General features: G+C 44.6%; 3 protein-coding genes and 1 pseudogene across 3 annotated transcripts; 1 reads left to right on the top strand and 3 right to left on the bottom strand.

Annotated features, from left to right (window-relative positions):
• Positions 1 to 16,895: 16,895 nt before the first annotated feature.
• On the bottom strand, positions 16,896 to 18,155 carry LOC141027586 (uncharacterized). The gene has a single exon (XM_073504670.1). The coding sequence runs from the start codon at positions 18,153 to 18,155 to the stop codon at positions 16,896 to 16,898; it is 1,260 nt and encodes a 419-aa protein (XP_073360771.1).
• Positions 18,156 to 39,373: 21,218 nt separating this feature from the next.
• Positions 39,374 to 49,664, bottom strand: LOC120968455 (uncharacterized). The gene is made up of 7 exons (XM_045231633.2): positions 48,798 to 49,664; positions 47,440 to 47,508; positions 45,782 to 47,353; positions 43,342 to 43,421; positions 41,780 to 42,451; positions 40,198 to 40,283; positions 39,374 to 39,378 (listed from the first exon to the last, which is right to left on the bottom strand). The coding sequence occupies exons 1-7, from the start codon at positions 49,320 to 49,322 to the stop codon at positions 39,374 to 39,376; spliced, it is 3,009 nt and encodes a 1,002-aa protein (XP_045087568.2). The 5' UTR covers positions 49,323 to 49,664.
• A 15,893-nt stretch (positions 49,665 to 65,557) lies between these two features.
• The window catches only part of LOC109766602 (uncharacterized), a 7,216-nt pseudogene continuing 684 nt past the window's right edge, over positions 65,558 to 72,089 (bottom strand).
• LOC141028099 (uncharacterized) lies at positions 66,210 to 67,587 on the top strand. Its single transcript, XM_073505971.1, has one exon. The coding sequence runs from the start codon at positions 66,301 to 66,303 to the stop codon at positions 67,585 to 67,587; it is 1,287 nt and encodes a 428-aa protein (XP_073362072.1). The 5' UTR covers positions 66,210 to 66,300.

The following is a 72,089-nucleotide window of genomic DNA, read 5'->3' as shown; positions in this document are numbered from 1 at the left end:
CGGTGACAGACACACCTCCGAGTACATTAAGGGCGTGCATGATTTTCTCGAAGTGGCTGAGGCAAACAAGCAGAATGGTTTTATGTGTTGTCCATGCCCTAAATGTGGGAATACGAAGTCTTACTCTGACCGGAAAATCCTTCACACCCACCTGCTTTACAAGGGTTTCATGCCACACTATAATGTTTGGACGAGGCACGGAGAAATAGGGGTTATGATGGAAGACGGCGAAGAAGAAGAGTACGATGACAACTAAGTGCCCCCTGAATACGGTGATGCTGCTGAAGATCAAGAGGAACCAGACGATGTGCACGATGATGGTGCAACGGGCGAAGCTGCTGAAGATCAAGAGAAAGCAGACGATGTGCCCGATGATGATGATCTCCGCCGGGTCATTGTCGATGCAAGGATGCAATGCAAAAGTCAAAAGGAGAAGCTGAAGTTCGATCGCATGTTAGAGGATCACAAAAAAGGGTTGTACCCCAATTGCGAAGATGGCAACACAAAGCTCGGTACCGTACTGGAATTGCTGCAGTGGAAGGCAGAGAATGCTGTGCCTGACAAAGGATTTGAGAAGCTACTGAAAATATTGAAGAAGAAGCTTCCAAAGGATAACGAATTGCCCGACAGTACGTACGCAGCAAAGAAGGTCGTATGCCCTCTAGGATTGGAGGTGCAGAAGATACATGCATGCCCTAATGACTGCATCCTCTACCGCGGTGCATACAAGGAATTGAACGCATGCCGGTATGCGGTGCATTGCGGTATAAGATCAGACGAGATGACCCTGGTAATGTTGACGGCGAGCCCCACAGGAAGAGGGTTCCTGCGAAGGTGATGTGGTATGCTCCTATAATACCACGGTTGAAACGACTGTTCAGAAACAAAGAGCATGCCAAGTTGATGCGATGGCACAGTGAGGACCGTAAGAAAGACGGGAAGTTGAGAGCACCCGCTGACGGGTCACAGTGGAGAAAAATCGAGAGAAAGTACTGGGATGAGTTTGCAGGTGACCCAAGGAACGTATGGTTTTCTTTAAGCGCGGATGGCATTAATCCTTTCGGGGAGCAGAGCAGCAATCACAGCACCTGGCCCGTGACTCTATGTATGTATAACCTTCCTCCTTGGATGTGCATGAAGCGGAAGTTCATTATGATGCCAATTCCCATCCAAGGCCCAGAGCAACCCGGAAACGACATTGATGTGTACCTAAGGCCATTAGTTGAAGAACTTTTGCAGTGGTGGAATGGAAACGGTGTACGTGCGTTGGATGAGCACAGACAGGAGGAATTTAACCTGCACGCGTTGCTGTTTGTAACCATCAATGATTGGCCCGCTCTCAGTAACCTTTCAGGACAGACAAACAAGGGATACCACGCATGCACGCACTGTTTACATGACACCGATAGTATATACCTGGACAAATGCAGGAAGAATGTGTACCTGGGCCATCGTCGATTTCTTCCGACCAACCATCAATGTCGAAAGAAAGTCAAGCATTTCAAAGGCGAGGCAGATCACCGGAAGAAGCCCTCCATGCGTACCGGTGATCACGTACTTGCTATGGTCAATGATTTACACGTAATCTTTGGAAAGGGTCCCGACGGACTAGCTGTTACGAGTGACGCTGAGGGACACGCATCCATGTGGAAGAAGAAATCTATATTTTGGGACCTACCCTACTGGAAAGACCTAGAGGTCTGCTCTTCGATCGACGTGATGCACGTGACGAAGAACCTTTGCGTGAACCTGCTAGGCTTCTTGGGCGTGTATGGGAAGACAAAAGATACAGCTGAGGCACGGGAGGACCTGCAACGTTTGCACGAAAAAGACGGCATGCCTCCAAAGCAGTATGAAGGTCCTGCCAGCTACGCTCTTACCAAAGAAGAGAAGGAAATCTTCTTTGAATGCCTGCTTAGTATGAAGGTCCCGACTGGCTTCTCGTCCAATATAAAGGGAATAATAAATATGCCATAGAAAAAGTTCATCAACCTAAAGTCTCATGACTTCCACGTGATTATGACGCAACTGCTTCTGGTTGCATTGAGGGGGCTTCTACCGGAAAACGTCCGATTAGCCATTGTGAAGCTATGTGCATTCCTCAATGCAATCTCTCAGAAGGTGATCGATCCAGAAATCATACCAACGCTAAGGAGTGATGTGGTGCAATGTCTTGTCAGTTTCGAGCTGGTGTTCCCACCATCCTTCTTCAATATCATGACGCACGTCCTAGTTCATCTAGTTGACGAGATTGTCATTCTGGGCCCCGTATTTCTACACAATATGTACGCCTTTGAGAGGTTCATGGGAGTCCTAAAGAAATATGTCCGTGACCGCGCTAGGCCAGAAGGAAGCATCTCCATGGGCCATCAAACAGAGGATGTCATTGGGTTTTGTGTTGACTTCATTCCTGGCCTTAAGAAGATAGGTCTCCCTAAATCGCGGTATGAGGGGAGACTAACTGGAAAGGCACGCTTGGAGGGGACCCAATAATATGCAGGGACGGATATTCTTGGTCTCAAGCACACTACACAGTTCTACAGAACTCTACCTTGGTGACCCCGTATGTCGATGAACACAAGAATAGTCTATGCTCCAAACACCCAGAGCAGTGCGACAACTGGATTACATGTGAACACATCAGGACTTTCAGCAGTTGGTTGGAAACACGTCTTAGAGGTGACAACACTGTTTGTGATGAGCTGTACTCGTTGTCCAGGGGACCATCTTCGACTGTAATGATTTACAAAGGATACGAGATAAATGGGAATACATTTTACACGATCGACCAAGATCAAAAGAGCACCAACCAAAACAGCGGTGTCCGCTTTGATGCAGCAACCGAGAGGGGAAAGGACACAAATTATGGTTACATAGTGGACATATGGGAACTTGACTACGGAGTAGATTTTAAGGTCCCTTTGTTTAAGTGCAAATGAGTCAATCTGTCAGGAGGCGGGGTACAGGTAGACCCACAGTACGGAATCACAAGAGTGGATCTGAACAATCTTGGGTACACTGACGAACCGTTCGTCCTAGCCAATGATGTGGCACATGTTATTTATGTGAAGGACATGTCTACCAAACCGAGAAAAAGGAAAAATAAGGAAGAGAATGCATCATACGATGAGCCAAAGCGCCACATAGTTCTTTCAGGAAAAAGGGACATCGTGGGAGTGGAGGGCAAGACAGACATGTCCGAAGATTATGAAAAGTTTCATGAAATTCCTCCCTTCAAAGTCAAGGCTGACCCGAGCATCCTGATAAATGATGAAGATTATCCATGGTTACGCCGCAATAAGGAAAGGACAGAAGCAAAGAAAAAGTGAAGACTTTTTCTGCACAACTATTATGATGATACAATGCCAACTTCCAACCTTTTTGTAGTTCATTTGAAATGCCTGTTGTAACAGACAAGTTTCCGTATGAATCCTGATACTTCGAAAGAGATTGTCCGTTTTGTACATGAAGTGCATCCAGTTTTTGCCGTAACCCTCTCAACTTTTTGCACATGCTATGTGGATGAAATGATTATACCATGCCAACTTTCAACCTTTTCAGAGTTCATTTGAAATGCTTTTATAAACTCTAATAGCAAAAGGAATCAACTAAAAAGCTTTTATAAACCTCTAGTATTTTTTAAACTAAAATTATATAAAATTTATGCAACTAAAATTATCAAAGTATTTTCTGATTAAAACATGAAAAGCAGAAAGAATTATCATAAAGAATGTTTTGTTAGAAACATTAGTAGCCAAAAGAATTTTCATAAAGTTTTTTTATAGAAACTAAAATAACAAAATCTGTTTTTGAATATAATGATAAAACGCAGTAATATTAAATAGCAGGAAAAAATCACTCAAAATATATAAATAATTCAAAAAACAAAAAAAATACTGGAAAAAACAAAAAAATGCCGCCTAATGGGCCACACGGCCTGCATACGACTAGAAACCCATCTGTACATGGGCCAGGATGCAGGCCCACAGGCCCAATAGGCCCAACAAGGCAGTGACAAGAGTAGGCAACTAATGCCTGCATATTAGAGAGGAGTTCAGCACGTGAGCTGCAACGCAGCTTATAAACAGGTGCTGAGCTCTCTCAGCTAGCGAGGTGGGACTAAACTTCCCACCGCACCGCGCTGTGCAAGGCCTTTGGTCCCGGTTGGTGGCACCAATCGGGACTAAAGGGTGGCTTTGGTCGCGGTTGGTGGCACCAACCGGTACCAATGCCCCCCCCTTTAGTCCCGGTTGGTGCCACCAACCGGGACCAAAGACGACGTCATCAATTTCCAAACTGGACAATCTCTTTCGGAGTATCAGGGTTTCGGACGAGAACTCATCTGTTACACGGGCACTTCAATGTTTTTTAAACTTATTTGAACTCCAGCCTATTTTTGCGTTCAGTATGCATCTTTCAAAGCGACGTTATCAATTTCCAACACGTTCTGACATCATTTGCTGTTTTTCAGTCATTTACCGATTTGTTTAGGGAGCTAAATGACGGTGAAATTGAAAATCACTACAAAATGAACTCTGAAAATGTTGGAACTTGGCCTGGTACCATCATTTCGCCCGCATAGCATGTGCAAAAGAGTAGAGAGGGTCACGGCGAAAACTGGACACACCTTGTGTACAAACTGGACAATCTCTTTCGGAGTATCAGGGTTTCGGACGAGAACTCATCTGTTACACGGGCACTCCAATGTTTTTTAAAATTATTTGAACTCCAGCCTATTTTTGCGTTCAGTATGCATCATTCAAAGCGACGTCATCAATTTCCTACACGTTCTGACAACATTTGCTGTTTTTTAGTCATTTACCGATTTGTTTAGAGAGCTAAATGACAGTGAAATTGAAAATCACTACAAAATGAACTCTGAAAATGTTGGAACTTGGCATGGTATCATCATTTCGCCCGCATAGCATGTGCAAAAGAGTAGAGAGGGTCACGGCGAAAACTGGACGCACCTCGTGTACAAACTGGACAATCTCTTTCGGAGTATCAGGGTTTCGGACGAGAACTCATCTGTTACACGGGCACATCAATGTTTTTTAAACTTATTTGAACTCCAGCCTATTTTTGCGTTCAGTATGCATCATTCAAAGCGACGTCATCAATTTGCAACACGTTCTGACATCATTTGTTGTTTTTCAGTCATTTACCGATTCGTTTAGAGAGCTAAATGACGGTGAAATTGAAAATCACTACAAAATGAACTCTGAAAATGTTGGAACTTGGCATGGTATCATCATTTCGCCCGCATAGCATGTGCAAAAGAGTAGAGAGGGTCACGGCGAAAACTGGACGCACCTCGTGTACAAACTGGACAATCTCTTTCGGAATATCAGGGTTTCGGACGAGAACTCATCTGTTACGCGGGCACTTCAATGTTTTTTAAACTTATTTGAACTCCAGCCTATTTTTGCGTTCAGTATGCATCTTTCAAAGCGACGTCATCAATTTCCAACACGTTCTGACATCATTTGCTGTTTTTCAGTCATTTACCGATTTGTTTAGAGAGCTAAATGACGGTGAAATTGAAAATCACTACAAAATGAACTCTGAAAATGTTGGAACTTGGCATGGTATCATCATTTCGCCCGCATAGCATGTGCAAAAGAGTAGAGAGGGTCATGGCGAAAACTGGACGCACCACGTGTACAAACTGGACAATCTCTTTCGGAGTATCAGGGTTTCGGACGAGAACTCATCTGTTACACGTTGAACTCCAGCCTATTTTTGCGTTCAGTATGCATCATTCAAAGCAACGTCATCAATTTCCAACACGTTCTGACATCATTTGTTGTTTTTCAGTCATTTACCGATTTGTTTAGAGAGCTAAATGACGGTGAAATTGAAAATCACTACAAAATTAACTCTGAAAATGTTGGAACTTGGCATGGTATCATCATTTCTCCCGCATAGCATGTGCAAAAGAGTAGAGAGTCTCACGGCGAAAACTGGACGCACCTCGTGTACAAACTGGACAATCTCTTTCGGAGTATCAGGGTTTCGGACGAGAACTCATCTGTTACACGGGCACTTCAATGTTTTTTAAACTTATTTGAACTCCAGCCTATTTTTGCGTTCAGTATGCATCTTTCAAAGCGACGTTATCAATTTCCAACACGTTCTGACATCATTTGTTGTTTTTCAGTCATTTACCGATTTGTTTAGGGAGCTAAATGACGGTGAAATTGAAAATCACTACAAAATGAACTCTGAAAATGTTGGAACTTGGCCTGGTACCATCATTTCGCCCGTATAGCATGTGCAAAAGAGTAGAGAGGGTCACGGCGAAAACTGGACACACCTGGTGTACAAACTGGACAATCTCTTTCGGAGTATCAGGGTTTCGGACGAGAACTCATCTGTTACACGGGCACTTCAATGTTTTTTAAAATTATTTGAACTCCAGCCTATTTTTGCGTTCAGTATGCATCATTCAAAGCGACGTCATCAATTTCCAACACGTTCTGACAACATTTGCTGTTTTTGAGTCATTTACCGATTTGTTTAGAGAGCTAAATGACAGTGAAATTAAAAATCACTACAAAATGAACTCTGAAAATGTTGGAACTTGGCATGGTATCATCATTTCGCCCGCATAGCATGTGCAAAAGAGTAGAGAGGGTCACGGCGAAAACTGGACGCACCTCGTGTACAAACTGGACAATCTCTTTCGGAGTATCAGGGTTTCGGACGAGAACTCATCTGTTACACGGGCACATCAATGTTTTTTAAACTTATTTGAACTCCAGCCTATTTTTGCGTTCAGTATGCATCATTCAAAGCGACGTCATCAATTTGCAACACGTTCTGACATCATTTGTTGTTTTTCAGTCATTTACCGATTCGTTTAGAGAGCTAAATGACGGTGAAATTGAAAATCACTACAAAATGAACTTTGAAAATGTTGGAACTTGGCATGGTATCATCATTTCGCCCGCATAGCATGTGCAAAAGAGTAGAGAGGGTCACGGCGAAAACTGGACGCACCTCGTGTACAAACTGGACAATCTCTTTCGGAATTAACCTTCTCATTGTAATACTCCTTCTCATTGTACTCCTGGTGTAATTTAACTAAAATACTCCAGTGAGAAGAGTACTACAACTCCATGTACCTAACTAAACAGACCATAGATGCAGTGTACAGAGTATGCGGTACATGCTAAACAGAAGACCGTATAAGCAATTAAAAATTAGAGAGTACAATTAAGCCTGGAATTACAGCCGTATAAGCAAGCCTTAAACAGCAGTACACACTAGAAAAAATTGGGGATTTTAGTAGGAAACTAAGAGACAATTCGGTGCAGTTCCGGCATTTAGAGACCACACAGAATGAGCATTTGACCCCAAAGAAGGCCCAATTGAGCCAATCGACCGTGAGAGTTCCTAATCCCTAATGGAACATAGCCATGGCACGAAGAAGAGTGCATTTGTAGGCGACCAACAGAGAAGGGGAGGGAGAGGGGACCTTGACTTGACGTCGTCGATAGCGCCCGGCTCTGTCCTTGCGCGTGCGGAAGAGCGGCGTCGGAGGGCACTACCGCGTCGTCGTCGTTGACCGCACGACTGCCTGTGCCGACCCCCTCCTCCCTCGTTGTAGGAAGTGCGAGCGACCGTTGATGGAGAGAATGGTGGATGCGAAAGGGTAGGGTTAGGGTTGGGGCTTGGGTGGAAGGAGGAGGAGGAGGAGGAGAGGACGATGGCCGCGGTGGGACTGGAGGAGGGACGCGGCGGCGGGGCTGAGGTAAGGTTGGGGGAGATGAGGAGGTCGTTGGCGGCGGGGATGGGATCGAATCGGGGGAGTTTGGGTGGGTTGGGCCTTATAATTAGCTGGCCGTGGAGGAGGAGGCGGAGGTGGATGCCGTGCCGGTGCCGGTGGCGGTGGTGGTGGAAGGGGATTGGCAGCGGTGGCGAGAGGTGAGGGGCAAGATGCAGATTGGGGAGAAGGACGACCGGCTGGGTCTTCTTGGATATTTTAGTGGGGGAGGGTTAGCAATGGCGCACCTTTTAGGGGCGCGCCATAAAAATTGGTATATCAATGGCGCATCATTTAGGGGTGCGCCGTAAACACCGTGATAGCAATGGCCTGGTGCGCCATTACTAACTTTTTTTATTTTTTTGGATTTTTAGTTGCATGTAATAATTTAAGATTTGAGATAAAAGAAAAGGAAAATGCAAATGGAGTGATAAAACCATTGTGCAAAGATTTAGAATTAGATGACATGGTTGAAATCAAGTGATACATGTAATAATTTAGTTGCATGTAATAATTGAGCTTGCCACTGACACACACACACGCGGCCGACACGTCGTGATTCGATCTTAGCTATCTTTTCACAATCTTCTTTCCCTTCTTTCTCGCGGTTGAATAATTTAGCCCCGGAACCCCTTGAGTTCTTCTCTTGAACGGACGTCCTTTAGGTAGGGTGGTCCTGCTTCTTCTTGTGGTGTATGGTACTCCATCATTGTCGTCATCCTCCATCTTCGAGTCACCGTACTTGTCGAAGTCTTGCTCATTGGCGACTCCATCTATTCCGATGATGTTCCTTTTGCCTCTCCTCACAACAACACGACTGGGCTTTGACGGGTCGGTAATGAAGAAGCATTGGTCCACTTGGGAAGCCAGTACCCATGGCTCATTTTTCGCGGTGACGTTTGCGCCCGCGGTCTTGGATTTGGCTTCGGGTATAACCATGGTGGTGAAATACCGGTCTTCTTTTAGGACGCTCTTGGCCCATCTGACACGGAACATCGGAACCTTCTCTCCAGCGTAGCTCCGCTCCCAGATCTCCTCGATCCTTCCGTAGTATCTGTCCTTGTCGTTACCGGTGTAGGATTCCATCATTACCCCAGAATTCTGATAATCGCTCTTCATGTCCTTTTCCTCGGTGTAGAATGTGTAGCCGTTGATATCGTACGCCTCATAGGTCACCAGGTTGTGCTCGGCGCCCTGTGACAAGGCGAATATGAGTTTTTCTTCCGCGGAAGAATCCTCATGTAAAGGGTACGACAGAAGCTTCTCCTTGAACCAACGTGTGAAACATGAGTTGTGCTCTTTGATTATATCTCCGTCTGTCCTCTGTTGGCCTCGGTCATTGTACGTCTTCTCAATAAAGGTTTTGTGCTCTACCACCCAAGGATCGACCACATCTATGTGTTGTAGCGCGACTAGGTTTGCTCTTTCAAAGTCGGCGAGTCGACCCTTGAAGTCGACATGCATCTCGCGGTGACCCTCGCGGTGACCCCATCCAGCGAGCCTGCCGAGGTGCCTGTTGACGGGCAGACCAACGGGGTTCTGGATGCCTAGATAATTCGTGCAGAAGGAGATGGACTCTTCGGTCAGAAAGCCCTTGGCTATGCTTCCATCTGGACGTGCCCTGTTGCGAACGTATCCTTTGATGACACCATTCATCCTTTCGAACGGCATCATGCTGTGCAGGAATGTCGGCCCGAGTTGGATGATATCCTCCACGATATGGACCAGCAGATGCACCATAACGTCGAAGAATGCGGGCGGGAAGTACATCTCAAGCTCGCATAGTATCACCACGATCTCTTCCTGTAGCCTTCTGAGTTGCCTCACACCAACCGACTTTCGAGAGATGACGTTGAAAAAGTTGCATAGGCCAAATAGCGTTTCACGGACGTGCGCGTCCATGATCCCACGGATTGCAACTGAGAGTATTTGCGCATCAGCACGTGACAGTTGTGAGACTTCATCCCGCTGAACTTTTGCTTCGCTGAGTCTAGGTATCTGCTTATCTTCCCCGCGTAACCGTAAGGAAGTTTTACTCCTACGAGGCAGGTGAAAAACTGCTCGATCTCCTTCTGACTTAGAGTGAAGCACGTGGGAGGGCAGTCATATTCGATCTTCTTGGCCTTTTTGCCTTTGCGACGAGTTTACGTGTCCTTCGCCTCATCATCATCATCATCATTAGGGCGTTTTGCGTGAAGCTCCTCCCTGATGCCCATTGATTGCAAGTCTGCCCTTGCTTTCGGCCCATCTTTGGTCCTCTCTAGCATGTTGAGCAGGGTACCAAGCAGACTCTCGCACACGTTCTTCGTGATATGCATGACATCAAGGCTGTGAGGCACATGGAGGATCTTCCAGTACGGCAAGTCCCAAAAATAGACCTCGTTTTCCATACCTTCAGCAGCGGCTCTGGCGCCTTTCGCTTCTTTCCCGGCGATGGGCACTCTTTCCAATTTTTCAACAGCTCGTCTATTTCCTCGCCGCTCCTCGTACGTGGGGGTCTTCGGGGTTCGGTTTCAACATCGAACAGATCCTTGCGTTTTCTCCATGCGTCATCGTCGCGAAGCCACCTTCGATGTCCCATGAACACGGTTTTCGAAGACCCGGGATCTCTATCTAGCTGGCGATACATTGTGTCATCCATGCACCTGACGCATGCACAAAATCCGTGGACCACCTGCCCCGCGACATATACGTAACCGAGATAGTCGTGCACCGTCGTGAGCAGTGCGGCTCTCATAGGGAAATATTGTTTCTCTGCTGCGTCCCACGTATTGGCTGGCGTTTTCCACAGCGTGTCTAGCTCCTCTTCCAGCAGCCCCAGATACAGATTGATGTCGTTCCCTGGTTGTTTCGGCCCTTCAATTAGCATACTCATGTGAATGTACTTCCTCTTCATGCACATCCAGGGGGAAGGTTGTACATCCACAGAAACACAGGCCAGGTGCTATGTGTGCTTCTCTGGCTGCCAAACGGATTGACTCCATCAGTGCTCGCGCCCAGGATGATGTTCCTTGGATCGTCCCCAAATTCTGGATGTTCGAAGTTCAACGCTTGCCACTGGCTCGCATTCTTAGGGTGACTCAGCATCTTGTCTTTTTTATTTATCTCCGGATCATTTCTATCATCTTCTCGCTTCTTCTCCTCCATATCCGCGTGCCAACGCAGGAGCTTTCCTAGGTTAGGGTCCGCGAAATACCGCTGTAGACGAGGAGTGATCGGAAAGTACCACACCACTTTTCGAGGAGCTTTCTTCCTCTTCTTGTATCGAGTGACGCCGCACACCGGACATATGGTAGACTCCGCGTGCTCGTCCCGATAAATGATGCAATCGTTCATGCACACATGGTATTTCACGTGCGGTAAATCCAGAGGACACACGATTTTATTCGCCTCCTCGAAACTGGTCGGGCACTTGTTCCCCTTGGGAAGACGTTCGTGCCAGAATGACATGTTCTCGTCGAAGCATGCGTCGGTCATTTTGTGTTTTACCTTCATCTCCAGAGCCATGAGCGTTACTTTCAGGCGGGTATCCTCGGGCCTGCATCCTTCATACAATGGAGTAACCGCGTCTATCTCCAGTTGATCCAGCTTGGCTTTCTCTCGGGCGGCAGCTCTTGCGTTACCCGTCTGCTTGAGAAGCAGCTCTTGAATATGAGGGTCCTGCACCCAGCCCATCGATGGTCCATCGTCGTCTGCTACGGCATCTTCATCTTCATGATCATGCCCTTCGTCTTGATCTTCCTCATCATCATGTCCGGCATCTTCTACATGATGACTGTGTCCTGCATCTACTTCGTGATCATGTCCTGGAGATTCTTCGTCTTCTCGCCCGCCCTCGCCGCTATTGTCTTGCTGCTCTTCCTTATTTCTTGCCCGGCTCCCATGGACAACTTCATAATCATCTTCATCACCTTGCCACCGATAGCCATCCATGAAACCACGCACGAGCAGGTGGTCCCGCACCTGTCTGGAATCCGGGTCCATAAGGCTCTTCAGCTTGCATCTTCGACACGGACATCTTATCTCCGTCTCGTTCTTTCGAAGCATCTCGGCCTTCGCGGAGCTCAAAAACCTATTCACGATGCCTTCGGTCATCGTGCGGACCATGGTCGCCTGCGGGGTAGAGCAAAACGATATTTTAGAACCAAAACCAAATTTGGCATGACTTTGCCTAAAAATAGGACAAAAAAGAATGCATAGTGCCAAATTCTCGCCGAAACGGAAATGAATCAACATTTCGGCAAAATATTGGCAACTATCGCATTTCAAATACCGGTACCTGCAAACACAAACATATGCAACACCACAAACATACGTAGATCTAGGCCATAAAAAGTGTGTACGTTGGAGGGAGAAAAAAGTAGATCCAGAACATAAAGAAAGCTTTCCCCTTACTTACCTATCAAAAAAAGGAAATTTAGCCACTTAATTTGGATGAATCTATGGTGCAAATGAGGTGAGGAGGAGGAGGCAGCCGAGACCAAGCTTGGTAGAGGTGGAGAGAATGAAGTGGGGAAAGTGAGTGTGGTAGGTGGCTGTCAAAAATATCTAGCTGCTCTCAGGTTACCAATGGCGCACCTCCTAGGAATGCGCCATTGGTAACCAAGGTTACTAATGGCGCACCTGGTGTGTGGTGCGCCATTACTAGTTTTGAAAAAAATATTGTTAGTAGTGGCGCACCGTGGGTGTGGTGCGCCATTACTAGTTAAAACTAGTAATGGCGCACTTTCCCCTGATGCGCCACTGCTAAGTCTGGGAAGGGTGTGGGGCCAGGACAAAACTAGTAATGGCGCACCACACACCAGGTGCGCCATTAGTAATATGGCCATTAATGGCGCACCACATACATGGTGCGCCATTAGTGTCCATATTAGCTATAGCCGTTTTTCTAGTAGTGGTTGGAGCAGCCCAGGGAAGAAGAAGAAGACACACACACAAGAGCTTAAGGTAGAAGAAGAACACACATGGAATTTTGCGGCACCGCACACACTTGTGATTTTCACTGTTTCTTCTCCTTCTTTCCTGGGCTGCTCCAACAATTGGTATCAGAGCCTTGTCGATCTGAGGCGGTGGTGGCGGCCCCGCGGACTCCATGTGAGGGGGACGTCGGCGGCGCAAGGTGGACGCCGTTGGCAGCGCGATGCTGCTAGCGGCCGGTGCGTGTCTCCATCATCGTCGAGCTGCGTCATGAGCGATGGAGAAAGGTGTGTTGCCCGGTAAGTTGCGGCACCAGCGGCAAGGAAGTGATGGCCATGGAGCGGAGGTCATTGCCACGAGGAGTTCCATGTCCAAGTCGGCAAGTTGCGGCACCGGTGGCAAACATGGAGGCGAGTCACCGGCGAGTTGCGTCACCGCGCGAACATGGAGGCGAGTCACCGGCGACGAACGAGTCATCGGCGAGTTGCGGCACCGATGGCAAACATGGGGCCGCGAGTGTGTCGCAGTGGCACACTTGTGGTGAAGGCGTGGAAGGTGTGGACCTCCTCGAGGCCAGTGGCGACGGCGGCAATCAGCATGACAAGATGGCATTCGCGGCCATCTACGAGTTGCACCGACAACATCGACGACCATGGGCTTCAAGGAGGGAGGAATAAGTGACAACAAGGTTAAGGGAGTGATTGTTAGAATTAACCTTGTTGTATATGTGGTTAATTTGTTTTGCATCGAGTCAAATGCATGCGTTGGTTACTTAGTTAGCTAGCAGAGTTGTCAGCCCGTATGACCAGGCTGTTTGGCCGTTGTGAGCGTGACACAAGTGGTGTATGTGGGCATGCATGGCGTGGCGTGGTAATTAGTTAGTGCATGTAGCTAGCTGGTTGGTGGCTGAGTGTGCCGGCCAAGTTAGTGCGTGAGTACGTGGGTTAGTGAGTGAGTGTGGCCGGGTGTAGCGGCTGGCTTGGCAAGTCAGCCAACCCCTGGTGTATAAGTGTTGTATTGAGTTAATGAGAAAGATTAAGGCCGTGAGAGCTAAGGCAACAATGTAGCCACAGTGTGCATCAGGGAGGTGTCTACTGGCAAAGCCATGTGTTCTTCTTCCTTGGTGCTTGTGTGTGTGTGTGTGTGTGTGTGTGGGGGGGGGGGGGGGGGGGGGGGGGGGCGGGTGTTCTTGTGTGTTTGAGAGAAACAAAGAGAGAAGAGAGAGTTCAGAGGTAGAAGAAGAAGCGGTGCCGCGAGAGGCGGCGCCAACAATTGACAGCCCCACCCAAGTGCGCCCAATTGGGTTACTCCTTGAGATCATTTGGTGGAATAAAATTTTGATGGTGTTATTCTAGTGGCAGAGAACCGAGGTGTGGAAGCTACTTGCATGGGATCATCTGTACTCACGTGCCCATATATTTTAGGCGCTGCTACACCGATTTGCAAGTCCAGAGGTGCATTGTCGCTTCGGACTTCCTTGGAGTTGTCAAAGCAATCGATAACAAGTGTCTCTCCAGCCATTGCGCCATTGTTATGGAGATTAATCAACGCAGAAAAGATTTCCGATTTCCCTGAACTTCGCTATGTCCATGAAGGTAGGCGGTCCAACTCCTAGTTCATAATCTATCTCGTAGTTCTCTTTATTTTTAATTGTCGCCAAGTGTGGTTTCTGATCTCCCCACATACCTCCATTGCACCTCATGACATTGAGTAATAAAGAGACCTAGACTATCCCTAAAAACTACAATTTCTCAACTTTTGATTGTATTGTTTATTGTTTATTTTTTATCTATACAGTTATAGTGCAACAATTTCTCAATAACTTTCTATACGGTTATTGAAATCTCTAAAAAGACAAATATTTAGTAACAGAGGGAGTAGTATACTTTGGTAAAAAATACGATAATATTTTCATGTAGTTTCTTAAAAATGATTCACATAGCTTTCTATCCGGATATTGCCTTTGGAGGCCGGATTTGAAAAATTCAAAATTTGTCAAATTTCGTATTTTCTATGTTTCAAAAAAACCTGAAAAAATATATAGATATACATGGAGGCATAACGCATATGTGTGTAAATTTTCAGGGCCAAATACATTGAAATGAGGGTTGTGCAAAAAAGACAAATATGGGGCTTTTTAACACATGATACTATTCATCCTTCCAAGCCATGAATTTGTCTTTTTTGTACACGTCGCATTTCAATGTATTTCATCCTGAAATTTTACATACATACACATAACATCCTTGTTTACTTGCACAAATTTTTTCAGATTTTTTTGAAACCTAATAGTTTGAATTTTGATTTTTTTCAAAAGAAAAGGCCTCCATGGAGGCCGAGAGCCAAACGTCCGTTCTCCGTTCTATCAGCTTGCTCGGCCCCCGCCACACACTGGAACTTCATGCGATGGCTTCCAGCTCCAGCTCTCCTCCTGGCCTAGTAGCGATTGAGCACCGCCCCGACACGGCTTGACACTATGCCCTGGCGTCGCCTCACTCACTCAACCGAGCCGCTACTCTGCCTTGCTCTGGCAAGCGCCTTCTCCACCACCTTCTACCCCAATGGAGGTGAGCACTATCGCCGCCCGAACTGGCCGATGTTCTCTCTCTCTCCTCGGGGTGGGTCCTCCTGATTTTCTTTCTCCACCTTCACCTAGCGCTCAAGCTAGTTAATTACAAGCAACGGAAGATGCTCATGATGAGCACATTGCACGCTACCGTGGCAGGACCCTCCGAGGGTCTTGCGTTCTGTGTCCAATTTTTGTTAAGCTAGCACTTGTGGCTTTGGTTTAGCAGACACTCTTTCTTCATTGGTGTATTTGGCTTTAGTTCAGTGTATAATTCAGTTTAGCAGTCCCTCCCGTTTTCACTAGTGAATACCAAGTCTTGATATGGTTACATCAATTCTCTCCACGTCCCACACACCTTCATCATGTGAACTTTTCAATGTATAATAGGCACCCATGTAAATGTACTTGCCATTACTTTACTTGCTTCTCTTCTTGATTAAAGTTGTTATTGGACTAAATCTTGTCGTGTCTTTACAATCGACCAGAGTCGACGGCGCACTATGATGTCGGGCAGGATGTTGGGAAACGTAGTAGAAAACAACAAATTTGGCGTCTACTTTCACCCAAGATCAATAGGAAGATGTATAATGGGTTGGGATCACGATCGTTTCCGTCACTGAGTTGCAGCGAAAGAAGAATGTATCGGTGTAGATCGTTCTTGGAGTCCCTCGCACCTTAGATGAACGATCCCTCGTACCGCCCACGAACAGTATGATTAATTACTAAGGGCATGTTGTGCTAGTTTAGAACTTAAGGTTGCCATGTCTAACTTTAGTCATGCCACAACATGTTGGGTTGCAGTTCCGTCCATTGTTATAGTTGTGGCTTACTACATTTTTCTAGCCATATGGTCCACATGTCATAAGGTTAGTTTTTTGAAAAACCCGGACAGACTTGTGGTGGTAATTTTGTTTGACACAATTTCTTTGCTAGCCACGGGTTCCTAAGGTTAGTTGCGGCGAACTTAGTCATGAACCAATCATGCATTAAGATACTATATTACTACTTTCGCAAGATAGAGGTTATGAACATAGATAAATTGTGATTTGTTTAGTTACGATTACAAAGGCCTATTATTTACTATCTATGTTTTGGCACATTTACTAAAATCTATCTAGTTTTGATTTACTTAGATCCACTGATAAAGACATATTAGTTGCAACTTACTAAACAATAATATGAGGACGGTTGTTTTTTATGTGCTAAATTTTCTAAAAGCATTCACCATTCAATCAACCTGATGTTTGAAGGAGTTTTTTCCTATGTTGATTGTTTGAATTGAATCTATAGGAATATATATAGATGATCAAAGTTTGACCCAAAATACAAGGAAGGTCCAATGGACCTGAGCAGAGGAAGTAGGAGCTAGCACTCCACGAGAGAACTAGTGAAGACGAGAAGAACACATGAGCAGGGGAGGTAGAGTTCCAGGCGTCTACCCATGCGCACTCTTCCATCTTTGTGGTCACGGTGGCATCCATCTCGGGGTTGGGCCAGACTGAGCCAGATAAGGACGATCCATAGTACAAATTTACTAACAGAATTATTGATTGACTAGTTACAAGGCATTCATTACCGCAAAAGACTAATTACACTACATAAAAAATTACCCTTCTTTTCCATAGAAAAGTTACGGTCTTTTCACCCTGAAGGAAAAAACCATGACATATCGGGAGATTCTATCGAACAATGACCTGTGCCTAAAGAAACTACACTAACTTCACCGCTCACCATGTTGTACACACAATAGCTAGGAGCTTTATAGCCGAGTTTTTGGCAGTCAGAACACTTGCACCAGGGGCGGTTAGGATGGAAGCGTGCCCAGTCGTCCCCGAGAAGGAACACACGATTTGCTTGGAACATCTGATCTGACAAACCACCCACCGCAAGCGCTCTCGATCCTGTTTGGCCAACGAAAAGGGCCTGGCCACCCAAGTCCTTGACCTCGGACCACCGACCCTTCTGCAAGTCCGCCTCGAACACCTGCAGATCCATCATTCGATGATGAAACTTGGTCCGATTTTCCCGTAAAGGGATTCGCCACCGCACCATTAGTAGTTTTTGTTCGTCCGAAGACGTGACCAGGTGGTGGTTGTGGTAATCTAGCGCGGCACCTGCCGCTGCAGCTGGCCCTTCCTTGATGGCATGCTCGATGCAACTCCTAGTTTGAGATAGCGACATCTCTTCGATGGCCAAATCAAAGGCAAAGAGATTCTCTGTTAAGCTTAGAGCAAAGACCTTTCCATGGTGGAAGGCTATGTCCGTGTAGAAGAAGTCCCAATCATGGCATTGATGACCGTGCGAGTAATCTCCTTCTGACCATAAAAGCGTCGCCGGCTGGATCGCCGTTTCATTGCTTGGCCGAAAACATGCAATTTTGAGTGGACCATTGCAGAGGGATGTGGCGACGACGAGATGAGGGGAGCACACGACCATCTTTTTCAGGGGCCATGTCAGGAAAATGTCGCCTTCGTAGAATCTCATACTCACGCTGCCGTGACCAGTGATGGGGCTCAAGTAGTGGCGGCATGGGACCTCGATGGCCGGCGTAGAAGGGGAGAAAGGGTCTCCGAGGAAGCACCGAGAGGAGCGCTCGTGCTCGTAGAGGACCCAGCTGCCGAAGGTGGGACATGCACGGTACCCTTCGGGCACGGCGAAACGGCGAGCCTTGCCGTTGCCAGCAAGATCCTTGTACGCGCCGCTGCCGATGTTTATCCACGGCATGGATGATGGCAGCAGCGAGCGGTGCTGCCGCGCGGCGAGGCGCCAGCCGCAGCACACGGCGCCAAAGCTGAGGCGGTCCGTGTGGCTGAGCAAGCGGGCGAGGATTTGGGCGGTCAGCTCTGGCGGGAGGTCCGGCCATGGCGAACTAGCAGTGTCCTTACCGAGGGAGAGGCCCATGATGATGGGATTGATCGATCAAGTACGGGTCGAGATGATGTTAGAATACTTTGATTATTTCTCTCAATATCCCACGTTGCACTCTGTCATGGCTATATACAATCTTGTATAGTACGTATCACGTGTGTATAGACAACGCACGTACACACGTACTAGTACTCAGCCTAAGCACAATTGAACTAGGTACGAGTACGAGACGGACACAGCTAACCTAGTGCATAGCACGGACACGGTCACAACTCCTCTTTTTTTTTTTTGAAGGGACACGGTCACAACTCCTAATACGTGACAAAAGCAGACTACTAACACACTAGCTGAACTCAACTAGCACGCACGGCAATGCCACCCATGCAACGTATGCTTCTCCATGCGTATCTAATCAATATTATTGCTAACAGCTTCCATGTGTATTGTATTCAGCTCAATCCGGTCGTGTTGGATTTTGCCTTTTTGACTGCTAGCTATACTCGGACACAACTTTATACTCCCTCCATTCCTTTATATAAGTTGTATTATTTTCGACACGGTGACCAAGGCACATAATTATAGACAAGATAGGACAAAATTACCCTTTGTTAATTAGTTGATTATTGGAAAGTAAATCATTTAGCCTACCAAAGGAAGAGATACACACAATGAGAGAGATACTTTCTTTTTTTTCTCTACTATAAGATATACGTACAATCAGGGGAGAGATAATTTCTTTTTTTTGAAGGGCTAAAAGGGAATTACGACAAATTAGAAGAAATGTACTTTACATTGTGGAATTTTATCAAAAAGTAAATACACCTTATATAAAGGAACGGAGGGAGTAACTTCCAATCAACACATGAAGAATGGAGAGGACAGTCAACGAACCAACGGAGAGTATGTTCGCCATAGAGCAAGGGAGAAGGCGATCGTCGACGGAGCGCAGCTGTAGAAACAACAACTGAAGGAGCCTGCACCAACACGAGGGGCATCGCCGGAAGAAACAATACCAGGCGGCGGTGCGAGGATGGAAGACTGCTGGGGGGAATTGATGAAAATGTATATTACAAAACCTAAGATGTTCAAGAACTAAAGTGTAAAAGAAAGAAACAAAAATAGAAAAAGCAAAAATCGGAAACCACAAACCCCTTGCGGTAGCCTCTCCATGCGATAAATGTCGAATACAGAGCGCTGCGGAGAAGTCTCGCGAGTCACGATGGTGCAACACTTGTCACGCGAAGGCATGACCCCAAGTGAAATTTACGGGGTTAACCCTTAACTAATGATTCTCGAGGAAGACGGAAAGAACGTGAGAGCCTAGTGAGATAGGTTCCATGAATCTACCCTTGCACACTCATGCACCTTCGTAGTCGCAGTGGCATCCATCTCTGGGCTCGATCGGACAGAGCCAGATAAGGACGACTTACAGTAAGGTAGCTAACAAAATTATTAATTGACTAACTATTGTACATTTATCTATAAGTGTTCTTGGGTTAAAAAAATCATGATTTTAAAAAAGGTACAGAGATGTATTAAATATTCATGAATTTTTAAATTGGTCATGAATTTAGAAAATGTTCGACAAAAAATTTACGACTTGTAAACTATATTGAAATTATAAAAAGTAAATATTAATTATTAAAAAATAAAAATGAATCATAAAAAATAGAAAACAAAAACAAAAAAAGCCAAATACTCGTCGGAAAAACTGGAGGGAAGCTTAGCTAAATATAAGGTTTTCTAGAGATTCCAATGCGGATTACATATGAAGCAAAATGAGTGAATCTACAATCTAAAATATGTATATATACTGAAAGGTCTTATATTTAGAAACATAGGGAGTAGAAGGTTCAGGCAAACCCACCTACACAGTTCAAATTTAAAAAAAGTTCACGAATCTTAAAAATCATGATTAAAAAAACACAGTTCAAAAAGATGTTAATGATTTTTTATATAAAATGAAAGCGACAAGAAAAAGAAAAAAAATAAAACCAAACAAAACCCAGTTAAAACAAGAAAAAAATAGAATAAGAAGCAGAGAAAACCCCACGAGAAAAACCGGAGGGAACCTTTGAAAACATGGTATAACCCAGTGCAGTCTATCGGGCTAGCCCATTAGATTTAGGGGATGCGTCTTAACACACTATTTTGCGCCAAATGACGAAAAATATCACAATAATATATACGATAGCAGTTTGGCGGAATAGGATTCGTCAACCGCGCCAGACACGGGATTTTGTGGTCTATCCTATAGTACGTAATGCAGAGTGATTCGTCTGATGAAATATTTTTGACAAGCTTAGTGATCAATACAGGCTGCTTTGGAGGACGGTGAAACAGTTGCACAACAGTCTTGTTTTATGACGACTCAATTAAAAAAAATATCTGATTTTCACATTAACGAGCACTACTTGCTTATCCCGCTCGTGATTTCTTGTGAGGACAAAGACTCAGTTTCAACCTTTCTTTGCAGGAAGGAGGGAAACAAGTGCAATTAAACTGAAGATAAAATGATCTTGTCAGAGCATCTTTAATAGAAGATGTATATGCAAAAATAACTATCTTTTGCATCTCCAAGGCCCCAAAACACCTCTTCAATAGATGGTGTAGATGAAAAAAAAATACATCTCCACCTCCCAGAGATGTAAGCTACAACACATCGCGGTGCAAATTTGCATTTCCACCATATGGAGATGTAAAACCGCAACCGCCCGCCAACTGACCAACTGTCATTCATTTCACTTCCGCGCGACCAGCCGCCGCCCGCCCAACTCTGCCGCCGGCCGAATCAGCACCAAATCGCCAACGTCGCCGCCCGCCCGGTAGCTGCCGGGCCCGCCGCGACTTTGCTCCATCATCCCCCGCCGCCTGCCTGACCGGCCCGCCGCCCGCAGCCGCCGACTCACTTTCGGCCGCCGCCAAATCGAAGCATCTTCGGCGGCTGCGGCTGGCCTAAATGCCTTCCCCAGCGAGGTCTACGATGGGCTAGGCTTCTTCCGGTTGTGCAAAGCCAGCCGCCGACTGCGTCGAGCTCCCGCCTTCTTCTCTACCGACCTGCGACCATCTCCTCTGCCAAGCAGTCGCTGCCACCCGCACCCACCGCCATCGAACGACTACCCAATCCGCAGCCGGCCGATTTCGTCCACCCCACAAGCAATGTGTTACAAAATTCCCGAAGGTAAAAAAAGATGAAACTTGACTTTTTTTGTTGGGGTTGGAGAGTTAAATCGATGGTGATTTTCCGCATTCTAGATGAGCTCATGTGACTTCTCTTTCGTGGACGATTCCTCGTCGGATGAGGAATTTGATTTGAACGAAGAAGAGGACATTGCTATGCTAGACGCAATGCACAAGGGGGAAAGCAGAAGCACGGTGGTTCCGTGTATGGCCGTGCGTTTATTCGGAGATAATGAGTTGATGCGCACAAGCAGTTGATGCGCAACTATTTCGATTCACCACCTGTTTTTCTGGAGAGGTACTTCTGACAACGGTTCAGAATGTCCAAAGACTTGTTCATTCACATTTGCAATTCCATGAAGCAGCATGACCAATCCTTCAAGCAGAGGAGGAATTGTGCATGGTTGCTTGAACATAGCACCAAACAGAAGGTCACTACGCGCATTGCGCATGATGGCCTACGGTGTTCCGGCAGACTACATTGATGACAACTTGGCGATGGCAGAGAGCACTTCTATTTTCTATGTCAAACAATTTGCAAAGACTATGGTAGAAGTGTTCGGTGCAGAGTACTCTTGAGCTCCCAATGCTCAGGACACTTAGAGGCTGTTGGAGATGAACAAAGCTCGTGGGTTTCCAGGTATGCTAGGGTCCATCGATTGCATGCATTGAAAGTGGAAAATTTTCCCAAGAGCATCACATGGGCACTTCTAGGGTCGTGGGAAGGATGCCACTATCATTCTTGAGGCCGTTGCCGATCAAGAAACATGCTTTTGGCATTCATATTTTGGGATGCTTGGATCTTGCAATGACATCAATGTGCTCAGCCGATCACCACTTTTTTCCAAGTTAGCAAATGAAGAAGCACCACCAATGAACTTCGAAGCAAATTGTCGCGCATATAACTACGAGTACTATCTTGTGGATGGCATCTACCCGAGGTGGAGTACTTTTTTCAAGCCAATTGCAAAACCCCAAGGTAAGAAAAAACCCATCTTTCACAATGCACAAGCGGCGGCTAGGAAAGATGTTGAGAGGGCTTTTGGGATTTTTCAATCCCAATTTGCTATTGTGCGAGGACCATCTAGATTCTGGGATAAAAAACTCTTTGGTATATCATGACTGCTTGTGTGATCATGCATAACATGATCATTGATAATGATCATGGATAGGGTTTAGATTACACCTTCTATCATTTGATGGGCATACGCGCTATGCCGATGAGAAGAGAGGAGCGAAACGCTTCATGAAGGTGTACAATGAAATTAGAGACCCTGATGCGCACGATCAACTTCAGAAGGATTTGTTGAAGGAGTATTGGAAATATCATGGCGAAAGAGGCGCCTAGTTTCATTTATTGTTTTTTGTATTGTGCAAAACTATGTTTTATGTGTGTTGCATTTGATCTTGTGGATCCGATGAACTATGTAATAATTTTATATCATGCACATGTGCAATTTTTAAGTTGACTATCGGTTGTTCTATTTCAATTTGTGCGGCTATACAACAACTGCACAAGAACTACAGCAGTCACGCGGCTGGTGGCCAGTTTTGCATCTCTAGTTTTCATCTTCTATTCAAGTTACTCTTTTACATCTCCGTTTTGCATCATTTGTTGGAGTCCCCCCCCACCTCTTTTTTTTAGAACGGGGCGTAGCTTAGTTGGCAAGGCGCGCGAGTCCGCAGCCAGCCCACCAGTGTTCGAGTATCGGCTGAAGCGCTTGGTGCTCACGGAGTTTTCTTCTATAAAAAAATACCAACAGGCTAGTCTAGCTCGAATTAGTCTCGGTTTTTTTAAGAAGTAAATTTTTACATCTCCAAATTTTCATCTTCTATTAGAAATGCTCTTAAGCGCAGCTGTTATGTGAACCATTTCTGCTGAAGAGCATTCTACTTCTGTAATGAGTCTAAGTAGTGGACATTCTATTTCTACCGCGACCTCTACCTATGGGATAATAATGTTGGCCTCAGCTTGGCCATAACCTGAACAGTGTTTACCACAGTTTCAGAAAATGAAATTTTGGGTGTAACAATTACAAACCAAGACCAAACCACAGTTGTCAACCAAGGTGCTCTTGAAATTCGTAGATCTAAACCATCCATCTCGATGCAACTACAGACAATTTACTTCAGTTGGTTGCCAAAGCATAAAAATCTGAACCTCAGAGTTGAAGGCAACTACAGCCGATTCAGCCAGTATACTATAACAAACCGAACCTGACATTGCGACTAGGGAAAGCCTTCTTCCCTTCTATCTTCGTCGGCGAGCCCGTGGATTCACCTGCCCTCTGCCTGCAACTTCGATGGTCGGTGGCGAGGAGGGTATTCCTGGTGCCTCGGCTTAGATAGGTAGAGTTTTGGTTCTCGCAAGGGCGGCGCTTCTTCTTCGAGTCAGTCTTCCAGGCTCCGATCCTCCTCAAGTTCGTTCGTTGGGATGGATTAGATGGAGCTCCATAGTAGAGTCTTGCGAGCTGCTCGTAGCGGTGAGGTTAGGGTTTCTCGTCGTGCGTAAGCAATAGTGAGATTTAGTGTGAGGTTCTTCAGATCGATTCAAGGATTCAATGGAGACAACCGAGGCTCCCCAAAGCTGGTCCTTAGGGGCACATGGACGAAGACTTCCCAGCTATCATCGACAAGGTCAAGCCGCTTCAGGTATGGGAGTGGCAACAGCGGCGCGTTGGTGGCTCTTTGCGTCGGCAATGGTCGTTCAGTTGTCCATGGACCTCGATGTAATTTTTAATATGTTTGGGGTGCTTTATATTTCCTGTGAATCTTTATAATAGATCTGATTTTTTTAAATGAACCTGACATGTGCTACCTCTTGAGCTTGCGTTGGTTTTTCCCTTGAAGAGGAAAGGGTGATGCAGCAAAGTAGCGTAAGTATTTCCCTCAGTTTGAGAACAAAGGTATCAATCCAGTAGGAGACAACGCACAAGTCACCAAATACTTACACAAACAATCAACAACTTGCACCCAACGCGATAAAGGGGTTGTTAACACTAGTAGAAAACAGGGCTTTCGTTCGGGCCTAGCCAGCCCATTAGTCCCGGTTCACTCACGAACCAGGACCCATGGGGGAATTTGTCCCGGTTCGTGAGCCCAGGGGGCCGGCCGGGGCCTCGTGGGCATTGGTCTCGGTTCATTTCGGCCCATTTGTCCCGGTTCTAGGCACAAACCGGGACCAATGGTCCTCGCTCCTGGCCCACAACCATTGGTATCGGTTCTTGGCTCGAACCGGGACAGAAAGCTGGGCTTTAGTCCCGGTTTATACCATGAACCGGGACAAATGAGTTGCCTATATATACCCCATCGCCGCAGCAGAGCACTCCATAGTGCTCTGTTTTTTGCTGGCCGGCGGGGGGGGGGGGCCTTGGGTGCTCTAGCTCACCTCCCATGCACATGAGGTGTTCGATGAAATGCCCGAGCCACGCTAGTTAAGCTTTCTCCTCTCGAAGCTCGACCTCCGAGCTCCATTTTTCCCAAGATTTGTCTAGGTTCATATTAGCGGTCCGTCACGCCCCGTCCCCGTCTTCACCGCCGTCGATCGCCCGCGCCGATCTCGTCGCCGGCACCACCGTGGTGAGCCTCTTGGTCTTATCTTCTTTCTGAAAGAAAAAATTCTTACTTTACATAGATACTTGTCTAATTTTCTTACTTTTGACACACATAATTATATATAATGCACGCAGATGAACCGGCAATGGATGTACGGTGACAGACACACCTCCGAGTACATTAAAGGCGTGCATGATTTTCTCGAAGTGGCTGAGGCAAACAAGCAGAATGGTTTTATGTGTTGTCCATGCCCTAAATGTGGGAATACGAAGTCTTACTCTGACCGGAAAGTCCTTCACACCCACCTGCTTTACAAGGGTTTCATGCCACACTATAATGTTTGGACGAGGCACGGAGAAATAGGGGTTATGATGGAAGACGGCGAAGAAGAAGAGTACAATGACAACTAAGTGCCCCCTGAATACGGTGATGCTGCTGAAGATCAAGAGGAACCAGACGATGTGCACGATGATGGTGCAACGGGCGAAGCTGCTGAAGATCAAGAGAAAGCAGACGATGTGCCCGATGATGATGATCTCCGCCGGGTCATTGTCGATGCAAGGATGCAATGCAAAAGTCAAAAGGAGAAGCTGAAGTTCGATCGCATGTTAGAGGATCACAAAAAAGGGTTGTACCCCAATTGCGAAGATGGCAACACAAAGCTCGGTACCGTACTGAAATTGCTGCAGTGGAAGGCAGAGAATGCTGTGCCTGACAAAGGATTTGAGAAGCTACTGAAAATATTGAAGAAGAAGCTTCTAAAGGATAACGAATTGCCCGACAGTACGTACGCAGCAAAGAAGGTCGTATGCCCTCTAGGATTGGAGGTGCAGAAGATACATGCATGCCCTAATGACTGCATCCTCTACCGCGGTGCATACAAGCAATTGAACGCATGCCGGTATGCGGTGCATTGCGGTATAAGATCAGACGAGATGACCCTGGTAATGTTGACGGCGAGCCCCACAGGAAGAGGGTTCCTGCGAAGGTGATGTGGTATGCTCCTATAATACCACGGTTGAAACGATTGTTCAGAAACAAAGAGCATGCCAAGTTGATGCGATGGCACAGTGAGGACCGTAAGAAAGACGGGAAGTTGAGAGCACCCGCTGACGGGTCACAGTGGAGAAAAATCGAGAGAAAGTACTGGGATGAGTTTGCAGGTGACCCAAGGAACGTATGGTTTTCTTTAAGCGCGGATGGCATTAATCCTTTCGGGGAGCAGAGCAGCAATCACAGCACCTGGCCCGTGACTCTATGTATGTATAACCTTCCTCCTTGGATGTGCATGAAGCGGAAGTTCATTATGATGCCAATTCCCATCCAAGGCCCAGAGCAACCCGGAAACGACATTGATGCGTACCTAAGGCCATTAGTTGAAGAACTTTTGCAGCGGTGGAATGGAAACGGTGTACGTGCGTTGGATGAGCACAGACAGGAGGAATTTAACCTGCACGCGTTGCTGTTTGTAACCATCAATGATTGGCCCGCTCTCAGTAACCTTTCAGGACAGACAAACAAGGGATACCACGCATGCATGCACTGTTTACATGACACCGATAGTATATACCTGGACAAATGCAGGAAGAATGTGTACCTGGGCCATCGTCGATTTCTTCCGACCAACCATCAATGTCGAAAGAAAGTCAAGCATTTCAAAGGCGAGGCAGATCACCGGAAGAAGCCCTCCATGCGTACCGGTGATCACGTACTTGCTATGGTCAATGATTTACACGTAATCTTTGGAAAGGGTCCCGACGGACTAGCTGTTACGAGTGACGCTGAGGGACACGCACCCATGTGGAAGAAGAAATCTATATTTTGGGACCTACCCTACTGGAAAGACCTAGAGGTCCGCTCTTCGATCGACGTGATGCACGTGACGAAGAACCTTTGCGTGAACCTGCTAGACTTCTTGGGCGTGTATGGGAAGACAAAAGATACAGCTGAGGCACGGGAGGACCTGCAACGTTTGCACGAAAAAGACGGCATGCCTCCAAAGCAGTATGAAGGTCCTGCCAGCTACGCTCTTACCAAAGAAGAGAAGGAAATCTTCTTTGAATGCCTGCTTAGTATGAAGGTCCCGACTGGCTTCTCGTCCAATATAAAGGGAATAATAAATATGCCATAGAAAAAGTTCATCAACCTAAAGTCTCATGACTTCCACGTGATTATGACGCAACTGCTTCTGGTTGCATTGAGGGGGCTTCTATCGGAAAACGTCCGATTAGCCATTGTGAAGCTATGTGCATTCCTCAATGCAATCTCTCAGAAGGTGATCGATCCAGAAATCATACCAACGCTAAGGAGTGATGTGCTGCAATGTCTTGTCAGTTTCGAGCTGGTGTTCCCACCATCCTTCTTCAATATCATGACGCACGTCCTAGTTCATCTAGTTGACGAGATTGTCATTCTGGGCCCCGTATTTCTACACAATATGTACGCCTTTGAGAGGTTCATGGGAGTCCTAAAGAAATATGTCCGTGACCGCGCTAGGCCAGAAGGAAGCATCTCCATGGGCCATCAAACAGAGGATGTCATTGGGTTTTGTGTTGACTTCATTCCTGGCCTTAAGAAGATAGGTCTCCCTAAATCGCGGTATGAGGGGGGACTAACTGGAAAGGCACGCTTGGAGGGGACCCAATAATATGCAGGGACGGATATTCTTGGTCTCAAGCACACTACACAGTTCTACAGAACTCTACCTTGGTGACCCGTATGTCGATGAACACAAGAATAGTCTGTGCTCCAAACACCCGGAGCAGTGCGACAACTGGATTACATGTGAACACATCAGGACTTTCAGCAGTTGGTTGGAAACACGTCTTAGAGGTGACAACACTGTTTGTGATGAGCTGTACTCGTTGTCCAGGGGACCATCTTCGACTGTAATGATTTACAAAGGATACGAGATAAATGGGAATACATTTTACACGATCGACCAAGATCAAAAGAGCACCAACCAAAACAGCGGTGTCCGCTTTGATGCAGCAACCGAGAGGGGAAAGGACACAAATTATGGTTACATAGTGGACATATGGGAACTTGACTACGGAGTAGATTTTAAGGTCCCTTTGTTTAAGTGCAAATGAGTCAATCTGTAAGGAGGCGGGGTACAGGTAGACCCACAGTACGGAATGACAAGAGTGGATCTGAACAATCTTGGGTACACTGACGAACCGTTCGTCCTAGCCAATGATGTGGCACATGTTATTTATGTGAAGGACATGTCTACCAAACCGAGAAAAAGGAAAAATAAGGAAGAGAATGCATCATACGATGAGCCAAAGCGCCACATAGTTCTTTCAGGAAAAAGGGACATCGTGGGAGTGGAGGGCAAGACAGACATGTCCGAAGATTATGAAAAGTTTCATGAAATTCCTCCCTTCAAAGTCAAGGCTGACCCGAGCATCCTGATAAATGATGAAGATTATCCATGGTTACGCCGCAATAAGGAAAGGACAGAAGCAAAGAAAAAGTGAAGACTTTTTCTGCACAACTATTATGATGATACAATGCCAACTTCCGGCATTCTTGTAGTTCATTTGAAATGCCTGTTGTAACAGACAAGTTTCCGTATGAATCCTGATACTTCGAAAGAGATTGTCCGTTTTGTACATGAAGTGCATCCAGTTTTTGCCGTAACCCTCTCAACTTTTTGCACATGCTATGTGGATGAAATGATTATACCATGCCAACTTTCAACCTTTTCAGAGTTCATTTGAAATGCTTTTATAAACTCTAATAGCAAAAGGAATCAACTAAAAAGCTTTTATAAACCTCTAGTATTTATTAAACTAAAATTATATAAAATTTATGCAACTAAAATTATCAAAGTATTTTCTGATCAAAACATGAAAAGCAGAAAGAATTATCATAAAGAATGTTTTGTTAGAAACTTTAGTAGCAAAAAGAATTTTCATAAAGTTTTTTTTATAGAAACTAAAATAACAAAATTTGTTTTTGAATATAATGATAAAACGCAGTAATATTAAATAGCAGGAAAAAATCAATCAAAATATATAAATAATTCAAAAAACAAAAAAAATACTGGAAAAAATAAAAAAATGCCGCCTAATGGGCCACACGGCCTGCATACGACTAGAAACCCATCTGTACATGGGCCAGGATGCAGGCCCAATAGGCCCAACAAGGCAGTGACAACAGTAGGCAACTAATGCCTGCATATTAGAGAGGAGTTCAGCACGTGAGCTGCAACGCAGCTTATAAACAGGTGCTGAGCTCTCTCAGCTAGCGAGGTGGGACTAAACTTCCCACCGCACCGCGCTGTGCAAGGCCTTTGGTCCCGGTTGGTGGCACCAACCGGGACTAAAGGGTGGCTTTGGTCGCGGTTGGTGGCACCAACCGGTACCAATGCCCCCCCCCCCCTTTAGTCCCGGTTGGTGCCACCAACCGGGACCAAAGACGACGTCATCAATTTCCAAACTGGACAATCTCTTTCGGAGTATCAGGGTTTCGGACGAGAACTCATCTGTTACACGGGCACTTCAATGTTTTTTAAACTTATTTGAACTCCAGCCTATTTTTGCGTTCAGTATGCAACTTTCAAAGCGACATTATCAATTTCCAACACGTTCTGACATCATTTGCTGTTTTTCAGTCATTTACCGATTTGTTTAGGGAGCTAAATGACGGTGAAATTGAAAATCACTACAAAATTAACTCTGAAAATGTTGGAACTTGGCCTGGTACCATCATTTCGCCCGCATAGCATGTGCAAAAGAGTAGAGAGGGTCACGGCGAAAACTGGACACACCTTGTGTACAAACTGGACAATCTCTTTCGGAGTATCAGGGTTTCGGACGAGAACTCATCTGTTACACGGGCACTTCAATGTTTTTTAAAATTATTTGAACTCCAGCCTATTTTTGCGTTCAGTATGCATCATTCAAAGCGACGTCATCAATTTCCAACACGTTCTGACAACATTTGCTGTTTTTTAGTCATTTACCGATTTGTTTAGAGAGCTAAATGACAGTGAAATTGAAAATCACTACAAAATGAACTCTGAAAATGTTGGAACTTGGCATGGTATCATCATTTCGCCCGCATAGCATGTGCAAAAGAGTAGAGAGGGTCACGGCGAAAACTGGACGCACCTCGTGTACAAACTGGACAATCTCTTTCGGAGTATCAGGGTTTTGGACGAGAACTCATCTGTTACACGGGCACATCAATGTTTTTCAAACTTATTTGAACTCCAGCCTATTTTTGCGTTCAGTATGCATCATTCAAAGCGACGTCATCAATTTGCAACACGTTCTGACATCATTTGTTGTTTTTCAGTCATTTACCGATTCGTTTAGAGAGCTAAATGACGGTGAAATTGAAAATCACTACAAAATGAACTCTGAAAATGTTGGAACTTGGCATGGTATCATCATTTCGCCCGCATAGCATGTGCAAAAGAGTAGAGAGGGTCACGGCGAAAACTGGACGCACCTCGTGTACAAACTGGACAATCTCTTTCGGAATATCAGGGTTTCGGACGAGAACTCATCTGTTACGCAGGCACTTCAATGTTTTTTAAACTTATTTGAACTCCAGCCTATTTTTGCGTTCAGTATGCATCTTTCAAAGCGACGTCATCAATTTCCAACACGTTCTGACATCATTTGCTGTTTTTCAGTCATTTACCGATTTGTTTAGGGAGCTAAATGACGGTGAAATTGAAAATCACTACAAAATGAACTCTGAAAATGTTGGAACTTGGCATGGTATCATCATTTCGCCCGCATAGCATGTGCAAAAGAGTAGAGAGGGTCATGGCGAAAACTGGACGCACCACGTGTACAAACTGGACAATCTCTTTCGGAGTATCAGGGTTTCGGACGAGAACTCATCTGTTACACGGGCACATCAATGTTTTTTAAACTTATTTGAACTCCAGCCTATTTTTGCGTTCAGTATGCATCATTCAAAGCGACGTCATCAATTTGCAACACGTTCTGACATCATTTGTTGTTTTTCAGTCATTTACCGATTTGTTTAGAGAGCTAAATGACGGTGAAATTGAAAATCACTACAAAATGAACTCTGAAAATGTTGGAACTTGGCATGGTATCATCATTTCGCCCGCATAGCATGTGCAAAAGAGTAGAGAGGCTCACGGCGAAAACTGGACGCACCTCGTGTACAAACTGGACAATCTCTTTCGGAGTATCAGGGTTTCGGACGAGAACTCATCTGTTACACAGGCACTTCAATGTTTTTTAAACTTATTTGAACTCCAGCCTATTTTTGCGTTCAGTATGCATCTTTCAAAGCGACGTTATCAATTTCCAACACGTTCTGACATCATTTGCTGTTTTTCAGTCATTTACCGATTTGTTTAGGGAGCTAAATGACGGTGAAATTGAAAATCACTACAAAATGAACTCTGAAAATGTTGGAACTTGGCATGGTATCATCATTTCGCCCGCATAGCATGTGCAAAAGAGTAGAGAGGGTCACGGCGAAAACTGGACGCACCTCGTGTACAAACTGGACAATCTCTTTCGGAGTATCAGGGTTTCGGACGAGAACTCATCTGTTACACGGGCAACTCAATGTTTTTTAAACTTATTTGAACTCCTGCCTATTTTTGCGTTCAGTATGCATCATTCAAAGCGACGTCATCAATTTCCAACACGTTCTGACATCATTTGTTGTTTTTCAGTCATTTACCGATTCGTTTAGAAAGCTAAATGATGGTGAAATTGAAAATCACTACAAAATGAACTCTGAAAATGTTGGAACTTGGCATGGTATCATCATTTCGCCCGCATAGCATGTGCAAAAGAGTAGAGAGGGTCACGGCGAAAACTGGACGCACCTCGTGTACAAACTGGACAATCTCTTTCGGAATATCAGGGTTTCGGACGAGAACTCATCTGTTACGCGGACACTTCAATGTTTTTCAAACTTATTTGAACTCCAGCCTATTTTTGCGTTCAGTATGCATCTTTCAAAGCGACGTCATCAATTTCCAACACGTTCTGACATCATTTGCTGTTTTTCAGTCATTTACCGATTTGTTTAGAGAGCTAAATGACAGTGAAATTGAAAATCACTACAAAATGAACTCTGAAAATGTTGGAACTTGGCATCGTATCATCATTTCGCCCGCATAGCATGTGCAAAAGAGTAGAGAGGGTCATGGCGAAAACTGGACGCACCTCGTGTACAAACTGGACAATCTCTTTCGGAGTATCAGGGTTTCGGACGAGAACTCATCTGTTACACGGGCAACTCAATGTCTTCTAAACTTATTTGAACTCCTGCCTATTTTTGCGTTCAGTATGCATCATTCAAAGTAACGTCATCAATTTCCAACACGTTCTGACATCATTTGTTGTTTTTCAGTCATTTACCGATTTGTTTAGAGAGCTAAATGACGGTGAAATTGAAAATCACTACAAAATGAACTCTGAAAATGTTGGAACTTGGCATGGTATCATCATTTCGCCCGCATAGCATGTGCAAGAGAGTAGAGAGGGTCACGGCGAAAACTGGACGCACCTCGTGTACAAACTGGACAATCTCTTTCGGAGTATCAGGGTTTCGGACAAGAACTCATCTGTTACACGGGCACTTCAATGTTATTAAACTTATTTGAACTCCAGCCTATTTTTGCGTTCAGTATGCATCATTCAAAGCGACGTCATCAATTTCCAACACGTTCTGACATCATTTGCTGTTTTACAGTCATTTATCGATTTGTTTAGAGAGCTAAATGACGGTGAAATTGAAAATCACTACAAAATGAACTCTGGAAATGTTGGAACTTGGCATGGTATCATCATTTCGCCCGCATAGCATGTGCAAAAGAGTAGAGAGGGTCACGGCGAAAACTGGACGCACCTCGTGTACAAACTGGACAATCTCTTTCGGAGTATCAGGGTTTTGAACGAGAACTCATCTGTTACACGGGCACTTCAATGTTTTTTAAACTTATTTGAACTCCATCCTATTTTTGCGTTCAGTATGCATCTTTCAAAGCGACGTCATCAATTTCCAACACGTTCTGACATCATTTGCTGTTTAGAGAGCTAAATGATGGTGAAATTGAAAATCACTACAAAATGAACTCTGAAAATGTTGGAACTTGGCATGGTATCATCATTTCGCCCGCATAGCATGTGCAAGAGAGTAGAGAGGCTCACGGCGAAAACTGGACGCACCTCGTGTACAAACTGGACAATCTCTTTCGAAGTATCAGGGTTTCGGACAAGAACTCATCTGTTACACGGGCACTTCAATGTCTTTTAAACTTATTTGAACTCCAGCCTATTTTTGCGTTCAGTATGCATCATTCAAAGCGACGTCATCAATTTCCAACACGTTCTGACATCATTTGTTGTTTTTCAGTCATTTATCGATTTGTTTAGAGAGCTAAATGACGGTGAAATTGAAAATCACTACAAAATGAACTCTGAAAATGTTGGAACTTGGAATGGTATCATCATTTCGCCCGCATAGCATGTGCAAAAGAGTAGAGAGGGTCACGGCGAAAACTGGATGCACCTCGTGTACAAACTGGACAATCCCTTTCGGAGTATTAGGGTTTTGAACGAGAACTCATCTGTTACACGGGCACTTCAATGTTTTTTAAACTTATTTGAACTCCATCCTATTTTTTCGTTCAGTATGCATCTTTCAAAGCGACGTCATCAATTTCCAACACGTTCTGACATCATTTGCTGTTTTTCAGTCATTTACCGATTTGTTTAGAGAGCTAAATGACAGTGAAATTGAAAATCACTACAAAATGAACTCTGAAAATGTTGGAACTTGGCATGGTATCATCGTTTCGCCCGCATAGCATGTGCAAAAGAGTAGAAAGGGTCACGGCGAAAACTGGACGCACCTCGTGTACAAACTGGACACTCTCTTTCGGAGTATCAGGGTTTTGGACGAGAACTCATCTGTTACACGGGCACTTCAATGTTTTTTAAACTTATTTGAACTCCAGCCTATTTTTGCGTTCAGTATGCATCATTCAAAGCGATGTCATCAATTTCCAACACGTTCTGACATCATTTGTTGTTTTTCAGTCATTTACCGATTTGTTTAGAGAGCTAAACGACGGTGAAATTGAAAATCACTACAAAATGAACTCTGAAAATGTTGGAACTTGGCATGGTATCATCATTTCGCCCGCATAGCATGTGAAAAAGAGTAGAGAGGGTCACGGCGAAAACTGGACGCACCTCGTGTAGAAACTGGACAATCTCTTTCGGAGTATCAGGGTTTCGGACGAGAACTCATCTGTTACACGGGCACTTCAATGACTTTTAAACTTATTTGAACTCCGGCCTATTTTTGCATTCAGTATGCATCATTCAAAGCGACGTCATCAATTTCCAACACGTTCTGACATCATTTGCTGTTTTTCAGTCATTTGCCGATTTGTTTAGAGAGCTAAATGACGGTGAAATTCAAAATCACTACAAAATGAACTCTGAAAATGTTGGAACTTGGCATGGTATCATCATTTCGCCCGCACAGCATGTGCAAAAGAGTAGAGAGGGTCACGGCGAAAACTGGACGCACCTCGTGTACAAACTGGACAATCTCTTTCGGAGTATCAGGGTTTTGAACGAGAACTCATCTGTTACACGGGCACTTCAATGTTTTTTAAACTTATTTGAACTCCAGCCTATTTTTACGTTTAGTATGCATCATTCAAAGCGACGTCATCAATTTCTAACACGTTCTGACATCATTTGCTATTTTTCAGTCATTTACCGATTTGTTTAGAGAACTAAATGACCGTGAAATTGAAAATCACTACAAAATAAACTCTGAAAATGTTGGAACTTGGCATAGTATCATCATTTCGCCCGCATAGCATGTGCAAAAGAGTAGAGAGGGTCACGGCGAAAACTGGACGCACCTCGTGTACAAACTGGACAATCTCTTTCGGAGTATCAGGGTTTCGGACGAGAACTCATCTGTTACATGGGCACTTCAATGTTTTTTAAACTTATTTGAACTCCAGCCTATTTTTGCATTCAGTATGCATCATTCAAAGCGACGTCATCAATTTCCAACACGTTCTGACATCATTTGCTATTTTTCAGTCATTTACCGATTTGTTTAGAGAGCTAAATGACGGTGAAATTGAAAATCACTACAAAATGAATAGCAGAAAATAAATAATGCAGAAAAGAAAAAAAACTATATAATTTTTTTATATTCACAAAGAAACTAAATACAGCAAAAAAAATTACTCCAAAATAAGTAGAAGAAAATTATATAAAAAATTGTTGGGGCGCTGCCCGCTGGGCCTGCCAACCCTAGGGTTTGCAAATACAGGCCCAGAAGGGCCAGCAGGCTCAACGGACAGCGCGCCAAAGTTAGGCCAGAAGCCTGCTATAGAGAGGAGTTCGAGACAGCAGCCGCGCCGGGGCTTTGAAACTGGTGCGGGCGCCCCTCGGCTAGCGAGGTGGGACTAAACTTGCCCGCACCGCTCCTGCGCCAGCGCACATCTTTAGTACTGGGTCGTGGCTCCAACCGGTACTAAAGGGGGGCTTTTAGTACCGGTTGGAGCCACGAACCGGTACTAAAGGGGCAGTTTCCCGCCCCTTGGCCTGGCGAAAATTGGCCTTTAGTACCGGTTGGTGGCTCCAACCGGTAATAAAGGCCCCTCCTATATATATGGCACTTACGAAAAATTCAGTTTCATCGACCACCACTTCTTCTCCAACTACTTCGCGCGACATCGCCACCGCCCCCGCCGCCCGTGGTCGCCGTCACCGCCGTCGCCCTCAGCGCCCGTCGTCGCCGTCACCGCCGTCGCCCTCACCGCCCGTCGTCGCCGTCACCGCCGTCGCCCCCGCCGCCCGTCGCCGCCGCCCCGTACCACGTCGCCGTCTCGATCGCGCCGTCGCCCCCGGCCTCCCGCTCGTCGTCACGCCATCCCCGTCGCATCGCCGTCTCGCGTCGCCGCCCGTATGCCGCCGCCCCCCGCTCGTACACACACACACATATTGTTTTTACTTATTTTTTGTTTTCTGTTGTTTAGATTAATGTTAGATAAATTACGTAGATAAGAATGTTAGAATGCTAATGTTAGATGAATTATATGGAAAAGATGTTAAATATTAATGTCAATTTTAGATGAATTAGCTAGATATTAATTAGGTATATATATATGAGATTTGAACTAGTTGAATTAATATAACTAGTTTATTTTTAGTATGAAAATTAATAGAACAAGTTTATTTTTAGTAAGAAAATTTAGGTATATGAGATTATTTAAACTAGTTGAATTAATATAACTAGTTTATTTTTAGTAAATGCTTAGTTGAACTAGTTGAATTAGTAGAACTAGTTTATTTTTAGTAAGAAAATTTAGGTATATGAGATTTGATGATCTAATTAAAATATTACTATATATATAGCTACTTTATATATTTTAGTAAGAAAATTAATAGAACTAGTTTATTTTTAGTAAATTCTTAGTTGAATTAATAGAACTAGTTTATTTTTAGTAAGAAAATTTAGATATCTGAGATTTGATGATCTAATTAAAATATTACTATATGGAACTAGCTACTTTATTTTAGTAAGAAAATTAATAGAACACGTTTATTTTTATTAAATGCTTAGTTGAATTAATAGAACTAGTTGAACTAATAGAAGTAGTTGAATTAGTTGAATTAATAGAACTAGTAAGTGTTTAATGTTTCACCTATATGAACATAGGAAATGTCGTCTGACGACAAAAAAGATTTCATTAAGTGCGAATTCTGTGAAGACCAGCGCGGCCTGTGCGACAGAAATTTCCTTGTTGATGATAGGCGCTTCAGCATCAAGCTGGATGAGACCTTCGAAGTGGATACAGTAAGTCACAACGACAAGTCTTTTTTCGTAACTAAGCATGACTTATATATGCTTCATTGCTTCAACTTATAATTTTAAATTTTCACTATTCTACTAGCGCATCCCCTGCCATGCAAGAATTTTTGTCTTGGATAAGATAGGTTTCAGTGCTATGGAAACTATGGAGGTAAAGAGAGTTTACCTAAAGACCGAGCATGCTGGTTATACTTTCAACGTCAAATTATACAATGCAGACACGTACACCTATTTTGAATGCAAAACTTGGCAAGCACTATGCAAGGCTTATGCATTTGAGCCTGATATGGTTATCACCTTTGATATTCGTCCGAAAGATGATATTGAAGGCAATAGAGACATCTGGGTCGATGTGCAGACGCCTCCAGTTCTACCATTATGTGAGTTTCTCAACCATATTTATGTCTTTGATATTGTTTATTCAAAAATAGTTGACAACTAATTTCTATTGACAGCTTATTTCCATTCAAGCAAACATGTCCGGCGCTTGGTAGACAGGACCTACTACTGTCCCGGAGTAAACTGCGAGGAGATAAGTCATTATGTTTCATGGCTTGAGGATCTTGATGCTGTTAAGAGAAATCATTTTCCTGATTTGAAAATCTTAGTACTCAAAACGTGCGACCAATAGTGATCGTATTGAACTACGGTCACATGTATTTAGGAAAGATGGTAAGATTTTTACTATTAGTCCTCAGTGCATCTTTTGCATACATTATTTTTCAAGCTAAACTTTCATTGCTAAGTATATTAATTACTATACGATGTTCTTCAACAGGGACTCCCGATGACAGTTGTGCCTCAGTGGATCGAGACTAAAGGTCGCATGTCAATTGTTAGCTTACGGCCAAGATATCCTACAGTGCACATGAGTGCATTCAGGATTTCTGAAAGCGATGAATGCTTAATAATGAAAGATTGGAGCAAAATTGTTAACGATCGCATAGAAGTACTAGGGGGCAGCAATCAGAAGCGCAGCCCACGATTAGGAGACAGGTTTATCTGCATGCTCCAATATGTTGAATCAGGAGAGCTATACATGTTCTATGCTATTTTACCTGAGAGAGAGCAGCATGAGTGATTTAGCTAGTTATCATGCTCTTAGTACTTGTTGTCCTCTCATGCGCGTCCGTGTTCTTTGTCCTGAACTTAATCTCAAAGAGTGATTTGCTTTTGTGGTGTTATGCACGCTTATAATATGATGATGATGATGAGTTATTATATCATTTATGAAAGAAACCGCATATTAGTTTTAACTGGATGGATCCTAGCTAAGTGATCAAGTATATGCCATATCTATATTACTTAGATCACTTAGTGATCTAAGTAATATAGATATGGCAAATACTTGATCACTTAGCTAGGATCCACATGCATCCAGTCGAAACTAATTTGCGGTACTTTCACCTAATGATTTAACAACTCATTATAATGTAAAACAATCACTAAATTAAATTGAAAACACAAAACTAAAGGAAAAATAAAAATTAAAACCAAAACACACCCAAACATTTAGTACCGGTTGGTGTTACCAACCGGTACTAATGTCCTACACGCACCCGGGCCTGGCTCGTGCCACGTTAGCGCCGGTTCGTGCCAAACCGGTACTAAAGGGGGGGCCTTTAGTCTCCACTCCATAGTGCCGGTTGCAGAACCGGCACTAAAGGCCCTTACGAACCGGTGATAAAGGCCGGTTCTGCACTAGTGTATTCTCAAACTTTTTCAACTTTCACGCAATACATGAGCGTAAGCCATGGACATAGCACTATAGGTGGAATAGAATGGTGGTTGTGGAGAAGACAAAAAAGAGGGAGATAGTCTCACATCAACTAGGCGTATCAATGGGCTATGGAGATGCCCATCAATAGATATTAATGTGAGTGAGTAGGGATTGTCATGCAACGGATGCACTAGAGCTATAAGTGTATGAAAGCTCAAAAAAAGAAACTAAGTGGGTGTGCATCCAACTTGCTTGCTCATGAAGAGCTAGGGCATTTGAGGAAGCCCATCGTTGGAATATACAAGCCAATTTCTATAATGAAAAGTTCCCACTAGTATATGAAAGTGACAAAATAAGAGACTCTCTATCATGAAGATCATGGTGCTATTTTGAAGCACAAGTGTGGAAAAAGGATAGTAACAGTGTCCCTTCTCTCTTTTTCTCTGATTCATTTTTTTTATTTGGGCTTCTTTGGCCTCTCCGTTTTTTTATTTGGGCTTCTTTGGCCTCTCTTTTTTTAATTTCCTCACACGGGACAATGCTCTAATAATGATGATCATCACACTTCTATTTACTTACAACTCGAAAAATTACAACTCAATGCTTAGAACAAAATATGACTCTATGTGAATGCCTCCGACGGTGTACCGGGATGTGCAATGAATCAAGAGTGACATGTATGAAAGAATTATGAAAGGTGGCTTTGCCACAAATACGATGTCAACTACATGATCATGCAAAGCAATATGACAATGATGAAGCGTGTCATAATAAATAGAACGGTGGAAAGTTGCATGGCAATATATCTCGGAATGGCTATGGAAATGCCATAATAGGTAGGTATGGTGGCTGTTTGGAGGAAGGTATATGGTGGGTGTATGGTACCGGCGAAACTTGTGCGGCATAAGAGAGGCTAGCATTGATGGAAGGGCTAGACTGCGTATAATCCATGGACTCAACATTAGTCATAAAGAACTCACATAGTTATTGCAAAAATATATAAGTCATCAAAACCAAGCACTACGCGCATTCTCCTAGGGGGAGGGTTGGTAGGAGTTAACCATCGTGCGATCCCGACCTCCACACAAAGGATGACAATCAAAGAGATACCTCATGCTCCAAATTTGTCACACAACAGTTCACCATACGTGCATGCTACGGGACTCACAAACCTCAACACAAGTATTTATCAAATTCACAATTACTCCAATAGCATGACTCTAATATCATCATCTTCATATCTCAAAACAATCATAAAGAATCAAACTTCTCATAGTATTCAATGCACTTCATACAAAAGTTTTTATTATATCCCTCTTGGATGCCCATCATATTAGGACTAGTTTTATAATCCAAGCAAATTGCCATGCTGTTCTAAAAGACTCTCAAAATAATATAAGTGAAGCATGAGAGTTCAACAATTTCTATAAAATAAAACCACCGCCGTGCTCTAAAAGATATAAGTAAAGTACTAAAGCAATATTTCCTAGCTCAAAAGATATTAGTGAAGCACATAGAGTATTCTAATAAATCACGATTCATGCGTCTCTCTCCCAAAAGGTGTGTACAGAAAGGATGGTTGTGGTAAACTAAAAAGCAAAGACTCAAATCATACAAGACGCTCCAAGCAAAACACATATCATGTGGTGAATAAAAATATAGCCTCAAGTAAAGTTACCGATAGACGAAGACGAAAGAGGGGATGCCTTCCGGGGCATCCCCAAGCTTAGGATTTTGGTTTTCCTTGAATATTACCTTGGGGTGCCTTGGGCATCCGCAAGCTTACACTCTTGCCACTCCTTATTCCGTAGTCCATCAAATCCTTACCCGAAACTTGAAAACTTCACAACACAAAACACAACAGAAAATCTCATGAACTCTGTTAGTATAAGAAAATAAATCACCACTTTAAGGTACTGTTGAAAACTCATTCTTTATTTATATTGGTGTAATATCTACTGTATTCCAACTTTTCCATGGTTCATACCCCCCCCCCCCCTGATACTACCCATAGATTCATCAAAATAAGCAAACAACACGCGAAAAACAGAATCTGTCAAAAATAGAACAGTCTGTAGTAATCTGTAACTCTCGAATACTTCTGTAACTCCAAAAATCCATCCAAATTAGGAAAACCTGAGCAATTTGTCTACCAATCCAGAGAAAAAAGAATCAGATCAAAAGCACCTTAATTTTCAAAACTAATTTACTAAGCGCAAAAGTTTCTGATTTTCAGCAAGATCAACACAACTATCACCATAAGCTATCCTGAAGGTTTCACTTGGCACAAACACTAATTAAAACATAAAACCACATCTAACCAAAGGCTAGATGAATTATTTATTACTAAACAGGAACAAAAAGCAAAGAACAAAAATAAAATTGGGTTGCCTCCCAACAAGCGCTATCGTTTAACGCCCTTTGCTAGGCATAAAAACACGAATAGATCTAGGTATTGTCATCTTTGGTATGCAATCCATAAGTGGATCTCATAATAGATTCATATGGGAATTTAATTTTCTTCCTAGAAAGTGTTCCATGTCTTTCCTTAACAGAAATTGGAATCTAATGTTTCCTTCTTTCATATCAATAATTGCACCAATCGTTCTAAGGAAAGGTCTACCAAGAATAATAGGACATGTAGGATTGCAATCTATATCAAGAAAAATGAAATGTACGGGCACATAATTCCTATTTGCAACAATAAGAACATCATTAATCCTTCTCATAGGTTTCTTAATAGTGGAATCCGCAAGATGCAAATTTAAAGAACAATCATCAAATTCACGAAAACCTAACACATCACAAAAAGATTTTGGAATCGTGGAAACACTAGCACCCAAATCACGCAAAGCATAGCATTCATAATCTTTAATCTTAATCTCAATAGTAGATTCCCACTCGTCATAAAGCTTTCTAGGGATAGAAACTTCTAATTCAAGCTTTTCTTCAAAAGATTGCATCATAGCATCAACGATATGTTTAGTAAAAGCTTTGTTTTCATTATAAGCATGAGGAGAATTTAACCCGGATTGCAACAAGGAGATACAATCTGTTAAAGAACAATTATATCATAATTAAATTCCTTGAAATCCAAAAGAGTGGGTTCATCGCTACTTAAAGTCTTGACCTCTCCAATCCCACTTTTATCAATTTTTGCATCTAGATCTAAAAACTCTGAATCATTGGGTCGCCTTTTAACTAAAGTTGACTCATCTCCAGTCCCATATTTATAAGATTCATATTGGAAAACAAAGATTTAATAGGAGTCACACAAATTACTTTTAGATCTTCATCATTATTATCATGAAAACTAGAAGAACACGCTTTTACAAACCAATCTTTTTTAGCACGCATCTTAGCAGTTTTTTCTTTGCACTCATCAATGGAAATTCTCATGGCTTTGAGAGACTCATTGATATCATGCTTAGGTGGGATAGATCTAAGTTTCAAAGAATCAACATCAAGAGAAATTCGATCCACGTTCCTAGCCAAATCATCAATCTTGAGAAATTTTTCTTCAATCAAAGCATTGAAATTCTTTTGTGAACTCATAAATTCTTTAATATTATTCTCAAAATCAGAGGGCATCTTATTAAAATTTCCATAAGAATTTTTGTAGGAATTACCATAATTATTAGAGGAATTATTAGGAAATGGCATAGTATTAAAATTGCATCTATACGCGTTGTTACCAAAATTGTTCCTACCAACAAAATTCACATCCGTAGATTCACTATTATTCTCAATCAAAGTGGACAAAAGCATATCATTAGGATCAGAAGAAACACTTTTATTAGCAAATAATTTCATAAGTTCATCCATCTTTCCACTCAAAACATTAATCTCTTCAATCGCATGAACTCTTTTACTAGTGGATCTTTCGGTGTGCCATTGAGAATAATTAACCATAATATTATCTAGGAGCTTAGTAGCCTCTCCTAAAGTGATTTCCATAAAAGTGCCTCCCGCGACCGAATCTAAAAGATTTCTAGAAGCAAAATTCAATCTGGCATAAAAAATTTATATAATCATCCACAAATTCAAACCATGTGTAGGGCAATTACGTATCATCAATTTTATCCTCTCCCAAGATTGTGCAACATGCTCATGATCAAGTTGCTTAAAATTCATAATATATTTCCTAAGGGAGATGATCTTAGTGGGAGGAAAATACTTAGAGATGAAAGCATCTTTACACTTGATCCACGAATCAATACTATTTTTAGGCAAAGATGAAAACAAGTTTTAGCACGATCTCTAAGCAAAAACGGTAATAGCTTCAATTTAACAATATCATTATCCACATCTTTCTTCTTTTGCATATCGCACAAATCAACGAAATTGTTTAGATGGGATGCGGCATCTTCACTAGGAAGGCCAGAAAATTGATCTTTCATAACAAGATTCAACAAAGCGGCATTAATTTCACAAGATTCAGCATTAGTAGTGGGAGCAATTGGAGTGCTAATAAAATCATTGTTGTTGGTACTGAAAAAGTCACACAATTTGGTATTGTCTTGAGCCATCGTGACAAAGCAAGCAATCCAACACACAAGCACACAAGAAGCAAACAAAAAGAGACGAACGGAAGAGGGGCGAAAAAAAGGCAATTGTTTTCGAAAATCGTTTTACAAGTGGGGGAGAGGAAAACGAGAGGCGAATGGCGAATAATGTAATGCAAGAGAGAAGAGTTTATGATGGGTACTTGGTATGGCTTGACTTGACGTAGATCTCGCCGGCAACGGCGCCAGAAATCCTTCTTGCTACCTCTTGAGCTTGCATTGGTTTTTCCCTTGAATAGGAAAGGGTGATGCAGCAAAGTAGCGTAAGTATTTCCCTCAATTTGGTAACCAAGGTATCAATCTAGTAGGAGACAACGCACAAGTTACTGAATACCTGCACAAACAATCAACAGCTTGCACCCAACACGATAAAGGGGTTGTCAATCCCTTCACGGTTACTTGCAAAAGTGAGATCTGATAGAGATAGATAAATTGTAAAGTAAATATTTTTGGTATTTTTGGTTTGTAGATCGGAAAGTAAAAGATTGCAAAATAGTACTCGGAAACTAGTATGATGTAAAAGAGATTCAATATAATGGAAAAGAGACCCGGGGGCCATAGGTTTCACTAGTGGCTTCTCTCAAGATAGCAAATATTATGGTGGGTGAACAAATTATTGCCGAGCACTTGATAGAAAAGCGCAAAGTTATGACGATATCTAAGGCAATGATCATGAACATAGGCATCACGTCCATGTCAAGTAGACCGAAACGATTTTGCAGCTACTACTATTACTCCACGCATCGACCGACTCCTTCCTGCATCTAGAGTATTAAGTTCATAAAGAACAGAGTAACGCATTAAGTAAGATGACATGATGTAGAGGAATTAACTCAAGCAATATGATGAAAACCCCATCTTTTTATCCTCGATGGCAACAATACAATACTGCCTTGCTGCCTCTACTGTCACTGGGAAAGGACACCGCAAGATTGAACCCAAAGATAAGCACTTCTCTCATTGCAAGAAACATCAATCTAGTAGGCTAAACTAAACCGATAATTCGAAGAGACTTGCAAAGATATCAAATCATGCATATAAGAATTCGGAGAAGAACCAAATAATATTGATAGATAACAATTCATCGGATCTCGGCAAACACACCGCAAAAGAATATTACATCGAATAGATCTCCAAGAACACCGAGGAGAACATGGTATTGAGAATCAAAGAGAGAGAACAAGCCATCTAGCTACTAGCTATGGACGCGTAGGTCTGTGGTAAACTACTCACGCATCATCGGAGAGGCAATGGTGTTGATGTAGAAGCCCTCTGTGATCGAATCCCCCTCCGGCAGGACACCAGAGAAGGTCCCTAGATGGGATCTCAAGGGTACAGAAGGTTGCGGTGGTGGAAAAGTGGTTTCGTGGCTCCCCTGGATGTTTACAGGGTATAAGAGTATATATAGGCGAAGGAGCTAGGTCAGGAGAGCCACGAGGGGCCCATGAGGTAGGGGGCGCGCCCTCCTGCCTCGTGGATGTCTTGTTGCGTCTCCGACTTCATCTCCAAGTCTTCTGGTTTCCTTCTGGTCCAAGAAAGATCATCGCGAAAGTTTCATTCCGTTTGAACTCTGTTTGGTATTCCTTTTATACGAAACTCTAAAATAGGCACAAAAAAAGAAACTGGCACTGGGCTCGCGGTTAATAGGTTAGTCCCAAAAATAATATAAAATAGCATATAAATGCCTATTAAACATCTAAAATAGATAATATAATAGCATGGAACAATCAAAATTATAAATACGTTGGAGACGTATCAACATTTCGTGGAAACTACAGCCGGTCAGTTCAGTTTGTTGCCGAAGCATAAAATGCTTGCCTTCATAAATAGCTTACAAGATTTAGAAAATAGCTTAGGTGACACATGCAATAGAAACTTGCATAAGGGACGCAAATGTCTAAGAAGAGAATAAGAAAAATAGGTCATGTGTTCGACATGCATCAGGAAAACCCAATGTTTGTGCTCGTACTTGAATACAAACAATGGGATGAAAAACCTGATGCACCAAACCCTTTATTACACACACAATGTAACAAAAGGTCTTATAGCTAGTATCACTGTTGAGGATATCGCTTGTCATTAGCGTTTCGGTCGGCTGAGGATTAGAAATTAATTGGAAATCAGTCGATTATTGATTTTATCAATCGACAACTAATCAGCCAGTTTTTGCTGCAATTCCCAGGTTCCAAGCAATAATAATGTAAAAATGGAAACAATCACCAGTGTGCTCCAGCCTTTAGATAGAAAAACACTACATCAGTACATAACTACATATTACATGTTAAACAATGAGTCATTGAAAAATAAAATAGGACAACACTACAACACATGTCCAGTTGAATGGGGGATGAACTGTGTTGTGGGGGAGGCCACTGAAGGGAAGGCCATGTTTTAAGGTTTCTGACCATAGGGGCCCAGCCTAATTAATTTCTAGATTCCTGATTAATCGCTTGTCACGGCGATAAATTGGTCCAAATGGTAAATAGCAAAGATAAGGTGTAATCTCAGCAGTCACCCACCGATAAGCAATAAATTGTAAGATAAATCAGTGAATCAGATGACATTTTAAACATCCTAGTATAAGGTGTCCACTATCAGTATTCTCGAAATAAGTTGTAGAGCCGTGGTAAATGGCAGAGCACGGAGTCAGGGAAACAAACGTGTAGCTCAGCTTACTTGATCTTCTTGCTGCTGTGGAGGAAAAAAGGGGGGGATCCGTAAATCACACGATGTAGTGCAGTGGAATGAAGAAACCAGCGGGCCAAGATGTATACCTCTAGCGCATTCTCCTCCAACATGACCAAAGGAATGAAGAAACCAGCGGGCCTTCCCCTCTTTCTTTCCTCCTCGTCCTTGAACATAAGATGTTCATCTTTTCTATGGAGATGGAGTTGAAGAGTCTGACGGTTGGGATGCAAGGTGACTGCTTTTTCAACGGGACCCTCCAGGGCCTCCACCTCCTCTAGAGTTGCACCAACACACCAAGTTTCGACCTGGAGTTGTGCAAGGCTTGAAAGATGCTGGATGCCCATGCCAACACCATCACTATACCTCAACCTCACTAGCCTTGCGCGCCAGGAAAGATGGAGCCGCCGGAGTGCTGTCATAGCACCTGCTGCAAATTCTATCCCCTTTTCTCCGTATGATATGTTACAGTGGAAGTGGAACACCTCTAGGAGCTTGAATCCGTTACTACCAACATTCATGGGACTCATGACGCCACGTAACCCTACCGATAGCTGCAGATAGGCGAGAGAAGGCATACCCATGAGAATGTGGAGACCTTCCTCATCAGATTGTGTGACTGCTATCTCCAATTTCACGATGTTGGTTAGGGAGGCCATTCCCTTGGGAACCCTTTCCATGTCATGCACTAGTTTAAGATCTTGGAGGAGTGGAAAGGTGCAACATGGATCCCTGAATATAATGTTTCCCATATCTCCGTTAGTATGAAGATACTGAAGGTTGTATTTACCCAACTTATTTAGAGACGACCCCAGTGTTTCTCGATAGCATTTAACATTCCCGAAATTCACACGCCACCACCCCCATAACCGACTCATCGAAATCTTTCTCAATTTTGTTAGATGTCCAAACTCTTCCAAAAATTTCTCAGGATTGTCAACTTTATAGATATCTGACACTTCCTCCAGGGCTCGCATGTTCCCAAACATATCAGCAGAAAACACAAAGTCATCGTTGTCAATCAATAGGGGCACCAGTTTCTGTAGTCGGGATATTGTTGATGGCAGTCTTCTAATACGACTGCCCCGCAAATCAAGTGTCTCTAAGTTCTGTAGCTTTCCAATATCTGCAGGAAGCTCTGTGATTCCTAGTCCGTGCATCCTCAAATACCTCAGTTGGTAGAAACTTCCTATATTTCTTATATGCTTGTTTTCCCACGACGAATAATCCTTGTATATATCAAACACACGCAAGGACAGGAAGTCCACAAGTGGTGGTATCTCCTTTGTTTCTTCAAACACATTCAATGAGCGAACATGTAACTTGCTTCTTATGATGGATTGGATTGTCCCTTTCTGTTCAAGCCCACTAGATTGCAGGGAGAGTCGACGCATCTTGGTTGGCAACGAATTGCACACACCGTTCAAAACAGTGGCGAAATTCTCTTCAGTTGATCGAGAAATTATAAGGTCAAGCACCATATCATGAACCTGACAATATTTCTCTTCAAAACTGTCAACATCAACTGTCTGGATCATACTTCTGTTGAAAAGTTCATTAAAACAACTCTCTGCTTCTTGATTCAAATTTCCCTGTTTTGAAGTAATAAACCCTTCGGCTATCCATTTCCATTTCAGTTCTTCACACGAGATTTCCGCATCCTCTGGATATATACATAAGTACAACAAACAAGTCTTCAAGTGGTGTGGGAGATTCCAATAACTAAGTAACAATATATGTGACATACCCTTTCCACCATCATCACTCTCATATGAAAGACCTGCACCAATGGAATATTGGAGTCTCTCCCATTCATCTGCGTTTTGAGGTTTATTGGCTAGCAAACTCGCAATGGTAATTATAGCCAATGGCGGACCACCACATTTTTTTAAGATCCTAGCTGAAACCAGGGGCGGAGCCAGGATTTAGACATAGGGGGGGGCGAGACGACGGTGAAGCTAATTTTTTTTATGTCTCACAAACCATCAAAGAGTTCTATATCCACATATCAGTCACATTTAACTTTGCCTGGGCGGGCATGCATAAAGCATGTCTAGCTATAGCTAATAGTGTTGAATAATTCCACATACACAGCACGTAGATGAAGTTCTCCAAAATATGGCATAAAGTATCTTGTTACAAAACATTATCATATTTATGTTTAAGATATGCGAACATGACCAATCGTTGTATGTATAACTGAATGGCTTGATTTCGCTTGCACTCATACACCTTTGAAAGAAAAATCATCACTGCCTGGGACACCACTCAAATTTACTTGATAGTTTACTAACGTGCAGACATAGTTAAACATAAAAAATCAAATTGCGTGTGATCAAGGTCGCCAAAATACATACCTTATAGAGTATCAAATCCATCCCCTCTCCGTCCCATGCATGTGCTCGTCATAACAACTGGTCAGTGTGTAGGCGGGCATGCGACCAAATCGCTGGTTAACTTTGCTCAACGAAGCATCGAGGGATCCGTGCTTCTGAAAGATTGCTTGTGACTGTGCCCTAGCGTGGAGATGACGGCCAATAGCAACGCTTGATTAAGCCCTGGGTGTGGGCGGCGGCGGCGGCGGCGGCAACAGATCGTCGAACAGCCCCGAAGAGAAACTGAACGGATGTACGTGTAGATGCGACTATTGCGCATGGTCATTGATCAATCGCTGATTGGATTGATGCGTCCATCACGGAAAACCAATGCCTTTTCTGGGTTATTTGCCATGGGCTTGGGCCAGCCAACATTGGCTCTACCGCGCATGCCATTGGCTTGGGCCAGCCTAGAATAAAGAAGGCCTGTGCGCCTTTTGGTAGCTACTAGGCCGGAACTAATCAAAGAATACACGGTAGATTAGTACTAGTCCCCTCCAAAAATCCATGGGGGGGGGGGGGGGGGGGGGGGGGGGGGTCTGGCCCCCGCTCGCCCCCCCAGTGGCTCCGCCTCTGGCTGAAACCTTTTCTAGTTGAGGAGGGAAGGAGCTTTCTGAGTCGAAAATTCTCTTAAAGAACAATATTCGGGAATCAACATCATTCAAAGGTAGCATTTGATAGAGCCGACCACCTTGAGCTGCTCGCTCTCCTCCGTCAACCAAGAGATAACCTGGTCCCTAAGGCCGTCTATGGCCACCAAGCCCTTGGCCACTCCGTGGAACGCAGCTAACCGGGGATCTATTGCCACGACCCTTGTTGGACTTACAATATACTTGTCGAGGTTTAGCCTCTGCCGCCGTCGGTTCTCCTCCTCAACGCGGGCCTTGAGCTCCTTGATCTGGCTGCCGATTCCATGGCGCTCAAAGAGAGTCTTGAGCTGGCGCACTGTCTTCTTCCTGAACCTGGGCTTGGCGTCACCATTCCCAAGACGGAGCATGAAGCGGTGGATGCACTCCTCCATGTCGTAGCTGAGGTCGCGCATGGTGCCCTTCCAGTCCTTGGCCAGCTCGTCGAGCTCTTCCATGTCTGCCAGTGTGTCCACCAGGATCTGCATCCTGCGGAGCTCACGCTCGAGGAAGGCGATGTCCTTGCGTACCCTCTTGAGCATCGTGTACTCGTGGCCGAGCAAGGTGGCGAGCTTGCCGATGACGGAGCCCAACGCCCCTGTCCCGACGCCCACGCCCAAGCCCACCATCTTCCTCTCTTGCGGCTGCTACACAAGTGCCATGGCTGGTGCCTGGTGGTATTTGTTTGATGGTTGAGTAATGGTCGTGAGCAGAGCGAGGCGCTAGTGAGGAGCGTGGTGTGCATATATGCGTGTGGACGGGCTTTTTTCACGATGGGAATGGGACGTGGAAGCCAGGCTACCAAGTAACCCGAGCAAACGTGATAAGATGAACAATTATAGTGACCAGTTAGTTCGTGTACCATATGGGAAGGCGGGATGAACCATCGGACATGGATTTCATGGTGCTAATCAAGAATGGGGTTGCTAAATCTGAGTCGACTGAGACATAACCAAGTCTCAGTTATGCTATAAGGAAACGTTTCCAGCCCGTGCGCCGGCGGAACGTTTCAGCCGGTCGCGCACGAGTCGTAGATGTAGACTGAAATTGCCTGCCCATCTGCTGACACGCGTCCCTCCACACCGTTCTATCCAGCCCCACCTTTTCTTTTGGTCCACACACGTTCCCCGCAGCCCCGAAGCTCCTGGACCACCCGTGTCTTATCTTCTTCCCCGTAACTTTTTCTCTCTTTCATTGCCTGGCTGCTCTGTTTCCATGGCGCTGCCATGGATTTTTCTCAGGCCGTCCTCCTCTCATCTCTTCTTTCCTTCACCTTTTAGTTGCGTGCTGGGAACAGAGCTATCCTCTGCTGCGAGCGATGGCCGGAGCTGAGCGAGCTGCAATCAGCGCTCGTCGCCATGGCCGTCCGCAACTGATTGCGCTGCTCTACATGGCCGCCGCATCAGATTTTTGCTACAACCATGCTTTGATTTTGCTGAAACCAGTCCATGTTTTTGCTACCACCCACCCCCACACCCCCTCCCCAAAATCTGCTACCACGGTAATTTATGCTGGAACCGATGAACCATTTTGCTACATCTGTTTTTGCTTTTGTTACTACCGGTGTTTTATGGATTTTTGCTACATCCATCTTCATGACATGGTCTGTTTTTCCAATCGATTTTTGCTACAACCATGCTTTGATTTTGCTGGAACCAGACCATGTTTTTGCTACCACCCACCCACCCAAAAATCTGCGGCCACGGTGTTTTTTGCTGCATTTGTGTTTTTTTGCTGGAACCATAATCAGATTTTGCTGGAACCATGTAATTTTTTTGCGACAAGCATATCAATGTTTTGCTGAAAACCATCTCATTTTTTGCTGGAACCACACAATGTTTTTGCTGGAACCATATAATGTTTTGCTGGAATCTTGTTTTTTGCTGGAATGTCTCCGCTTTCTTGCTACCCAATTCTTTCTATTTTTGCTTCCATCGTTTTTAATTTTTGCTGGAACCAGCCTCAAAATTTGCTACCAACATATTTAGATTTTGCTGGAACCGGCAATTTTTTTGCTTCAATGAGTACTGGAGGTTTTTGTTGCTTTTGTTTTTTTGCTGGATGTGGCTTTTCCGTTTGCTACAATCGGCTATGCAGGATGCTAGAACCTCTTGTTTTGGCGAAGCTGCAATGCCGCATGAAAACTGGTGAAGGAACTGCCTGCGCGCTTTGGTGTTGCAACCATGAGTGGTGGAGCCGCAATCCTTCGCTGGCAGTTTTCTCATGAATTTATCGAGCTGCAACCCGCCCACATGGAGTTGCGACAATTTCATCGAAGATTTTTTGCGTGGGCCATGGCCACCACTGCACTGGTGGGAGGGAAGGGGAGAGGAAAGCTGCAACGGGCGAGCAAGGACGGAAAACTCCGACCGGCGGCGAGGGCCGCGAGGTTCGTCCTGCGGTGAGGGAGGGTGGCGGGAGAGGAGGACAGTCGGAGCTGCAGCGGGCGCACATGGTGAATCGATTGACGGGGGCGAGGGGATTTTTTCTCCTACTGAGTTGGGAACGAAGCGGAAGGAGATCTGACGGCTAAATTTCATCGAATCGGACGGCGTGGGTGCGACCGACCGAAACTGTTGGGCCGGTGCGCCGGCGCCTATTAGTCGCCTATGCTATATCCGTGAGATTGAGATTCGTGCAAAATTTTATTTAAATTTTTTCTTTCTTCTTTTTTATACAATCTCTCACTTGATTGAGATTTAGCCACACACATAAAAAAAAGGTTATACCGTGCAAGGAAGGAGAGCCACCAATTCTTCGTGCCCGTTGCCATGTGAATTATCCATGAATTCCAGAACACTAACCAATCAACCGTTCAGTTCAATGCCATGTGAATGAATTAATGCGGTGGTTGGATCGACCGCTCATCATGCATCCTAGTAGTAGCATCCACCTTCCGTGCCTTCCCTGCCTGCCCGGGAAGGAATGCCTCGCCGTCTCTTGTGGGCCGTGGCGCTGACGAAACTTGTCGCCAGTAAACTGACTCGCGTCAAAACTATGTAATCAAGAGAAGGATAGGTCCCTCTTCGGACAGATTGTAAATTTTTTTTTAAACAAGGTAAAAGACTCACATTTTCATTAATTAAGGAGAAGGTTTAGACAAGAGCCACAAGGCGGCAAAAATAAAAGACTACTCTTGCGACATAAGTTCATGCAGGTGTTTGGTTACAGCCAACGCCCAAAGATGGGCCTCCTCTTTGATCTTGACAACAACAATGGTTGTCGTTGAAGCCGTGTTGCGAAAGATTCTAGCGTTCCGATCCTTCCAGATTTCCGACGTGACTAGCACATCTAGCTCCTTGCAATCGCAACACTTGTGTTGCTGGTCAGACGGCGCGCGCCTGCGATGACATAGCATACACACTTAGAAAACTATTAGCCCATTTTTTTTCTCAGTATTATTTTTTAATATGTTTCAAGGATTTAGAAAAACATTAGTAAAATTTTAAAATTGTTCGTGCATTGGCCGGCCCATGTAGTTTCTTTTTCACCGTTCTAGGCAGTTTTTCTTCTGGTTTTCCTATCATGGGATTTTGCCATTTTCTCATTTTTCTTTCCTTTTTCTTTTTGGGTTTCAGTTTCAGTTTCGTTTTTCTTTTTTCGTCTTAATGGAATTTGTGAAGTTTTTTAAATTTGTTTTTTGAAATCTCTGTTAATTTTGTTCCAAATTTCGTGAATTTTTTTATTTTACACACTGTATTTCAAATCTTGTGAACTTCTTTTTTGAAAATCGATGAACTTTTAAAATTTGTTATGCTTTTTCTAAATCTCTGCGAACTTTTGTTCCAAATTTAATGATATATTTTTAGAAAATCACGTGATTGTTTTTCAAAAAACGATATACTTTTTTTTCAAATCCATGAACTTTTTAAAAATCCATGAACATTTTTTTCAAAATCTTGATTTTTTAATTTAGTGAACTTTTCACATCCGTATACTATTTTGAATTCACAACTTTTTTTCAATCTTTTGTAAATTTTCTTTTGGTTTTTTTTTTGCATTTTCCCCAAAAGTCAATGGTTGACGGGCTGAGAGGTGATCATTTACCCTATGGCGGATGTCAGCACAGCGGTTCAAGTCCAATGTCCACCCCATGAACTCAGCGGTTACTATGATAACGATATCACTAAAAGGTTTTTAGTACGGTAACACCGGTGACATAAGGTTTAGTATGGTAACACGGATCCTATCTCTGGGGATACAAGAGGTGTACTCATTAAACGCCTAATGCTTTTGTCCAATTATTACTATCTTAATTATCGGGATAGTCCTGCGCGATGCACAGGGCCTTCACTTGGACAACCGACTCTTGATGCAGGGCCCGTGCCAATCAAGACGTAATTTGGACACATCCCCCCACTTCAAATCGTAGCAAGCATGTCTCGAGGGATGACTTCCAGGGCAAAAATTAATATCATAATGATCCTGTTCCCAGATATATGGTTGTAAGAATAAGTCCTCATACCCATATCTATTTGATGTGAATTGTTTCTTAAATTTGTGACCGGATTAATGAATAGTTTTCAAATTTGAGAATTTTCTCACAGACAACATGAATGCTTTGTTTAATTCGTGAATAAATTTTGAGAGTAATAGAAAAATATTACCTCCATCACAAATTAGTTCACTTAAATTTCCGTATCTAGACAAATCTATGAAAATAAATTTGGGATGGAGGAAGTAAAAAGGAAACACCTAAAGAAATAGAATAAAAAAGTAACAACACTCAAATAAACATGAATATCTCTCAAAAACCAACGTTACCGAATGAGCATAAAAGAAACAAATCCTTAAAAAATTGACCAAATAAACGTTCATGCATTTTATAGGAAAAACCAAAAAAATTATTTCCCATTCATTGTGGGCATACATGCAGGCTCATGTACTATGGAAGATTTTCTTGGTTTTCGGAAGTTCTTTTGTCTCTTTTTATAGTTTGGTGATTCTTTGCCCGTTTTAATGTTTTTCTTGTTGCATTTTTTATTTTTCTCTTTAGTTTTTGTTTTATCACCTTTTATATATTTTCTTTTCATCTATTTCAGTCCATGAATATTTGTTAAATTTGGTAAAAAAAATCATGATTTGTTAACATTTTAGTTTTTTAATGAGATTCAATTTTAGCAAATTCTTGAACTTTTTTAGAATTCTCAATTTTTAATGCACCAACATTGTTTTTAAAGATAGATCATTTTCAAAATTTGTTAGTACATTTAAATCCTGGAATATTCGATTTTAAATTGTCATGAACATTCTAAAAATATTGTGCACATTTAAAAAAACCTATGAATAATTTTTAAATAAAGGTATATTTTTCTAATTCATGTTGTTTTGAACTATTAACTGATGCAATAGAATCGGATTTTTTTTTATGAGCATACAGTCGATCAAACTGAGCAGGGCGAGCAGGCATTATTGAGGCAAATCGTCGCTTGAAACACGAAATAGGACCTCGTATTCTGCGCTTTAAGCGACAAATAGCCTATAGCAGAAACCTAAGCAACGAACAATTATGCTTCGCTCGCTTGCTCGTTGGCTGGTTTGTCGGCTTACTCGTTCGTGTGTCGTTGGCTGAGGGAAAAAGTATAATTTTTCTGTTCGTTTTTCAAAACGTTGGTGAAACAAAGAAAGTTTATAAATTAAAAAAATGTTTACAGATTTTAAAAATATTCATGGGTTTGAAAATTTTCATGAATTAACAAAATGTGCACTGATCTAAAAATGGTTTTCAATTTTTTTGAAAAACATGATTTTTTCAAAAGGCACAGATATTTATTAAATATTCATGAATTTCAAAGATTGGCCATCAATTTAGAAAAGATGTTTGCACAAAAAATTTAAAACTTGTAAAATATATAAATTTCATTATTAGAATCAAAAAGAAAAATAAAACAAAAATAGAAAATAACAACAGAAAACAGAAAAGGCAATTAAAATACCGGCAAAATAGAATAAGGAACAAAGAAATACTCATCGGAAAAACAGGAGGGGACCTTAGCTTATACTACTTCCGTTTCTAAATATAAAGTTTTTTAGAGATTTCAATGCGGATTACATACAGAGCAAAATGAGTGAATCTACACTCTAAAATACATCTAAATATACCCATATGTAGCCCGTATTGAAAATTTTAAAATGTTTTATATTTAGAAACAGGAGCTTGAATCCGTTACTACTAACAGTCACGGGGCTCATGGCGCCACGAAACCCTACCGTTAGCTTGAGATAGGCCAGAGAAGGCATACCCATGAGAATACGGAGATCTTCCTCATCAAACGGTGTGACTGCTATCTCCAATTTCCGGATGTTGGTTAGGGAGCCCATTCCCTTGGGAACCATTTCCATGGCACACACTAGTTTAAGATGTTGGAGGTGCGGAAAGGTGCAACATGGATCCCTTAATATAATGTTTCCCATAACTCCGTTAGTGTGAAGATACTGAAGGCTATATTTACCCAACTTATAGTCCTAACACTACCATGTAAATAAAGAGTAAAAAGTGATGAAATATTGGACTCATCAACTCCCCCAATCCTAGAGTTTTGCTCGTCCTTGAGCAAATGCCACAACTTGTAAGAACAAGGTCATCTTGTTCATGAGGTGAAGATAGAAGTACATTAATGAGTCCATTGCATAGAATCAAAATTCACATAAGATATACAATCATGATGGGTCCTACGTCATCTTCATCACCAAGATAATTATGAAGATTTCCACACCTTTGCTAACCAATTCATCAATGAACGCGCTGAAACTCTGTATAATATGTTATCAATCTTTCAACCGAGCAAGTAGCGTGGGGTTCTCATTTTACATTTGGAGGGTTTTAAGCGCTCATCTTTCAAAAAAAAAGTCCAATTGTTGTTTTTCACCTTTTCTCAGAGAGTAAGCTTATTTGCCCATGTCACAATTATTTATTGTTTTAACTTGTGACATGTAAGCTAAGCATACTTTTTTTAATATGAGATTGGACTTTTATAAAAACTTTAATATAGTCTTGTTTAGAGAGTTTCACCTTCTTGCTACTTGCTCTCTTTTTTTTTTGTGGATTTCTTGGTACTTGCTTTTGTTAAATCATTTCCGGTCGGACTCGTGGCTTGAACCTCTTTTTCATTTGCTTCCAAAAACTTTCATGGGAATACTCGAAATCAAGATACACTATTACACACAGTTGTTTACTTCCACTAACGAATCGACACCGAAGTTGTGGAAGACTTATAATTATCAAAGATTAAAAATGCGATAACACCACTACTTGACCATACACCTAATATAATTTTCCAAAAGGTGCAATGGGACTACTCATTATAATTATCCATAACTCATCAGATAAAGGATCCTCCCTTCATCAAAAGGGAATTTAAGGGTCCACCTTATTATGCAAAACGAATTAAGCTTGTCCACAAAGTAAACATGCAAGATGGTAAAAGAAGATACAAGGGTTCAAATATCCCCAAGCTTAACACTTTAAGCTAATGAGATTCATTCGTCCCCTTGATTATTGGTACCGGGGTTCTCCTTTGCTGCAGTTCCGGGACGACGAGCGAGGGTCTTGCGTAGGCCCTGAAGTGGACCAATTCTTAGTCTTTGATTTCTTCAACAAAGTGAATTGGTACCATTTATCATTGCAAGCAGAACCTATCCACCGGTTGTAGTTTATGGGATTCGCTCCGTGCACTCGCGTGCCAAAACGAGTTATGTAGGATTCTTCTGGACTTGTCTAGGCATCACGTGTTGGTACTTAGAAAACTTTCTATTCAAGATCTTTTGTGGTTATTTTCTTATGTACTCATCATGTAAAGACGTAATTTTTGCAGTTTAACCAAGAACCAAAGTGCATAGCATGTGCCTTTTACTAGTAAGCATTAGTATACTTGGGTAAAAAATGGAATATCCAATTCTGAGCTCGGGCTCATCTGCACCCGCTCAAGAAACAATTCATAAAAAATTCAAACAAATCCAAGTTTGTTGTGCAAGGTAGATAATTTGGTGCGTGACGTGCGCTCCAAATTTCAGAGCATTTGGACATTTGAGTAGCTCTCCGCAAAAAAGACAAATTGGGTCAGAACAGTATATGAACAGTACACTATTTAACAGACCCTAAATTTGTCTTTTTCACTGAGAGTTACTTAGATGTCGAAATGATTTGAAATTTGGAACGGACATCACACACCAAATTATCTACCATGCCAAAAAAAATTGGAAGTTTTTGAATTTTTCTAGTATTTGTTTTGGTTTTTTATTGAGTGCAGGTGCAGATGATCCTGGAGCCAAAACGCCTCTCTTGGTAAAAATACACTAATACTTTCATGTAATTTTAAAAAATGGTTCACATAGACTTTCTAATATTTTTAAAAAGCTTCATGCATTTATAAGAACGTTAATGAATTTTTTAAAAAATTGTGCATTTTAATAAATGTTGATGACAATTTATAAAAATGTTGGTACATTAAAAATATCTTAATGACATTTAAAAATATGCTAAAGAAATATCAAAATTTCTTCGTGCATTTTTTTAAATCCACCTTTCTGAAAGAATATAGCATGATTCAAAAAGAAATTATGTGTTTTTAAAAAATGTTCAAGGCATAAAGTTTTGATATTTTAATAATGCTAAATGGTCATATATGTATCAACAAAACTATGTTTATGATTTTTTAGGAAACAAAAATTTTAAAATGGAAAGGTGGAAAAGAAATAAGAATAGAATAAAAGAAATGAGAAACTAAGTAAAACAAGGAAACTCAGAAAAACTTTACCAATGAGTATAGAAAAAAGAAAAAGAAATACAAGTACACAAAAGTCGTGCGAAAACTTAATTCCCACACACTAATCCAAGGAGGAACCAGCCCTCCAAGTTTTTTCCCCGGAAAACTAGGAGCCCTCGTTACGGGCGATTAGGGTTTCGGTGGAGGCGGAGGCGGCCGCTGTCTTCTCGCCGGCGGGTCGCAACACTCCTAGGGCTGAGGATGTCGTCGTCCTCGGATCCCAGCAAGGGGAAGCAAGGGGCTGCGCCGGACAGGACGGCGAGGGCTCAGATGGAGGAAGCCATGGGCAGATTGGATCTCACAGAGGAGGAAGCCACCCCCTGGTGGTGGATGATCTTGAGGAAGGACCGCAGCAGAAGTGGGCGATCGCTGGGAAAATTCTGCACCGCAAGGTATTCCACATCCTGACGATCGCAAACGCATTAAGGCCGGCTTGGGGAAACCCGAGGGGTTTGTTCTTCAGGCCAGCTGGAGAGAATATTTCCGTGGCGGAGTTTGAAAATCGCCGCGATCGTGATCGTGTGCGTGATGGATCTCCGTGGCACGTCAGTCGGCACGCAGTGATTCTAACTGATTTCGATGACAACATGCGACCGTCGGAGCTCAGTTTTGATAAGCTTCAGTTGTGGGCTAGGGTTCTAAACCTGCCCTTCAACATGCAGAACGAAGTCAGGGGACTGGCGGTGGCCAAGCAAATTGACAATACGGTGACGTCAGTACAGTTTGATCCTGTTGGGGGGTTTCTCAGAGCGCGTGTGACTATTGATGTATCAAAACCCCTGCGACGCTGGATATTAATTGATTCTGCAAAGAGAAAGGGTAGAGATTGGTACGATGTGCAGTACGAACATGTGCCAAATTTCTGTTTTTCGTGTGGTCGTCTTGGCCATGCTGATATGGTTTGTCCCACACCTGGTACTCGAGATGAGAAAGGAGATTTGCCGTTCAACACAAGTCTGCGAGCACCGGAGGATAGAAAACCTAGTGGCTCAGGGGATAGCTCATCAAAGGACCATCAGAGCTCTAATAATAGCAGGACTGATGCGGCTGCCCAAAAGAGTAAGGCAAGTGGATCAGCTGAGGTTACTTCCCCCAGGAAGAATCGAGAGAACTTCAATAAGCGTAAGGGAGGCCCCCAGCAGAATCAAGTCTACCGTAGGGTGGATATTTCAGCATTGGCTAATTCTGGTAATGAACAAACTGACAACACAGCAGCAGCGCCAATGGATATGGTTTTGTTTAAGGCAAAGGGGCAGGATAATTCAGCAGGAACTGAAGGTGGGGGCGAAGCTTCGGTTGAACCTGATGCAAAGAAGAAGAAACCAATGCCTCCAACATCTGAAGACTCGGCAACGGCTGATAAACAGCCCTGCCGGAGCCAATGAATTATCTAAGCTGGAACTGCCGGGGGCTTGGGAACCCCGAGGCAGTTCGAGAGCTTCGCAAAATTGTGAAGCAAGAAGGGCCTTCCCTGGTTTTTGTTATGGAGACAAAGGTTAGGGCGACAAGGGTGGAAAATTTAAAGCATTCACTTGGGTTTGCGGGAAGTTTCGCGGTTGATAGCATGGGTCTCAGTGGTGGAATTGGACTGTTTTGGTCCAAGGATGTAACGGTTGAACTAAAAAAATTCAGTTCTGGTCATATAGATGTTATGGTCCGGAAAGCTGATGGTACTGCTCCGGTATGGAGATTTACTGGGTTCTATGGAGCCCCAAGAAAGGAGGAAAGACATCACAGCTGGAGGTGTTTACGCACACTGCATGCTATTCAACATCAGGCATGGTTGTGTGTCGGCGATTTTAACGAGACGGCGTACAGCACCGAGCACTTCAGTCGCGCTGCTAGGCCGGAGTGGCAGATGCTGTCGTTTCAGGAGGTGTTGGAGGATTGCTCTTTGCAAGACATGGGCTTCTCTGGCGTACCTTTTACTTGGGATAATAGACAGGTAGGTGGTGCTAATGTAAAAGCCCGCCTTGATTGTGCTGTAGCAAATGCTGAGTTTCTACAACGCAATGAGCACTCACGTGTACGCCATATTAGTTCTGTAGAATCAGATCATTGCTTTGTTTTGATTGAAACTCGTGATTCATTGAATAAAAGGGGACCACGACAGTTTCGATATGAGGATGTGTGGCAGACTCATGCTGACTATGATAGTGTTGTGATGGATATGTGGCAGCGTAACCATACTGGGCAGGGTCTTGCATCGATATCGGCTACTTTGCAATGTATGCAGAGGGAGCTGGGGTCTTGGGGGGCACAGGAGTTCGGCTGCCTCGCAAAGACAATAAGGAAACTTCAGAAAAAACTTGAAATACTCCGAAAATAGTCGGTTGGGAGAGGGCCCTCCGAGGAGGAGAAAGTAACTGTGGCTAAACTGCGGGAGGCACTCCGGCAAGAGGAAGTATGGATGAGACAGAGATTGAGGGTGCCGTGGCTGCAACAGGGTGATCCGAACACAAAATATTATTAGGCTCAAGCAGCCCAGAGGAAACGTATGAACAGAATTTCTAATCTTCAAAGAGCTGATGGGACAGTGTGTGCTACTGAAGAGGAAGATAAGACTGAGATTCAATCGTTCTATCAAGCATCATTTACGACTCAAGGCTTTCATGAAATGGATGACCTGCTGCAATATGTTCCTGAACGGGTGTCGATGGAGATGAACACCTCCTTGGATAAACCCTTCGAGGCTGATGAAGTGAAGGCGGCGTTGTTTCAGATGTCACCGTCCAAAGCGCCGGGTGTGGATGGATTCACTGCCGGTTTTTTCCAGAGGCACTGGGGAGTTATTAAAGATGATTTGGTGCCAGCTATTCTGGACTTTGTTAATGTGGGGAGCTTCCGCAGGGATTTAACGATACGTCAATTACTCTTATACCCAAGGTATGGAACCCCCAGTCTATTTCACAATACCGTCCTATATCCTTGTGCCCAGTTCCTTATAAAATTGCTTCGAAGATGATCACCAACCGTCTCAAGCTTTTGATGGATATAGTTGTGGGGGAGGAACAGAGTGCGTTTGTTCCCGGTCGCCTCATCACGGATAACGTACTTGTGGCTTTTGAAAGTGTACATGCGATGAGGAGAAGAAAGAAGGGGGAAAATTACTCGTGTGTAGTTAAGTTAGACATGATGAAGGCTTATGATCGAGTGGAGTGGCATTATTTGGAAGCAATCATGTTGAAACTTGGCTTCAGTGCAACTTTTGTGCGGTTGATTATGAAGTGTGTTTCATCGGTGAGATACACTGTTCGTGTTAATGGCGAGTTGATGCCTTTTTTCACCCCCTCAAGGGGATTTCGGCAGGGGGACCCAGTGTCGCCCTTCTTGTTCCTGCTCTGTGCGGAAGGTCTAACATCTTTACTAAAGTTTTATGGAGGAGGCCATATTGACAGAGGCATACACGTGTCGTACAGAGCTCCGTGGGTCAACCATCTTTTGTTCGCCGATGATTGCTTAGTCTTTATCAGCGCACCAACAGATAGTGCGGATAGACTGAATAGAATTTTACTCATCTATGCTTCTTGCTCGGGACAGTCAGTCAATCGCGCGAAGAGTGCTGTGTTCTTTTCTCCTAACACGCCTGCTAATAGAAGAGAAGCTCTTAAGCAAAATCTTGGCGTTTTGGTGGAAGCTTTCACTGACAGATACTTGGGACTCCCAACCGCGGTCGGGAGGATCACTAGTGGTACGTTTGATCATATTGGGGAGAGCTCACGTAGCAAAATGAATGGATGGGCGGAACGGTTGCTAGCTTGTGCGGGCAGAGAGATTCTTATAAAATCAGTTATCCAGGCCATTCCTACTTTCAGTATGAGCTGCTTCCTGTTGACAAAGAAGGTATGCAAAAAGTTGACGTCTTGCATGGCAAAATTCTGGTGGAGCGGTTCCCTTGATAGACGATCTATGCACTGGATATCATGGGACAGTCTCGCATCCCCTAAGGTTAACGGTGGTATGGGTTTCCGAGATCTACCATTGTTTAACTTCGCTTTACTTGGGAAGCATGGGTGGAGGTTCATTACAAATCCGGGATCCCTGTGTGCCCGCGTTATGAAAGGTCGCTATTTTCCTGATGGAGAGTTCATGGATGCAGTGGTGTCGCGCTCGTCTTCGGCTGTATGGCGGGCTATTGTTGCAGGCCGTGAAGCTCTCCAGAAAGGACTCGTGAAGCGTGTGGGGACGGGGTCTACCATCTCCATATGGGAAGACAAATGGATTCCGGGATTGTCAACTCTTCAACCGACAGTCATACCGGGGGGCACTACTTTGTCCTGGGTGAGTGAACTTATAGATGAAGAGAACTGGACATGGAAGAGGGACTTGATTCGGGATGTTTTTATTCCCCCGGAAGCGGAGGCCATACTAAATATACCTCTTCGTAATGGCGGCGGGGAGGATTTTCTAGCTTGGGCTCGTGAAATTAATGGCAACTACTCTGTCAAATCTGCGTACCGTGCTCTCGTGACTCGCAAAGAGCGTGCAGCTCTAGAGGAAGGGGCGGCTACAAGCACATCACAGAATGAAGGACAGATGTGGAAGCGGCTATGGAGGCTCAAGGTGTTGCCTAAAGTGCGCGTATTCTGGTGGCGAGTTGTTAGAAAGATTTTGCCAGATGAATGCACCCTTCGGCACAGACATATACAACCACTTGGTAGATGCAAAGTGTGTTTGGCAATGGATGAGGACTTGATGCACGCCTTAGTGCATTGCACTCATGCGAAGATGTTCTGGGAAGAAGCTTATGCCTGGTTGGGTGTGAGTCGGCCATGGCTACACCCGGACACGTGGGCTCGTGACATTCTGTCTGACCCACAGTTCACGGACACTCAAAGGGCGCAGATGATTTCTGTTATGTGGGCGATCTGGCATTCTAGAAACAGAATTACGCATGACGGAGAAAAACTGGACCCGTTGACGACTGTTCGGCGGATCAAGGAAGACCTGTCCGTCTTGGAAATACCGAGTTCGGCTGCTGCTATTTTACCGGGGTACGGTTGGGTGCCTCCGGATCCTGGGGTGGTGAAGATCAATAGAGATGCAGCAATGAGTTTGGTTTTGGCTCAGTGTGGTGCAGGAGGAGTTGCTCGTTCTGACACTTGCTTGGTGGGAGCTTGGAGCAAACCTCATCATGGGGTTATGGATCCGTTCATTGGTGAGACGCTGGCGCTAAGAGATGGAGTTATCTTTGCAAGACTGCGCGGTTTCTCACATGTGATTATGGAGACAGACTGCCTGGAGGTTGTGAACCTCTGAAAATCTCGCCATAATAGTGGTTCTGTTGTGGTATCTTTATTTGTAGAAATTGGGGAGCTAGCTGCCAACTTTACTTCTTTTTGTATTCAACATGTAAACAGGTCAGCCAATTTACCGGCCCATCTTTGTGCTAAACATGCATGCTCACTGATGGCAACCGAGAGTTGGACTGACACTAGACCTTCTTTCCTGCTCACTAGCCTGTTTGTTGGCTGATGATGCTAGGAGTTCCTCAGTTGAATAAAGCTCCCGAGTTTGAACGAAAAAAAAACACACACACACTAATCCAAGGAAAACCAAAGAAAAGGCCGACACCAGGAAAACCCCAGAAAGATAACCAGTCACGCGCTTTGTTTTTTTTCTTTGAACATAAGAACGGCCTCCTCTTCGATTTTCTATTAAAAAAAACCATCTGGTCACCTAATAACAAAGGGAAACGCTTACCTTCAGCTAGGATTCGTGCGGCTGGCAGAGACAGAGACTCGTGCGGCTAGGATTCCATCCGGATCTCGCCGGATCCGGCGAGTATGGCGTGTGGGCAGGAGGCTGGGACGTCCGGGAGCGACGGGGGCGGAGACTCGTGTGGCTGGGAGGGCGACACAGATGTGGATCGGACGAGGATGTCGCTGGTAGGAGGCGGGGAGGTCCGGGAGCGGCTGGGGCTCGGCTCGGCTCGGTCCGGCGGGGTTGGAAGCGAGCTTCATCCCGAGGTCCCGTGACGGCAGCGACGCATGGCGCTCCTGCGGCAGGAGACAGATAGATGGAAAAAAGGAAGGAAGGGATGGCGGCAAGGCGACCTGGTCGAAGGTCCGGTGTTCGCCGGCGGAGGCGCGAACATGGGGACGGGCCAGCTTCGATCCTCTCCCTCACCACCATCTAGTGGAGCTCGTGGCACACTCTTGCTGCTACTGGGTGATGAAGAAGACAACCTCCGCTCGCCACTGGCGACGGCAAGGCTGCCGTCCAGTTCTGCAATGTCACTTCTGTTGCAAAAAACAAATGTACAACAAGAACTTGGTTGCAAAAACAAATCCTAAACAAGACGTTGGTTGCAATAAAAAAAAAATCCATGAAGGACACAAGTAGAAGCTGTAGATGCTTTTCTCAAACATAGATGGTGGCTGCAGTGTCAGTTCGCGTAGCCGCGCTCTTTCTCGATCTTCTTGGTGCAAGCTTGGCAATGATGGGTGCTCTGCTCTGAGGTCATTAGTCTTGTTTGCATCCCTATTGGCAGATGCATCCTTACCATATCTCCAGGTTTCTCTCGCTTCTTCTCCTCCAAAGGAAACGTTTAACTTGGCCCTTATAATGGGAACAATTTGAATGCCACAGTAGATGCTAATCAAACCAGGAAACGAAATGCTACCGAATGTCTGAGACTACCGTTACCTATGTTCAGTTTAAGTGTACCTTTACAGACCATGGCCCAGGGCTTATCAACGCTCAAAATCTGTATATATTTTTTACATTAACGAGTACTTAATGTAATTTAGAAAAAAGGTTAATAATGATACAGTAGATGCTACTTAAATAAGGAAACGAAACACTACCAAAACCACCGTAAAAACAATGTTCAGTTCAAGTTTAAATTTCAGATACATTCCAGAGTTTATCATCACGGGAAAAAAAATGGTTTTCACATTGACTAGTACTACTTCTCAGTTCTCACTCACACTCCTTTTCCATATTGTCTCACTATATGAAGACTCTGTTTACATATTGTCTCACTGTATGTAGCTAGCAGGCTGAAGACTCTGTTTTGAATCAAACCTTGCAGGAAGGAGGGAAGGGCTGCCTCTGTTTCTGCAAAACTGAAGAAAATCCAGTCCCGTTTAGGCCTGCTGCCGTTATGTTCAGTCCTTGCCTAGAAACAGCATTCTATCCATCCGCAAAAAAAAAAACAAAAAAAAACAGCATTCTATAAGGACTCAGAGTAAACGCCAGCTTGGCTATAACTTGAGCTCCAGTTACAACTTACACTACTGTTTTTCTCTCTTCATGACTGCTTCTCTTCATCAGGCTTAGCCTGTGTTGCAGGAGAACAAAGGCAGGCCAAAAAAGGCTCTCCCGTCCTGCGATCAGGTACTTGAAAAATTCATCGGCCTCATACCGAAACGTTCATGTTTATCCACAGGTACTGCTGCTTTAGTTGCCACTGCGGCAGGCAACAGTATTGCTTTAGTTGCCACTCTCCGGGCAATTCACATTCACCATTATCAGGACTACCAGAACCGTCCCCCGGCCTTCCCAGCTACCAATCAAATATCAATGTAGCATCCATATATACACCAACTTCAGACAGTTCAGCTAGTATACCGCAATATGCTGCAACCAAACTGAAGCTGTTGACCACGTTGCTCCTGAAATTCAGAGATTTGAACCAGCCCCATTTCCAGGCAACTACAGCCGGTTCACTTATGTTGACTGCTGAAACATAAAAACCCTGCCTTTTCCAAATACCAACTTATAAGATGCAAATAAATAGTTCAAATCATCCAGATACAGGCAAGATCAACTTGAAAAGAGGAAACAACAACAAGCCTGTGAACAGAAGAAGAAAGTAGGTTATGGGTTCGACGCGCATCAGGAAAACCCACTGTCTGCAGTCGTACTCGAATACCAACTATGGGACAAAAAACCTGATGCACCAACCAAATTACCCTATTACAAACACACAATGTAACAAAAAGGTTCTAGCTACAACACATGGCAATACATAAATACGGTAGCTCACACCACTTGCTCTTCTCGCTGCTGCAGAGGAAAAGAGGGGCAGATCAGTAAATCACAGGATGCAGTACAAAGGAATGAAGTAACCAGCGGGCCAAGATGTATACCTCTTACAACCCGTCACCTGCTCTCCTACGCCTTTCCTCTGCCCATGTCTCCTGCAATTTCTTGTTATATTCCTTCTCTGCCCTCTCCTCGATAGTTATAATCGCATATTCACATTCTCTACTGAGACGGAGCTGAACATTGTGACGGTTGGGATGCAAAGCGATTGCTTTTTCTATGAAACCTTCCACAGTCTCCACCTCGTCCACAGTTGCACAATCACAATTAATTTCGACCCGGAAGTCAGCAAGGCTTAAAAGATGCTCGAAGCCCATGTCGGAGCTGTCACTATTCCTGAATGGAACATGACGTGCCATCCAGTTAAGATATAGCCATCGAAGTGCTGGCATAGCACCTGTTACGACCCAGCCTACAGCCCTTACCGCACCAGCCCACACCAGCGGTCAGGCCCAAGAGAAGAACGGACGAGCCCGCAAGCCCAGCAAGCAGTACGGAGGCCCAGAATGGACGACCTAGCTACTTAGGCCAGCAGGGGAACCGGACAGAGGCAGGCAGAAACGAGACACTGGCGGCGGCGGCTCTCTCTCTCTCTCGATCCCCTTTCTTCCTTGTATCCCATGAACCCTAGATCGAAAACCTCCAATTCCTCTGTACTCCGCCTGTGATTGAGTTAAATTAACTAGTGGGAGCGTAACAATTGGTATCAGCAGCCTTTCCACCCACCACCTCAACCCTGGCCGGTCGATTTCCTTCGATCATCCAAACCCGTCGCGGCAAGACCATCGCCATGGAGGAGACCAACAAGGCCCTGGCCGATCTGACGGCGGCGATCAGCGGCATATCGTCCCAGATCGGCGAGATCCACCCCATCGTCCTCGAGCTCCAAGGGTGGCGACCAGCCGTCGAGCGCTCGGTCGAGGACCTGCGTTCGGAGGTGGGCGAACTGCGACAGCTGCTCAAGGAGGTGCGGCCGGAAACCGCGCCGGTGCTTGATCCGATTCGTCTCACGGATCTGCCTCCACTTCTTCCGTCGTCAACCGCACCGCCGCTCAAGCCTTCCCCGATCGCGGACGCGCGTCTTCCTCAACCCAGCGAGCGCCTCTTGCCTCGCAGTGGCGACGTCCACGGGCCCGTTGGCCACAGCAGGACTCAAGATCACCGGGGGTTGTCGCCGGGGGAACGGACCCCGCGGGCACCTCCGGTCACGGGTATGGCCGATTTCCACCCTTTTGCTGCAGAGAGTTCGTTTATGGGAGAGCGTCAGTTCGGATTCAGCCGATTTCCACCTCCCCCACGTTTTGAATTTCCTCTGTTCGATGGCGATGGTCCACGAGCATGGCGTCTGAAATGTGAGGCGTATTTCAGAGTCTGTACACTTAGTCCTGACACTTGGGTGAGTTGTGCCGCGATGTATTTCATTGAGGGGGCACTGTCTTGGTTGCAGTCCACCAGGGCGCACCTTATCTATACAGATTGGGGTGCATTTGCAGAGGCAGTGTGTGCACAGTTTGGGAGAGAGGAATTCCAGTCTCTGTTGCGACAATTCAATCGTCTGCAGCAGAGTGGTTCCGTGACTGAATATGCAGAGAAGTTCACCCAGCTCATGCACAATTTAGTGGCCCATCATGAATCGTGGGAGCCATCTTATTTCATTACGCATTTTATTGATGGGTTACTGAAAGATATACGTGCTGCTGTAGTTTTACATCGACCCAAGACTCTCGATACTGCCGTCGATCTTGCTTGTTTACAGGAGGAAGTGCTGGAAGCTATGCGCAAAGAAGATAGGAGGGAGGATCGTCGGCACTCGGCACCGGCTACGTTCCGAGGAGTGCCACGCACAGCCCTTCCTCTGCCACCGCCACCAGCAGCTGCGCCAACCAAGCCAGCGCTACCAATGGAGGGGCGCAGCGCGGATCGTCGCACCCTCAACCAACAGAAGACAAGATTGCAGCCCTCCGTGCGTACCGACGCGCCCGCGGGCTCTGTTTCACCTGTGGCGAGCGCTGGGGGCGCGATCATCGCTGTGGGCCAACCGTCCAGCTGCACGTGGTTGAGGAGCTTCTCGCCATGATGCACAGCGAATCGGTGGACATCAGTGAACCAAGCGCGCGTGACGACGCAGTCAGCGATCGGAGCGCGGACTGCTGCGTCATCTCCAAGGAGGCACTCGACGGAGGGGAATCCCCCACCACCATGCGTCTCCACGGCTGGGTGCAAGGGCGCGAGGTTTTGATGCTCGTCGACTCTGGCTCGTCCCACAGTTTCATCTGTGAGTCGCTCGCCACACAACTGCAAGGCGTGGTCAAGGCCAAGCATCCTCTGACGGTGCGCGTGGCCAACGGAGGCGTCATGCGATGTGATCAGGAGCTGCCGGCGTGCCCATGGCAAACCCACGGGGTCACCTTCGACACCAACCTTAAGGTGCTTCCGTTGGGTTGCTACGACGTCATCCTTGGCATCGACTGGCTTGCACAGCATAGCCCAATGAAGGTGCATTGGCTCGAGAAGACGATGGACTTTGACTACAAGGGCGACACGGTCCACCTCCAAGGTGCTCGAGCGAATATCAGCCAGTGCCACCAGCTATCAAGCGACGAGCTCACTGAGTTGTTGCAGCGCTCGGGTGTCGCGCGCATGGTTCAGTTGTACGCTGCAGAGCAAGGGGAGCCAATCATCACCGAAGTGCCGGTGCCTGCTGAAGTTGAGGCCCTGATCAGCGAGTTTGGACACCTGTTTGAGGAACCTAAAGGACTACCACCACAGCGCTCTTTCGATCACACAATTCCTCTCCTGCCCGGGGCGAAACCTGTCAACGTGCGCCCATATCGATACAGCCCGGCCCAGAAAGATGAGATTGAGAAACAGGTTGCAGACATGCTTGCCCAAGGTATCATCACGCCCAGCTCCAGCCCCTTTGCTTCACCAGTGCTGCTCGTTCAGAAGAAGGATTTGTCTTGGCGTTTCTGCGTGGACTACCGACAACTCAATGCGGTGACAGTTAAGGACCGCTATCCTCTGCCTGTCATCGACGAGCTACTGGACGAGCTGGCTGGTTCCACGCTGTTCACCAGTCTAGATCTTCGGGCCGGATATCATCAGATTCGTATGAAGCCTGAGGATGAACACAAGACCGCTTTCAAGACCCACCATGGCCACTTTGAGTTCAAGGTTTTGGCGTACGGTCTTACGGGGGGACCGGCAACTTTCCAAGGAGGAATGAACATAGTGTTGGCTCCAGTGAACCGCAAGGGAGTACTGGTCTTTATTGACAACATCCTAGTGCATAGCGCCACATTGAAGCAACACTGTGAGCGTCTGAGAGAAGTGTTCCAGCTACTCGACAAGCACCAGCTGAAGATCAAGATGAGCAAGTGCACCTTTGCCAGGCCCAGTCTGCTGTACTTGGGGCATGAAATCAGTGGAGATGGAGTCCGCACTGACCATAAAAACGTTGCGGCAGTAGCAAAATGGCCAACACCAACCACCGTCAAGGAGGTACGTGGTTTCCTCGGTCTCGCGGGGTATTATCACAAGTTCGTGAGGAACTTCGGCATCACCAGCCGCCCACTAACAGACCTGCTCAAGAAGAACACAGTATTTCGATGGACTGAGTTGGAGGAAACAGCTTTCCAGGAACTTAAAAGAGCACTGATAACTGCTCCAGTGTTAGCACTGCCAGATTTCAAGGTCCAATTTGAACTGGAAACAGATGCGTCGGACAAAGGCATCGGTGCCGTCCTGAAACAAGGCAAACACCCGGTGGCTTTCTTGAGCAAGGCTTTGGGTCCACGTAACAGCGCATTGTCCACATATGAGAAGGAAGGGCTGGCGATCCTCTTGGCGGTCGAGCATTGGCAGCAGTACTTGTAGAACGACGAGTTCCTGATCCATACTGACCAGCGAAGCTTAGTGCACCTTGAAGACCAACGGTTGGCGACACCTTGGCAGCAAAAGATCATGTCCAAGCTCCTCGGCCTGCGCTACCGCATAGTCTACAAAAGAGGTGTGGACAATCGCGTGGCAGATGATTTATCCCGACGCCCGGGACCCCCACAAGGAGATCTTGCATCGATCATGGTGACGGTGCCGGCTTGGTTAGACTCAGTTCAACAGGGTTACGATGAAGACCCTATGGCACAAGGGGGGCTGGCTCGTCTAGCTACAGGGGCAACCAACAAGGACGGCTTTACTTTGGACTCGGGTATCATCAAGCAGCATGGACCGGTATGGTTAGGTAACAATGTGACTGTTCAGAAACAAGTGTTGTCAGCCTTGCATGCGAGTGCGATTGGAGGGCACTCTGGTTTCAGCGTCACATACAAGCGAGTGCGGCGGCTGTTCACTTGGCCAGGGATGAAACAACACGTCAGACTGTTCGTCGAAGACTGCCAGATTTGCAAGCAAGCCAAGCCGGAACGAGTCAGGTACCCGGGGCTCCTAGAACCCTTACCCGTGCCTACACAAGCCTGGGAGGTCGTCACTATGAATTTTGTTGAAGGTTTGCCGCAATCAGCCAGATACAACAGCATATTCGTGGTGGTAGACAAGTTCTCGCGACTAGCCCATTTCATTCCATTGTCGCACCCGTTCTCTGCATTCCAAGTGGCTCAGGCTTTTGTCAACAACATCTACAAGCTCCACGGATTGCCAGCAGCGATTGTATCCGACCGAGACCCTATCTTCACAAGCATCCTGTGGAAGGAGCTGTTCCGTCTGACGCACACTGAACTACGCATGAGCACGGCTCGCCACCCGCAGACGGATGGGCAGTCAGAGCGAGTAAACCAGTGTCTGGAGACTTACTTGAGGTGTTTTGTCCATGCATGCCCAACCAAGTGGTCCCAATGGCTGCCTCTAGCTGAGTTTTGGTACAATACCTCACCACACTCTGCCTTGGGGACGTCCCCTTTCGAGGCTCTGTACGGGCACGCGCCAAGGTTCTTTGGCATCGATGACCCACTGTCCTGCGCTGCACCGGATCTAGAGGATTGGCTGCAAGACCGAGCGCAGATGGAGGCCTTGCTTCGTCAGCACCTGCCAGATTAACCAAAAACTTTCCTTCAAATATTTTGGTCCGTTACAGGTGGTGCAACGGGTCGGCCAAGTCGCCTAAAAGCTTCAACTTCCCGCCTCGTGCAGCATTCATCCAGTTTTCCATGTATCTCAACTGCGGCGAGCACTCCCTCCGTCAGAGCAGGCGCTGGAGGAGCTACCAGCTGAAGCAGCACCCAGTCCCGAGCCAGTGGAAGTTCTGGGCACTCGTCTCCACCGCCGTGGCAAGAACCAAGTCGCGCAAGTTCTCATCCGCTGGACTGATCAACCAGCGTCCCTGACGACATGGGAGGACCGTGACGAGTTGCAACACCATTATCCAGAAGCTCCAGCTTGGGGACAAGCTGATTCTCAAGAAGGGGAGACTGTTACGGCCCAGCCTACAGCCCTTACCGCACCAGCCCACACCAACGGTCAGGCCCAAGAGAAGAACGGACGAGCCCGCAAGCCCAGCAAGCGGTATGGAGGCCCAGAATGGACGACCTAGCTACTTAGGCCAGCAGGGGAACCGGACAGAGGCAGGCAGAAACGAGACACTGGCGGCGGCGGCTCTCTCTCTCTCGATCCCCTTTCTTCCTTGTATTCCATGAACCCTAGATCGAAAACCTCCAATTCCTCTGTACTCCGCCTGTGATTGAGTTAAATTACCTAGTGGGAGCGTAACAGCACCTGCGGCAAATTTTATACCCGTTGTTTCGGGTGCATTAATTCTGTAGCGGAACACCTCTAGCAGCTTGAATCCGTTCCTACTTACAGTCAGGATGCCAGCCGACTCCCATACATGTAGCTTGAGATTGGCCAGAGAAGGCATACACATAAGAATATGGAGACCTGCATCATCAAATTGTCTGACGTCTAGCTCCAATTTCAGGAGGTTGGTTTGGGAGGCCATTCCCTTGGGAACCCTCATCATGGGGAGCACTAGTACAAGATTTTGGAGGTGCGGAAAGGTGCACCATGGATCCCTGAACAGATATTCTCCTATTTCTCCACGAGTATAAAGATATTGAAGGCTCTCATTGCACAACCCCTTCAGAGATGACGCCAGTCTTTCTCGATAGCGTACAGTCCATGATTCAGTCATCGTGATCTTTCTCAATTTTGTTAGATGTACAAGCTGTTCCAAAAATTTCTCAGGGTTGTCAATTTGTTCAATATCTGCCAAAAGTTCCTCCAGGACTCTCATGCTCCCAAACATATCTGCAGACAACACACAGTCATTGCGAACAAATAAGCGCACCATATTCTGTAGTCGGGCTGTACTTGATGGCAGTTCTCTAATGCTAGAGTGCCGCAAATCAAGAGTCTCTAAGTTCTGCAGATTTCCGATATCTTCAGGAAGTTTTGTGATTCCTCCAGACTGAATTCTCAAATACCTCAGTTGATAGAAACTTCCAATATTTCTTATATCCTTGTTTTCCCACGAAAAATAGTCCCCACATATATCAAACACACGCAAAGACTGAAAGTCCACAAGTGGGCATCTCCATCGATTTGAGACGGGATATCTTTCAAGAGCGT

Source organism: Aegilops tauschii, chromosome 7 (assembly GCF_002575655.3).
Source record: "Aegilops tauschii subsp. strangulata cultivar AL8/78 chromosome 7, Aet v6.0, whole genome shotgun sequence".
NCBI classification, from domain to species: Eukaryota; Viridiplantae; Streptophyta; class Magnoliopsida; order Poales; family Poaceae; genus Aegilops; species Aegilops tauschii.
The sequence above is the reverse complement of the archived record's forward strand: the minus strand, read 5'-3'. Positions and strand labels throughout refer to the sequence as shown.

Coding starts and splice junctions, on each gene's coding strand:
- LOC141028099 (XM_073505971.1), top strand. CDS start 66,301: ATGGAGGAGACCAACAAGGCCCTGGCCGATCTGACGGCGGCGATCAGC.
- LOC141027586 (XM_073504670.1), bottom strand. CDS start 18,155: ATGGGCCTCTCCCTCGGTAAGGACACTGCTAGTTCGCCATGGCCGGAC.
- LOC120968455 (XM_045231633.2), bottom strand. CDS start 49,322: ATGGTGGGCTTGGGCGTGGGCGTCGGGACAGGGGCGTTGGGCTCCGTC. Junction 47,509..48,797: donor TAGACGGCCTTAGGGACCAG/GTTATCTCTTGG, acceptor CTCAAAACGCAG/ATGAATGGGAGAGACTCCAA. Junction 42,452..43,341: donor GCTGTTGATTGTTTGTGCAG/GTATTCAGTAAC, acceptor TTTTTATGCCAG/ATTGAATTTTGCTTCTAGAA.